Genomic DNA, 60,948 nt, shown 5'->3' with positions numbered 1-60,948 from the left:
AGTCCTCTGAGAGAAACCCTAATTCGATTGTGAGCATCTGGAGCAAGGTTGAAGACCATTATTGATCTTGGAAGTGTTATTGTGCAAGGAGGAGGAGGCTTGGTTAAGGGAACAATAGGAGAAGCCACATTCTGAGGATTTGGGACACAGAGCAACGTTATTCAGGTAATATTTTCGAGTTGCATTCTTCTATGTTGATGTGTATATAGATTTAGGGTTTATTGAACCCTTTTGTGGCTAGATTGAGTGTTTCCCTAGTCCCCCAAGCGATTGGAACCCTATATTGGGACCCTTAGAAGTCCAGAATGTCCCATGCCTGAGCAATTCGGGAATCAATGGAGGTTTTGGATTGGAATCCTTATGCCTTAGGTCAAAATGTAAATTATGAGTCTTGGGGTGTATTATGAGCACCAAAATGAGGGCTTTACATGATGAACCAGTTTAGGAAGGCCAGACCTGTGAATTGTCGGAGCAGATCTGACCTTAGGAAGCAGTTTGAGCGGTTGCATGGCATGGGCTCGCCGAGTCCGATGAACAGACTCGGCGAGTAGCTTGAAGATTAACTGGGACTCGCCGAGTTGTTCTTCAGACTCGGCGAGTTGAGTCGGGGTGGCCCCGCGATTCTTCCAGGAGGAACTCGTCGAGTTAAGGGGGATACTCGACGAGTAGAAAGGGAATCTTAGAGAATTGGTGAGAACGTGTAGACTCGCCGAGTCGCCCTAGCACTCGCCGAGTCCGGTCAAAGTTGACCGTTGACCGTTGACCAAAGTTGACCTGTGTTGACTTTTTAGGGATAGTCAACATTAGAGATATAAAGTGTTAACTAGGGACATTATGATGTTATAGGAGGATTAGGGCTCGGAGAATCGGGCACGAGGGATTCCCAGGTTGTGAGATATCGAGACACGCGAGGTGAGTCTTCTCACTATACTTTACCTTGAGTAGGTAACCAGAGTTATATGATAGAGTATTTGTATGCTATGTATGTTGTGTGTTGCACTGCATTCTTCTATGTGATTTATGCTATGCTTGTTACAGAGTTAGAACCTGAGGGTTCACAGAGTATGGGTGCACGGACCCACAGAGTTATAGCCTCGAGTGGCTAATATGTATTATATGGTATTTTGGGGAACTCACTAATCTTTATGCTTACAGTGTTGGTGTTATTTGTTTCAGGTACTAGTGAGGATCGCGGGAAGGCGCCGGCCTGATCAGCGCACACACGCGAGATTTTTATATTATGTGATCTTGGGGATTTTATATATGTTATGAAATGAATTACAAACAATGATATTTTTATGAATATTAAATGAAGTTGTCTTTATTAAATGCGATAAATTATTTTTAAATTCACGGTGTTACATGCTGACTAAAAGCCAACAATATAAAAGATCGACTCGCACCCGAGTCAAATAACACCAAAGCAGGTACAGAACTCACAAGAAAAGTATCTACGCATATCATAATATAAGAACAAAATCTCAAACATTAAAATAAATACATGAAAGAATACATACCAGCTACGACATCGGGCGCTGCGCGGACCTCTTCCGCAGTCAACTAGAAGGCTCTCCCTCGAGCCTTCGGCGTCTCGGTCTTCACCGGCCGACTATCAGAAGCTCTAACAGCAGCAGGGGCAGACCCCTGAGAAGCTCCCTGTGCTGACCCTCGCAGTAACGGACACTCGGCCTTCCGGTGTCCAGTCTGATTATAGTGAAAACACACTGCAAACCCCTTGGGGCAGTCCTTGGCCATATGCCCCTCCTTGCCACACTTGTAGCAAGATCCAGCTCTACAAACTCCATCATGACCCTTGTCGTACTTTCCACAAGTGCGGCCCTTCTGGCTCCCTGCTCTGGAATCAGCGGGCTTGGCCCGCTTGGCTTCCGGCTGGGACTGTGCCGGTCACCGATCCCTCCCCCGAGACTCCGCCTCCTCCCTAGCCTGAGTCTCTAGCTCGATCTCCCTCTTCCGGGCATTTGCCTGAGGCTCGGCAAATGTCCGGTACAAGGAGTTCGCCATGAACTCCCGAATATCTCTCCTTAAAATACTCAAATAACGGCTCATGTGTGCCTGTTCAGTAGACACGTGCTCAGGGAAGAACATCTCTCCCTCATGAAACATCCTGGTAATAACCGTAACAGACTCCGTACCCTGCTTGAGGGTCAAAAACTCCTGTGCCAACCGATCCCGTTCCACCGGGGGAACGTACTCATCAAGAAACATGGCGGTGAACCTCTCCCAGGTCACCGCAGCAAGCTCTGCTGGAGAATAGTGTGCTGTCATGAACTTCCACCAGTCCTTCGCCCCCAAGCGAAGCTAGTTCAGTGCAAACCGAACCCTCAAGTGCTCCGGGCACGAGCATGTATAGAAACACCCCTCAATGTCAAATACCCATCTCATCGCTGCAATCGGATCCTGCGTCCCATCAAACTCTGGTGGCTTCGTTTTGCTGAACTCCCTGAACAACAACGAGTCACCCCCCTGCGGCCTAGCAGCAGCGATGGCTGTGGTGGCCGCTGCAACAGCAGCCTCAGAAAGAGCGGCATAATGCTCGTCAAAAGTCTCAATCAGCGTGGTCTTAATAGACCCGAACATCTCTGGTATCTCTGCCCTGATGGCCGCAGCCACCTACTCATGGATGATTCGGCGGATCTCCTCATCACTAGTCTCGCTGCTCTTTGGCGCATTACGTGTCCTAACCATGATCTACCTCTGAAATACAACATACGATATATTAGAAACTCACTCGATCATACTCGTACTCGATAACTCATCCCTCCTTGATCCCTGGCATCCCGAAGATTCTTACTTGAACTGTACACCGTCCCAATGTTTTCAGTAGTACGGGCCCAATACTACCGTCCACACCGCGTCAGTATACACCCCAAGTCCTCCTCCTAGGATCCCAAGTCCCAAGTACTCTATTATGCATAATCCATTCTCTAACAGATATCTCATAAGTTCCTCACTGCTACCTACTCACTCTCAAGCATCTCATAGCGGCTCACCTCCCCCTAGGCTAAGGCATCACAAATCAGGCCACTCTAGTCCTAATAGGAATACCTAGCCCACTCTAGCACGAGAATACATCATATCAATATCATAAGCATATAACATAAAGGTATTTTGGGAAATCACCGTTCGGGCGCTGACTGATCATACACACGACTCTGCTCTGCGTTTTCCAAAAATCTTTTACTCTTTTTAGAAAACTTGGCTCTCTTTTGAAAATATTTCTCAAATCCTCAGTTTGAGTTCAAATACGCCCGAAGGTGTACTCGAATCCCTCAAACCAAGGCTCTGATACCAACTTGTAACACCGTAAATTTCAAAACAATTTTTCGCATTTTATAAAAACATAATTCATTCATTACTCATAAAAACATCATTGTTTAAAACTCAATTCATAACATATATCAATCCCAAGATCTCATAACATAAAAATCTCGTGTGTGTACTGATAAGGTCGGCATCTTCCCGCGATCCTCACTAGTACCTGAAACACATAACACATAACACTGTAAGCACGAAGCTTAGTGATTTCCCCAAAATACCATATATAGCACGTATTAGCCACTCGAGGCTATAACTCTGTGGGACCGTGCACCCAAACTCTGTGAACCCTGAGGTTCTATCTCTGTGAACCTTCAGGTTCTAACTCTGTAAACATGCACAGCATAAATCACATAGAATAATGCAGTGCAACACATAACACATATATAGCATACAAACACTGTATCACATAACTCTGATTACCTATTCAAGGTAAAGTATAGTGAGAAGACTCACCTCAAACTCCCGTAAATCCCTGACTCGGTAGAAGTATTTCCTAGCCTCCGCCTATTCACACAAAGTAAATATCCTCATAAATATAACACTCGAGGCTAGACTCGACCCTCTATTGTCACCCTCAGAAGGGTAAAAGACTATTTTACCCCCCTCTTGACTCAAGGACTCCATTGTTGACCAAACCCTAAAAGTCAACAAAAGTCAACGGTCAAACTTTGACCCAACTCGCCGAGTGCACTCCGGTGACTCGGCGAGTACACACATGACTCCTAACTCTTTGTCCCGCTTGGCACGTCGATTCCCTCCCTAAACTCGACGAGTCTCATCAGGCATGAATCGCGAGGCCACCCCGACTCAACTCGCCGAGTTTCAAGAACAACTCGGCGAGTACAGCCTTGAACTTCAGTCCTCTAATCCCTTTCTGACTCACTGAGTCATCCCCCAACTCGGCAGTCCACTCACTGAATGATTAATGGGCAACCTTCATACTACTCGCCGAGTCTGTTCTTGGGACTCGGCGAGTTCATTCCATGCACACTCTCAAAACAACTTCTGAGGTCAGATCCGTCCCATATAATCATAGATCTGGCCTCCCCAAGCATGATAATCATGTAAAATTTGGATAATCAAAGTGTCATTCACCTTGCTAAGAATTCTATGTTTCACAAAAGTACAAAGCATATCGATGTAAGGTATCATTGGATTAGAGATGCTCTTGAAAACAATTTTTTTGAACTTGAGAAAGTTCATACCGATGAAAATGGTTCCGATATGTTGACTAAAGCTTTAACAATGGAGAACTTTAAGATATGTTGCTCGATCGCCAGGATGGCGAACTCTTCCTCATAGGCCAAAAAGGGGGAGATTTGTTGGGTTTTCTCTTGGGTTTTTTTAGCCCATGAGGAAAGCCCACTTGTTTAGCCCATGCATATATATGTTTTACACGCCCTAATTTCATTAACACACAAAAATTTTCAGCCACCAAGAGAGTTAGAGAGAGTAAGAAGCAAAAAAGAGGTTTTTTTCTCAATTCTCGTTTTTGAAGATACACCTGCAGTCTTTGGTAATTTCCCGGAGATCCAACGGTTCGTTGTGGTTGCGTTTTTCCCATCAAATATAAAAAAATCATTTTGTTAGTTTATATTGTTATATTCATAATTGTAATCACATGTGATTGATCCATGTTGAAAATGTATACTTAAGAAAACTTTTAACCATATGTGATTATGTTTGGTAATCACATGTTATTAATCAATGTTTAACAAGTATGTTTATTGTGATTATTATAATCATAACTTTAATCACATGTGATTGATTAATGTTGAAAAATTATACTTAACAAAAATTTTAATCTGTGATTATGTTTACTAATCACATGTGATTGATCCATGTTTAACAAGTATGTTTTAATGTGATTATTATATTCACAATTGTAATCACATGTCATTGATCACTGTTAAAAAAGTACTTAACAGAACTTTAATCATATATGATTATGTTTGATAATCACATATGTGATGTTATGCAATGTGTGTAAATGAATGCATGTTATGCCTTGATTGTTTTACCCACTATGCGATATGCATTTCATTAACATTGTACTTACAGTTGATGTGACATCCCCAATTTCACGGTCAGAAAAAACCGATTTGTTTATGTTTTGTTTTTAAAACCAGAGTAATCTTTTAAAGAAAACAGTTGCGGAATTTGTTCCCAAAACAAGATATGATAATAACTTATCAAAACATTTCTCAAAGAGAATGTATTTTCATTTAATAATAAATCCTCGAGATGTCATGTTCCGATACAGACATATAAGCATGAACAAAACTTACATTCAATTACACTAATGATTTATATCTCCTTTAAATCTCTCTGTGAAATATGTCTTCGTATCGATACCTGTGATACAAAGAAAACTGAGTGGGTTAGGCTTGGGAGCCTGGTGAGCATATAGGGTTTTCATCCCACAATGTTATATCATATATTTATAAATATAGAACATTCAAACTTGTACAATTTCACCATATAAAGGCAACTCTTATCCCACCCCATCGATCCTCACAACGACACGATCGAAACTCTCGTATCTAAAATTTTCCTATTTACCTGATCCTTACTCACGGATCTAAAACTAACCTTTTCACCTAATCCTTACTCATGGATCTAAAACTACCTGATCCATACTCACGGATCTAAAACTAACCTCCTGATCTGATCCATACTCCCGGATCAATAATTGTACCCAATCCATACTCCCGATATAGGGACAATTAACTCTACCTTAATCCTGATCTGATCCATACTCCCGGATCAATAATTGTGCCCAATCCATACTCCCAGACTAGGGACAATTAACTTAGTCTTAATCCATACTCCCGGACTAATAACAAGTTTTATCTCTTTACCTAATCCATACTCCCAGATCTAAAACTAACCTCTTGGTCTAATCCATACTCACGGATCTAAAACTAGCCTCTTGATCTGATCCCTACTCACGGATCTAAAACTAACCTCTGGATCTAATCCATACTCACGGATCTCATCTACCCATGTACTACCCAACATATTTGTAGTTATAAAATACATATACAGTTTAACTGATTAAAACCTATATAGTTCATCCATTCCACCAACATCTCAAATAAACAACAATGTATAAACACATAGCACGTATTTCATAGCAAATACTTCATACTTATGTGTTAGAAGAAAGTAACTATACACTCACTTGATTAGAAGATGATCGAACAACGCTACGGCTCTTGAAATAATCTTTAGTCACTCAAGTATTTTTTGTGCTCTATAAATCACTAAACTTTTAATTTACCTATTAAATAGGGAATTGATCCCAAATCTTACCGGTTTGTAGGTCACCGATACTTACATTTACTGATGACATGGAAACTAACACAAATTATTATTTATTACGCCTATGTGGCATTTATTAAAAAAGTCTCCATGTCTCGTTCCACCTTTGCCATTTATTAAAAAGAAAAAACCCACTCCTAAAAACTTTGAGTCTGGAAGTTTTGCAATCGATCCATCTCTCATATGATCTTGCAAACCCACAATCGAAGGTTTAGGTTCCTGATTTTGTTCCCGATTTTGAGGTTGAAGATGAAGATTTGGGGCTGGGAAGGAGGAGGCGTGAGGAAAAGAAAAGGAGCAGGTTTTTAAACACCAAAATCCAACATATTTGGGTTCATCTTCAAAATCTGATTTACTTTCTTCTTCTTGATCGCCTTATCCTAATGCCCAATCTCCTTGATCGATTATGTCAGTGTAGTATTCGAGTGTAGGGGTTTAATTTCTCGGTTTGCTCTAAACCTCATATCTATTTTGCATCGGAGTCTGCTTCAGAATTCACTCGAATGTGGGGAATTCTTGTGATTTAAAGTGAGAATTGCTAGATTTTGCCATCGATTTGTTCATATGTATCCAATTTCATACATAACACATCTATTTTTTGGGCCTGCTTTAAATATGTTCTTTCACCATATATGAGGTATATAGTAAGATTAAGAACAAAGGGCGACATTGGAATTTCTACAAGAGCTAAACTTTGTGGCAAATATGAAAACTGATCAGCATCATCACTGGACCAAAATTACAAGCCTTCTTCTTTGAGACATTTTCCTAAACACCTTCTAGGTCAAAAAAATCTTGTGTTCTTCTCATTATTGTCATAATCACTAAACTGAAATTACATACATGGGCTTTTACTGATGCTTTATTTGTATGGCCATCGGGTTTTCCGACTTCAAAGCAAGGCCAGTCAGGTTTCCGACTTTATAACAAGGTCAGTCGGGTTTTCCTACCTGCTGGTATCAACCTCAAGGTCTCCATCATGAACCCATCAACAACTTGCAGCTTCGACTCCAATTACGCCAAGTATCGTTTGAAACTTGCTATTTGTTAACTCCCTAGGTCAGTTGCGAAGCTGGGGATGAAAATCAAGTTGCAGGTTTCAGAATTGAATTTGGATTTCATCGTAAAAAAATCAAGGCAACGTTCCGTTCGTAAGCAATCAAGGCAGCGATTGTTTCTATTCGTCGGATAATCTTAAATTAAAGATTTAGATTGGAGGTTACAAACAATGGATTGAGAGAGGAGGAGTGGTACTCAGTGTGGATTGTGATGATAAGGAGTGACCCTTAAAAAATATATACAAATATATATAATTTAAAATGCGAGATCATCTAAAGTCACCTGCTCTTCCGGTATCTAGTCATATAATGGTGTATTTAGTAAATTACAAGTTTAGTGATTTATTGAGCACAAAAAATACTTGAGTGACTAAATGTGTAAATTCGTCAAACTTTGTTGTGCTACAGTAACAAAAACCCTTTTATTTGTTTGTGTGTGTGTGTGTGTGTTTTTTTTTTTTTTTTTTTGCAAACTTGTACATTGATGTTTGTTGTTTTTTTAAATTGATGTTTTGAAATAAATGTAAAATAAGACTTTCGTTGACATATTATGTTTAAAAACTGTTTAAAATAAAAAGAAAATTTGGGCTGAAAAATAATGATGTTACATTATCCATTAAGGCCAATTATAGAATTTTGTGGAAAGTTTCAACATTTGCGCTTAAGGGATTGAGAGCTTAAATTAAAAGGTTGTTAAGCCATTAGGCACGACGCACCTGATTAGGGCCATGGCCCGCTTCAAGAATTCATCCGCGACTATTTTGTTGTGTAGTGAGCGCAGAGCGCCTAGTCTTAGTCACAACACACTTTCGTTGACTTTGACATCTGGCTTTTGACTTTTGGTCAAACTTTGAGCGATTAAGCTATAAACTAAGGTTTGACCTCTAATTGTTATTTAGGTGGTTCATGTGACCAATTTGTTCGAGCACACATGTGTAGATGTGATTCATCAACCTTTAGTTCATGTGAATCATATCACTATACTATATGTTATAGTATATATCCTTTGCATGATGGATGTAGATGTACTATAGATTATTCAAGTAGGCTAGTATAATCTTTTGCATATGATTGCTTGATTGTATGATATGTTGACTTATATGTTTGAGAAGTTGATGGTGGAACGACACTAGAGCCAAAAACCTAGAATACTCATTGTTGATGACTAGACATGCACTAGAGTTGTGAGTCGTCGTTAGAGTCATTAGTCGTCGTTGATGAGGTGGATCGGCACTAAATTCGAGCACCTTTATTTGTATGTTTTGTATTTGTATGTATACTGCAGTATGTGGTATGTTGGGGAACTCAAAGTTTTATGCTTACAACTGTTTATTAAATGTTTTTCGGATTTAGAATTGTTGATTAAATATTTTTTTAGATAGTTCTATGATCGTAAAAAGAGTCCGGCTTGACTGTAATGTACACCTATCATTGATGATCATATGTTTTTCAATTCCGTTGTTTTTGTGATTTTTATACATATTATGATATGGTTTTTGTGAATTTGAAACAACTTGATACTTGAGTTTTACGAAAATGGTTTTGGATGATTTTATATTTATTTAAAAAAAATAAAAAATTGGTTTGAAATTTAGGATGTTAAATGAAACAACCATGAATAGGGATTACCTTTTTACGTTTGTTATAGAACACATTGTACAGGATGGAAAAAAAAAATGGCCACCAAAGTAGAAAGTTTTGATTACATACAAGAACTAAAAAAGTAATTTCTAATTATCCACATTGGCAATAACTTGGCATCATGAATTGCTAAGTTAAGATACAACACAACTATATATATCATTATTAACCATGAACCAAAAGCTTCAACCCAAACCAACATCAACAACTTTGGAGGTTTTAACATTAACACGTGTAGTGTTGCTCTGTTGTTGGAGTCCCAACCACTTGCGTATGTATTCAAATACAGTTTCATCTCTTAATAGTCCCCGATGAGCACCAGGGATCCCCACCCTTTCTATTGCTGGAAATCCATCTGCCTGTTGTATTTGTTTAAATGAAATGCCACTTAAATACACACACCACATATAACATATGAGAAATAAGGTAGGATACAGTAAGTACCATTGCTGACTCAGCGGGAACTGTAGCGTCTCCATCCACATATGAGTATTCAGGCTGCAAAAAAGTAAAAAGAAATTTTAAATAGATAAATATGTCCAGAGAGAGAGAGAGAGAACAAGGAAGGAATGTGATGCCAGATATAATATAGGTAAAGGATTTTAAAGACTTACTGATGTGTGGCATATCTCAGATGGGTCATTGATTGGATCAGTTTCCGATCCATAACTGCAGATGAGTGAATATATATTTGAGCACACACAAGTTTTGAATCACAAAACACAATAAACATCATAATCATAATCATGGAGCAAGTAGTATTAGTGATGCAAAGAAGGGGCACAGTGCTGAAAATTTACAAGTCTAATTCAAAAAAGAGTATAAATACTTGTTTATGTGGTGAAGCTTCAATTTTTTCCCCATTTATACAGCAAAGTGGTTTTTTAGACGAAATCTGCAAGCGCATTTCATTCTAATTATATAACAACTTGTGTTTTTTTAACCGTTTAAAACGTCAGTTGCATAAACTTGTAAAACTGAAACATTTGTCCCATAAATTTGTAGATAAAAAGGCAGATGTCAGAAAAACACAATGTTTATCTGACATTTGCCCTAAAAAGAAACATTTTTGCATAAGTTGGTAAAAAGGTGACGCATTGATTAACATTTAACGGATTCATATATTATAACGTACCAAACATCAAAAGGGGTATCCAGTGATGTTCCATAAATGTTATAAAAATCAACCCCTTCGGGAAGCTGCACACTGTTTAGCATCTTGCGTGTAGTGGCTGCCCATTTATAGATGGAAGAATTGAATGGCAAAGGTATCGTCTTCTTGTTGTACTCTATCTGTCAAGTTTACACAAAATCACTCAGATTACGTTGTTGACTCATTTTTGGGACATATGTAAATTACCTCATTGCCCTTCAATGCTTCTTCAAACAGCCCCACACAACCAGATGTGTCATAAGTTTCCAGTTTGGCTGAATCTTGTCCGTTTTCTGAACGGTTTCTCCACACAACAATTTCAGGTTGTTTTTTCCATTGGAACTCGGGATTTGGGAGCATCTCGTATATTGATGGGCATTCCACCAACTAAAACCACAAAAGGAGAGAACTGAATCACCTTCATTTTTATAGCTAATGAATCTTTTGTTTCAAGTCACGACTATTTTAAACCAGGAGATGAATGACAAAAAAAAAAAAAAAAAAAAAAAAAGAATACCAGTTGATGCATTGACCACCTTGACACAAAGAAATAGCTTTCAAGTCCCTCCACAAACTGTAATCCGGTTAACAGAGAATCATTGATGCATCCTGGTGCACCTGATACACATATACCTAAACATCAGCTTGCTCAAAAGTATTTAGTATTTACTACTCCCTCATGTGCAAAAATTAAAAGATGTAAATATGATACAGATGCACACAGCACATATACTTGGTTTCAGGGATAATCTCTTCTTGGATTTCTTAACCACACATAAAAATATTCTTTAACATCATTTATACAAAACAACAGTTAATAAAAAATGGGTCTTACCTTGGAAAGGGGTTGCGATGGTTATCCACTTATTCACATACTTGGCAAAGACCTATATTATATATTATATAATATATATATTAGCAAGCAAGTAGATCACATGTCATGTTCTTCATATTACTACAGCACATTTGTGTGATAAACAGGTAAACAAAAAAAAAACAAACTTCAATGGTTGTATGTGCATACATCAGAATGGAGTGATATGAAACATGATACTAGCAATCCACCCATCGAGTGTGATATTAGGTTGACTTTTTTACCCCCGGAAGCTTTATATGCAGTCTCTAGCTTTTCCTTGAGGCCATCCATCGACTGCTCAATTCTGCCAACAAAAATACATGTCACTCGGTTTATTTTCTTTTGAATTTTTTTGAGATACATGTCCAAACACCTCCCTTAATTACCAAAAATGCTCAAGTTACCTACCTATTGCTTTGTCGGAAGTCGTATCCATATCCAAATAAAGTGCTTCCTTTCTTGTATCCACATTTAATAAGCATATCGATCATGTCATGGAAGTGGTATACATCTGTCACGTGTAAACATTTTATCCACTGAAAAGCCAAAATATACAAGAATTTTTTTTATCAATATATGTATGCAGTTGATAAAAAAGAAAAACATAATAGATGATGCTAGTAACTTACATATGAAGGATCCAAAATATCAATGGCATATAGTCCATAATCATCTTGTGGAACCACAATATCAGAACTATCATCCAACACTTCAGTGTAGCCTGAAAATCCAAAACATATGACATGTACTTGTTAGTGTACCATATTAATAAAATCCCCATATTCAATTCATTTCACATTTCATCACTATCTTGATTAGCATAACTAAATTGATTTTATTAAGACAGCCACCTGCTGCTAATCAAATAAGTAATAACTCACTTACCTGCTATAACCATTTGAAATAACAGATTAAGAACCCTTAATATAATCCCATGAGATTTCAATTACCCACAGATCCAAAAGGGAAAAAATAAAATTAAAACTACTGCCGGTAACATGACAGCAGAATTTTAGATACCTCATTTGATTCCACAAAAAATCACCCATTAACACAAAAACACAAAAGATCAGCTTGATTCATATACAAAAAAAATGGCCTGTATAACTGTATATGGAAGCTTCGATGTTTTCCTTTAAACCCAGTCAGGTAAAAGAAAGAAACGTTTAAAAAAGGCCACAAAGCGTAGAGATTTTAGAGAGAAAGAGAATGCACCAGTGTCGGGATTGTAGAGGGACCAGACTCTCTTTCGGAACTCCAAATCAGCAAGAAGAATACGGACCCAAACACGGGTCGTGACCCCGAACCAGCTCTTTGGCTTCGAATTCAGAATAGTCCCACCAACGCCACTCACCAGAAGTATCGGGTTAAGATCAGCCACATCGCCACCGGAACTCCGATTGTCGAAGCACCACCATTTTCCGCCCACCATTTCTTAATTCCTCCTCCTTCGGGCAATGGGAAATGTAGCACGTGAGTAGTTGGGAGTTTCCTTGTAGGAGGAGAAGTCGTAAGATTATAAAATATAGTATAGAATAAGATTTACCTAAGAGTGCACAACCCAAAATTCGAATTTTAGATCAATCGAATTTTGGCCGACACAACCTATATGAGAATTTAACAACCTATATGAGAATTTAAGATCTCATTAATAAGAGTTCAACGATAAAAAGACAGACGAAAACGGAGCCCGTATGTAAAAGTTATGAAATTTACACGGTCGTTTAACAGTATAATTTTCTCATACTATTAAATTTAAAATCGGTCAAGAATTAGCTGACGAAGTTAAAAGGAGAGTTGTAGATCTTGTCAATATCTATGCGTGAATATAAAGAACGTCAAAAAACGGAGCTTGTATGCAAAAGTTATGGGGTTTAGAAGTCGGCAGGGTGCTGTTGCGAAGAGGGTGACGTGGTTGAATCTGGGTCATTGCTTTCTCCCCAAGCCTTGCTACCAGAGGGTGACATGTGGCACCAAATCGACGATTAGTCGCAATAAAGATTAGACTAAAACTTATTCGTAATAATGCTAGGTTTCGTCGAAGGAAAATAGATTCGTTAGAAGCGAAGCGTTGCCCAAATTTAGAATCATCACTTTTAACAAGTGAGTGCGTAGTTACTTTCATCTTACACATATATATGAAGTATTTAATATAAGTTGTGTGCTATGTGTGCATATTATCTATGTACTTAATATTTATGTTGGATGAACAAAAATATACATGTTTTAATTGTTTTAAGTTGTATATGTATTTTATACCTTTAATTATGATGTGTAAAGACGGGTAGATGAAAGATGAGTTGGATGATGAGATGAAAGGTAATAAAGATCATGAGATGAGGGTGAAAGGTGAAAAATAAGAGGAGCCTTTACCCAAGCATTGGCCCCATCGTCTAGCAGAGTATAGATGACAACCACGGACTATTCTAGACAGTCTAGTGCAACACTAGCAGGCTCGCAACCTATAGGTGTTGTGAACGAGATGTTCACCCGGTGTACTATAAAAACCCATTGACACGTATTGCAGGTGGACTCCCGAAAATAATATTGTCAATAAATGAGATAACCCTGGCAGCGATGGACTTAGCGCCGATTGGATGAACCCTGGCAACGATGGACTTAGAGCCTGTTGAATAAACCCTGGAAACAATGGACTTCCTGCCTATTCATTAGGACAATCCTTAGGCATAAATAATGAGGAATAGATTATTCATAGGGAAGATACTTAAGAATAAATAAGATAATGGGGATGACTAATTGGGTTAATTGTTTGGTGTTTAAAAATAATAACTATATTATTGTGGGTTGAAAACCCTATGTACTCACTAGGTTTCCTAACTTGACCCACTCAGTTTATTTGTATCACAGGTGTCAATATGAAGCTACATTACACTGAGAGATTAAGGAGATGTAGATCACTAGAGTAAATGAATCTAAGATCTGTTTATGCTTATGTTTATGTATTGACAATGACATCCCAATGTTTTAAAATGAATAAAATACATTTCTTCGGGAATGTTTTGATAACGTATTTATCATGTTTTTCTGGGAACAAATTCTGCAACATTTTTCTTTAAAAGGATACTCTAATTTCCAAAATAAAGCATAAACAAATCAGTCTTTTCTGGCCGTGAAAATGGGGGTGCCACAGGTACAAGTTTGGTTGATAAGAACATACATTAGAAATTCCCGATAACGTGACTAAAAGAACAAGTATGGGGTAAGATTTGACGATTTGAAAAAAGATTTTGAGCGAAAGATGAGCTTTAAAAGTCATATCAACCGGAAAGACATGATTTTACGTCACTTTGAGGAGGGGGGGTATACCACCTTGGTATTACCTTTCCAACTAGAATCACAATTGGACAGAAGATAATATATTTATGAAAATACAACAGCCATGACACAGTGAGGAAAAAAATTCACGATTATCCTCCAGTTTTATTGAAGTCCACAACGTGGCATTCTCTAGCCACGGCGTGGTGAATCTTCCATTTGATTTTCAAGTTCTTGTTTCAACACCATATTAGGACTCCATTGTCTTAGCATGTCAGATATCATTCATGTAGCGGTCCAAAGTCTTGCTTTCCGGCTATTTCACAAGATGTCAACCATGTAACATTCAAGTTCTACCTCTCCACTTCTATCTCAAGGGGAGTCTGTTCCAGTTTCACTCTTTACTTTTATGTTCTTTCATTTTTAAAGTATGCATTGAAGACATTGCATGAATTAAGTGTGGGTCAGGGGATTAAACATATGAATAACTAGCATGTTGAATATGCCACCTATAATTATTTTCTGAGAACCCAATCTCTATCAAAAACGGGAAAGATATTGACTCCTGATTTGATGATTAATTTGCTTGTATCATACAATTTGCATATGTTGGATGTTTATCAGAGAGCTCTTGAAGAGATTAAGAAGTGTGGGATCTGAATAACATCTGATGGTTTTGCAGTAAATCGGTAATCACTCGACCTTCTTATTATTTTTTTCATTAATCATATTTGTAACCTACACAACCAACATTGGTAAAGTGCTATCCTTTTATGCTGGATTACTCCAAATGAACCAAATCAGTAATCCCTTTCACACCTCCTCGACAACCATGTCTCTAATCTCCTTGTCATCAATCCGGGTTTCTACCTTGCTTTTCGAGTTGAAATCCCCAACGTCCGTTGACAGTTCAGGCCTCCTTCCCCGAGAATAGGTTGCGGCTTCCCTCCCTGTATCAACGATAATCTTTCAATTGTCTCACCGGATTTCTTATTCCATGCTCTAAATTGAAATAACACATCTTCTTCCTTTGTTTTGTTTTTTTTTTTCGTTTTTTAGCCTATTGGGTTTGTGTTTCCACTTTTCTATTTTGATTTCTTGGTTTCGGTTTTGTTAGGGATTGCTTTTTAAGTAACTTTTTGACCAAAAAGTCAAAATTTTCTAAAAGATGTTTGACATTTACAAAAGACCTTTTGAAATTAACTTTTTGGCAAGAAGGAATAGGTGGTTTTTCAAAAGACAAGAAATCATGATTTTTTGTGACTTTTGTCCTCTTAAAAAGGTAAATTACAAACATTAGTCAGACACTTTTTAAAACTTACTTTTGACTTTTGCCTTAAAGTCAAAAAATTCTTTAGATACGGCTTAAGTCAAAAAATTCTTTAGACGTGGCTTCTATTTTGAAGAAGGTCAACAAGCAAATTTGATAACAAATTCTGTTTTTAGATAAAGATAATGACTTAAAAGGGTAATATATTTTTTGCCGCACGTGATAATGCCACATTAGATAGAACAGTTCCCTATCAATGGAAGCCTTCGATGAAGAAGGTAAGTAAATGCTACTTAAGAAGCACACATTTGGTCACTGAGTTTTTTTTCGTCCACATTTACCCCCTTCAACTTGTTAAATTGTACACGTTCAGTCTTTATGACCGGCTACTCCATGTTAGCCGGTAAAAATGACTTAATAGGGTAATATATTTATCATTTTGTACACATTTAGTCCTTAATATTTTTGTACACATTCAATCCTTAATATTTGTTTTCGTCGCAAAATAAGTCATTTTTGTTTTTCTACTCATTCAATATTTATGAATGATTTCTTTAGTTTTTTTTCATGACATCTTACATGATAAAATCATTAATGAGGTGTTTGGGGCTTTTGATGCTTATGTCTATTGAAATCTCGACTACTTGGTTGCTTAGGTTATGTGTTTTGAACGTCATAATTTCTTCATACGATCTTGAATTTTAATGTTCTTCATATCTATGCGTTTTTATTTTAGTTTACTACAACTTTCATTTAGATTACTCCCATTAAAATATAATAGATTTTTTTACTTACGATCTTTATATTCATACGTTTCTTTATGAATGCATTTATGGATGTTTTTTTTAATTAAATCGTAAGTAAAAATATATTATATTTTAACAGGAATAATCTTAAAGAAAGTTGCAATAGACTCAAAAAACGAACACGTGGATATAAAGATCGTTAAAATCTGATATCGTATGAAGAAGTTACAATGTTCAGAACACAAGACCTACGCAACTAAACAGTCGAGATCACGATGGACATAAGCATCAACATACCCAAATACCTAATCAATGATTGTCCCACATAAGACGTCGTGAGAAAAACCTAAAGAAATCATTCATATGTACTGAATGATTACAAACACAAAAATGACTTATTTTGCAACAAAAAAATGTGTATACAAAAATATTAAGGACTAAATGTGTACAAATTGAGAAATATATACCCTATTAAGTCGTTTTTTTATCGGCTAACCTGGAGTAACCGGTCATAAAGACTGAATGTGTACAGTTTAACAAGTTGAAGGGGTAAATGTGGACGAAATGTATAGAAATATAAAAATATAATATATTTAAAAGTTGAAGGGGAATAGTCAATTAATCAGTGACCAAATGTGTAGAAATATAAAAATATAATATATTTAAAAGATTTATAGAGGAGTCTTATGGATGCAATATTCACCAAATCATACCAGGGGGTTTCTTTGATTTTATTTGACAACATCTTCTTCTAGGGCAATCAAAGGGATGGAGGTGGAACATGGAAAAGTAATCAAGCTACAAACTCTAATTCCATTCCGAGAAACATGCTTTGAAAGTTGTTTCGTCGAGTAAGTGAACATTATGTTTCCATTTGTATTTTCTTGGACCTTTAATAAGAATGTGCATAATTAATTTTCTTTGTTCTTATTAATAATTTAATGGGGTTTCTTTATTCATCTTGGTTGCGGCTAAATGCCTGAGAGGACTTGGTCTGTTGGAACTCCACCATGATTTGCGGGAATAGTCAATTAATCAGATTTAAGGAGGTTTTACATCTTTTTAATCTTCTTCAAGAAGTTCATATGAATACTGTCAATTGTTCTCTCATTTAATTTCTAAATTTTGATCTTCATTCTAATTTGCATGGGTTGTGTTTGGTTCCCTATTCTTGTTAATGTTTCTTCAATTGATGTGTGCAGTGTATTCCTTTTTAAGCATTGAGATTTAATGTTTCTCCTGTAAAAATGATGTTTTGCAAATGGGTATCCCTTTTGTGCCTCCTAAAATCAAGTTTATTACAAAAAGTTTGGTAAGAAAAACTTATCATTAATTCATTTGGAGTCCTAACACTTATCATTACGTTACAGGACCATATACATATTCTAAGATGTAAGACTTTTTGATGCGAAAGCATCCAAATATCTACCAAAGATAGGCATCCAACAAATTGTTCATTGAAGGCTCCTCTTCTCACTTTCTCTTGGTTTGTGTTTGTTTGTTTATATATTTAAAGGCCAGTTAAATTACAATTGAGTCTAATGTTATTGGTAATACTTGAATTGTTCTTTCGTTGAAAATTTTCCATTTATTTTTCATCATTTTCTACTTATAAACCCTGGATGATTTGACTGTTATACTACTTTTCAGGCCTGTTAATCTACGGTGTATTTGGTCCCATGATTATGATTCATGTTGATTTTTTGATAGGATGTATTGGATCATATAAAGCCACATGAATAAACATGTATTACAGTGTAATTAGTTACCCAACAATAGTTCAAATGAGTCAACAAAAATTGCCTCCAATGTCGCTGAAAAGTACTGATCTTGATAACAAAGTCGAAGATATTACACACCATTGATGAAAATGAACCACTTCAGTCATATAATAAAAAATGGTTACTGAAATTCTTACTTGCATGTATTTATGGAGTTGATGATAAACGATAAGTGTGCTGCTTATGTTCTCCAAAAAGTTCCTAAAACATGTGATGATGAAAGATCAGTTTTTGCTAATTACAAATGCCAAATGATTAACCAAAATAAATAAATTGCCATTCTAAATCCAGTTTTCATAAAATTGAACTTTGATTTATTTGTTTTAATTATAATTTGAAACAATATGTCTTCAAGCTTTGGTTTTTGTTTTTATGTTTTGTCTAATATTCTAATATAACTGGTCAAAATGGCATCATGTTTTTATGTTTTTGTCTAAAATTTTAATTGAATTTTCCCTGGCAGTTCAATTTACAAAAATGTAGTTATTTTGATAGAAGGCGAAAGAAGAGAAGTAGGTTTCCATTTTTCTGTGTAAATAGTGTATCAGTTTCGAAAGGAAAAATGTTAAAGGGAAAGTATGAGGTCAGTTTTGGTATTTCAGGACCAGAATGAACTTCAAGTATGGTTGATTGCGGGACAGGAAACATTTTTTTTTTATGTCCAAACAATACCCAAAGCAGCAACAAAGTGCAAAAGAGGGGTGAGACAATGACATTAATTAAAACTCATGAGATGATAGGCCCTCCATAATCTTAAATGAACTCAAAGAATTAAAAGAAACAAGATAGATAATAATCATATATAATCAATCCCAGCTTTCTAGATGTGGGTATCTCGACTCCATAAAAGAACAAACTTCTCAACAGTATATATATATATATATATATATATATATATATATATATATATATATATATATATATATATATATATATATACTACTGCTAGGACTAAGATGAGACAAAGGAATTCTAGCACGCTTGACTACAAAAATTGTCCCCACTAACATAGTACTACCACTAAACTAATATCAAAAGGACTAAAATGCCCCTTGGGCAATTTTCCAACAGAACAAGGACAAATTACCCATATACCATTTTTTCCCTCTTGCTATTATCAGCTAATCTAGGTTTTCTCTAAACCAGTCATTTGATATTAATCTATTATTAATAATAGAGGGGAAATTTCAACCTATAATCAGATTGGATCAGATCTTAAACATTTAAGGGTGGGTTGGGCTTTTTTACTATTTATTTTCATTTTATTTATTAAATAAATTATGGTAAACAGAATTGAAGTCATTGTCTTAGTTTCATATTAGAGCAAATTATGGTAAATTGCAATGTACTTTGTCTTTTTGACAGATTTAGGCAATGCATGTACTATACTTACTTTTTACCCTAAATATCATGGTTCTTACTATTTTCTAATGATCACAACAAATTTTTACATGGAGAACCGGTAATTTGTTATAATTTGCAGACTTTTTTCTTATATAGAAGAGAACCAATGATGATGGTATGACAATATAACTTCCATATGGGCAGTCTTTGGATGTAATATGAGCAAAAACATTGAAACACAATTAAAAAAGGTAGTCGGTTGTCAATTCAACAGGTTAAAACTTTAACCTGATATAATTGGTATAAATCATAAATAGGTTGTCATTATGGGTACAAATTTTTAAGGATATTGGCTATATTAATGTAAGTGGAATTTTTGTTGCTATTTGCTACATTTGACTTTGATATTATATCCTGACCTTTTTAGTTTATGAAACTTTTTTAGATCTTGTGTTTGATAGAAATAACAATGTACTTTACTAAAACTCTCGATTACAACAATGTACTTTTAATCTTACCAATAATAGATGTGACCACATTGTGTGGGTACCTTGAAAACATATAATGTAGACCAAAAAGAAAAACGAAAATTAGAAACCAAAATCCCAGAAAAAACAAATAAATAAATAAAATAAAAATTACAAGCCAAAAACCAAGACATCAAATGTGACAGTGAGATTTTGTACAACGTAAATACAAAAGTGGGTGTTTTTGTAAGCTGTATATAGATGAATTTACCATTTTAACCTTGATTGAATGTTGGAATCTGAGGTAAGGTTTTCAAGTTCATCAATAATAGCTTCATAGCAGAAGAAGTATTGATCTTTAACCACAAATAGCAATGTACTTTCATTTATTTGGTATGATGGAATGGAATCATAAAGGGGTAATGGAAAGATCATTACAGTATGTACTTATGTATTTCAAATAAATAAAATACAATTATTCAAAATATTTGTTTACAAATATAAAAAATTAAGTACCATGAAATCCTAAAATAAAATTACGATGATTTTTTTTATATTTATTTTGGAAAAAGAAGAAAAAAGTAGTTTTATTCAAGTTTTAAATTTTTATTTTTTAAAAGCACCGATGTTACTAAGAGATTATATAAATAAACATAATTTAAAACTATAATATATCATTCCCTCCGTCCCCCATGGAATGAAAATCAGACCAAGAGAACCAAGGAATCACATTCCATTCCTTTGTGGCAAACAAACAAGATTTTCTGATTCCGTTGGAATGCTCCATTCCATTGCATTCCCTCTTCGATTACTAAATACATACATACATACATACATACCAATGTTTGGACCATCCCCCCCCTTGAAAGTTGTTATGGTGCTAAAAAGATCCAAAGCAAACTTGTCACCAATTAAAACTCTTTGAATGGTGTTATGAATTGCCTAATATGTTCCAGTTCTACCAATCCCTACATTGTAAAAAATATAAATTTTTTATCAGATAAACAACTAACTAATCAATGAAAACATATTTATAAAAATGAGATCAATTAACCTGCAATGCACCATGATTGACCCTTTTGATGAGGGAAGATGTTGTATTCTTCTAAAAATGTCTCGAACTGCTGACGTGTCATCCGGAACTCCATGATCAGGCCATTGCAGATATTGAATATGCAAAACAGGTAGAAGACCCTCAGACTGAAGATGGTAAAATGTACAGTAATTAATATTTTTGACAAAAAGACAAAAATACCCTTCTCTCTTCATCATTGAAAATAGCCCAACTTTAGGTTTATATGATTGTCTCACCTCTTCTCCATATGGCATAACACTAGAGAGATGTCAGTTGTAGTTATTGTTCTGGTGAATGTACATATATTATTTTCTGCTAGAAAATAGTCTCCACACTTCTGGATCTGGTCACAAATGTCAATTACTCTATTTGCTTTACATGATTCCTTTATTAACACCAATCTTATAGGGTAGATAACTATATATATATATATATATATATATATATATATATATATATACATATATATATATATATATATATATATATATATATATAGCATGTGAAGTGAAGATGATTATAATTTATAATGCTGCTAGAGACAAGATAGAACTCAATACCCTGTGGTGGTCAACTAGCCGAGTGAGCATGACAATTGGTGGACAATGATTCTAGAGTACTATTTCCCAAAAATCTTCAAAGGTTTCAAGAAAAGAGGGCCTTGAGTGTCTATGAATCGAGATACACTTTCATATGGATTCATCTACAATACAATCATATATGGAAGTGTTATATTAAAGTATTGTTATACGAAATGACGAGTTAGTATAATTTTGAATTAAAGAAATAGAGAGAGTATGAGAGTAAAGAGAGTTTACAAGTGTAAAGAAAAAGAGTAATTATATAGTATATAATAGAGAGAGAGAGAGAGCCAATATCTAAATTGGTATATTCTTGAATTAGAAGCAAAATCATTTTTGGGTTGCCCTAAAAACCTAGTATTTGGATAGAATGACTTTTGGAAGAAGATACTGAGTTGCAAATTCATTATATGATTAATAAATTGGAATAAATAGTTTTAATATATTATATGATTAATATAATAAATAATAATAATTAATTTGGAATTAATAATAAATTAATTAGAATTAATTTTGGGATTAATTGAATCGATTAAAGTGATGGTACTTTTTGGTTGTTTATTGAAAGTTGAAGCAGGAAAACTCTAGTACCCCATGGGATGGGGTGAACAAAATTTGGCTAGGTAACCTAGAATTTTCATTCATGAGGCTTAGGATAAGGAGATAATGTAGCTTGATTATTATATTAATTAATTTGGGTCTTATCCCAAAAACCCTAGCTATGGCCTCAAGTTTCCTTCAGTTATCTAAACCCCTCCCCGGCTCTTATTATTTTCGTCTAGTCCTTTTTACCTTCATAGAGCCGAAATTTTGCTCAAGCCTCCTATCTCCTCAAGTCTTCTTGCTACTAGGGTTTTTGGTACAAGCTATTAGAGGCATCCATTCATTTGGTGCTAACTTTCCAAGATTTTGAAGAAGGATTCTACTTTGATTATTTGCAATAATAATCAAAAGGTTTGTAACCCTACTATAATATGAATTTCGATTTTATAGTCTCTCTCCTAGGATTTCTTGATATTCATAGTTAGTTGCTATCAATAGAGAAAACCTAGATCCTTTCTAGGTTGCATGTGAACTTAACGGTTTAACTGTTTTTTCGCCACATGTAAAATTTTATAACCTAGAAAACCCATCAGTGGTATTAGAGCCTTAGTTTCTATTTGATTATGCAGTAAAATGAATTAATCAAAATTAGGGTTTATGGAAATTAAAACCTAAAGGCTTAAATTTCGACATGGTTAGGGTTTTTGGGAACCCTAGCCACCATTCCATTATTTTCAAAATTTTGATTTATATCCCTAGGGTTTCTAGTTTCCTTAATTATTATTTTAATATGATTTAAAATTTGAATAATTAAAACTTGATAAACCCTACCCTTTTTCAAAAATTAGAATGATAAGGGATTAGGATTAAACTTGAATTATTTAATTAATTGTTTAATTGGTAAATAATTATTTAATCCAAGTGTTTAAATTATTTAGTTAATTGTTTAATTGGTAAATAATAAGATTTAAATTTATTTAATGAATTGGTTAATTAAGAAAAAAGATTAAAGTGTTACTTAGTTAAAATTAATTATTATTAATCGTTTAATTCAAAAGATCAATTTTAAACCCTAGTATTTTGAAAAGTTTTAAAATGCACATTATGTTATATATATATGATTAAAAGTTTAGTATTATATATATATATATATATATATATATATATATATATAAATGACAAATCTATCAAAATGCTAGTATGCCTCATTCATGAAGCCATACTATAAGAGGGGGGGGGGTATAAGGAAGCGGCCTATAAAATGATCGCTGCTAGGTGTACACTCTCACCCTTCGCTCCCTTGTATGGTGGAGGGTCGTTAACCGAACAGATTTGATAGGACACAACCTCTTAAAAGTATGATGTTGTTAAAGTACTACTCAAGTAGGCTCTTCCAACTCTAATTTCTATCTACTCTCGATCTTGTCGAAAGAGAAGCTCACCGGTCCTAACTACATGGACTAGATAAGGAACTTGAAAATGACTCTTTGATATGAGAGCAAGGAATATGTCCTCGAAAAGCCTCTTATCCAAATCGATCATTCCACCACCACTCTTAATGTAATGTTCAAAACAAACAGAAATAAACAAGAGTGAACCTGTTGATTCTAAAAGAATAACCAGGTCAATCTCTTCAAAACCACGTTGATTCTACGAATGCCGTGGGTTTGTCTTCAAAATCTGGGTTAACACGCACATAATTGGGAAAAAATGAAAGTTCATAAAATTGATGATCGACCATCCAAATTACGTAAAAATCAGTTAAATAAGAAGAAGAAATTAAAACGGAACCCTAAAAGTCCATGGGCCAAATATAAACTCAAAAACAAAACCCAAAAATTAAGGAAAATAACAAAATTGTTCATAAATCCATTTAGAAAGCGATTTCTAGACGTAATCCTTGCTCCAAGCTTCGATTTGACTGGTCGTAGTCCCAAAACGGAGATCTGTAGCCAAAGTTATGGCCATTTCCATGAATCCCGTTTAGTCACATGATTGTGGGCCTCTAGGAAAGCAAGGGCCTGATACTCCACACTAGGGCCCGAATCAACTCTTAAGGAAATTTCCTCAAACAACAAACACTCTGATGATGCCACAAAGGTTGCTTGCATCATGGTGGCCATTATGGCACCAGAACTGGACAAGTTCTATGAAGAATATTGGCCATACGAGATGGATCTCGATCTTGCTGAAAACTTTCAAAAAAAAGAGAGACAAGAGCATTTCAAAGTGATCAAAGATTTCATGGCTTGTAAGCTTAAGGAAGGAGAGTCTGTTTGCCCTCATGTACAAAAGATGCAAAGGTAGGTGGAGCAACTTCATAGGCTTAATGTGTCGTTTGATGATGAGTTGGACATTGACATAGTCCTTAACTCATTACCTCCTAGTTGTGATGAGTTCGTTCGACCTATCATTTGAAAAACACGGAGACGACATTGACTAAGCTCCATAATTTGTTGCAAACTGCTGAATCGGGGATGAAGAAAAACCATGCTTCTACTGCAACAAATGTTCCTATCCTGGCCATTGGATATGGAAAAAGGAAAAAGAAAAAGGCTCCTTAACTTTCTCATTCTTGGGTCCTTTCCATAGGATGTAGTTTCCATATTTGTTATGATTTGTAGGGGTAAGAGAAAGTGAGGAGGTGGAGCATGGGAAGCTTAATATTATCACGAGGAATATGCGATCTTCACCTATTACTAATATTGGAACATATGGGCTTGTTCTTAGTAATGGTGTTTGGGTTAATTTGATCAATTGTTGTTATTCGTTAGACATGATGCAAAACATTATTTCATTTCATGCACTATTCAGACAAGGTTTTAGATATTCAGTTGATAATGAAGTTGGTTCTATTTCTACTTATCATAATGGTGTTTTTATGTTTGAAGATTTACATTGTAATGGTGTGTATGAAACTGTGACTTGTGTTGATAAATTAGGCAATAGTGTGTTTCATATTAATTTGTCCAATGGTGTGGACAAAGCATGTTTGTGGCATTGTCATCTTGGGCACATAATTAAGAAGCACATCGCCCAACTCCAAAAGGATGGAGTGTTGGAATCATTTGATCTTAGGATAGATGATGAGTGTGAATCTTGTCTCTTGGCCAAGATGAAAAAATCACTTTTCAGTGGAACATGTGAGATAGGTGAAGGATTGTTGGACCTAATCCATACGGATGCGTGTGGACCATTTAGATTCGCCACAAGAGATACTAATCGATACTACATGACATTTACAAATGATTACACCACATATGGTTATATCTACTTAATCAAATATAAATCAGAAACCTTTCAAAAGTTCAAAGAGTTTAAGCACGAGGTCAAGAATCAATTAGGTAGGAAGATAAAGATGCTTAGATCTGACAGAGGTGGTGACTATCTTAGTATCGAGTTCCACGACTATCTTAAGGAATATTGAATTGTTTCATAACTGACTCCTCCCAGAACTCCACAACTGAATGGTGCATATGAGAGGCGTAATTGAACCTTGCTAGATATGGTTCGTTCCATGATTAGTCGAGCTTCTATTCCTATTCATTTATGAGGGTATGCCTTAGAGACATCCACCCATATCATGAATCTTGTTCCAACAAAGAAGTTTGCGAAAATACCTCATAATATGTGGACAAAGAAAGCTCCCTCGCTCGTACATATCAAGGTCTGGGGTTATAAAGCACTCGTAAGACGAGAGAAAAATAACAAACTTGAACCCAGAGCCGAGAAGTGTTATTTCATTGGATACCCACATAAGTCCTTTGGATACTTGTTCTAAAGGCCTGGTGATAAAGTGGTCTTTGTAGCTTGAAGAGGAGTCTTTCATGAGAGAGAGAGAGAGAGAGAGAGAGATCATACTCAAAGAGGGCAGCGGGAGTGCTATTGATCTTGAAGAAATTCATGAGTCACCCAATGAAGGAACCTTAGACAACAATAACACTCAACATGAGGAATAGGATCCAGTTAATAAAGTTGATATCTCATTACCCCTTCGTCGTTCCAGTTGGGTTAGCCTGCCGCCCGAGTTCTAAGGTTTCCATATTATTGCAGATGGTGATACGTTTGTCATTGATCGTACACTAGTAAATTTGGATGAACCTGCTAATTACAAGGAAGCAATGGAAGGCCCTGAGGCTGCAAAATGGAATGAGGCAATGGACAGTGAGATTCAGTCCATGTATGATAACTAAGTATGGAACTTGCTTGATTATGTGCCTAGTCGAAAGACGGTCGGGTGCAAATGGATCTTCAAGAAGAAGACCGAAATGGATGGGAATGTACAAACCTATAAATCTAGGCTGGTTGTAAAGGGGTTTACTTAAACCTAATGGATTGACTATGATGAGACCTTTTCACCAGAAGCTAAGATAAAGTCTATCATGATTATGCTTGCTATAACTGCATTTCAAGATTATGAAATATGGCAGATGGATGTTAGAACCGCTTTCCTTAATGGGAAACTATCTGAGGAAATCTACATGAGTCAGCCAGCGGATTTTATACATGCCAGATTTCCTGATAAAGTGTGTAATCTTAGGAAATCAATTTATGGATTAAAACAAGCATCATATAGTTGAAATCTTTGCTTCCATGAGAAAGTCAAAGAGTTTGGGTTCTGTAGAAGTGAAGATGAGTCTTGTGTATATGTCAAAGCTAGTAGGAGTATAGTGACTTTCCTAGTCTTGTATGTTGATGATATACTCCTTATAGGAAACAACATTTCAACCTTGCAAGAAGTTAAGTCTTATCTTGGGAAGTGTTTTGCTATGAAGGATCTAGGGGAAACGTCCTATATTCTAGGAATAAGAATTCATCAGGATAGAAAGAATCATCTTATTGGTCTCATCCACATTACATATTTGGACAAAATACTAAAGTGTTTAAGTATGGAGAATTCAAAGAAAGGGGAATTGCCCATTCATAATATTATGAAGCTGAGTAAGACTTAAAGTCCAAGTACTGATGAAGAGATTGCTGACATGAGTCAAGTCTGATATGCTTTGGTTGTAGGATTGATCATGTATGCAATGACCTATACTCGGCCTGATGTGTCTTATGCTTGAGCATGGTTAGTCAATTTCAGGGAAATCCTTGCAGAGCCCATTGGTCTGCGGTGAATAACATTCTTAAGTATTTGTAAAGAATGAAAGGCATGTTCCTAGTTCTTGGCGAAAATGATACGTTAAGAGTGAGTTGTTACAATGACGCCAGTTTTCAAATAGATCGGGACAACTTTTGTTCACATTCTGGCTGGGTATTCTTACTGAATGGAGGAGTGGTTACTTGGAAAAGTTCCAAGCAAGACATAGTGGTTGATTCCACATGTGAGTCTGAGTACATTGCAACGAGTGAAGCATCAAAGGAAGTGGCTTGGTTAAAGAACTTTATCAGAGATCTCATAGTAGTTCCAACTATTCAGGAACCCTTGGAACTATTCTGCGATAATGAAGGACTGGTTGTTTTGATAAAAGAACCAAAGGATCATGGTAGATCCAAGCTTATCGACATAAAGTACCATTACAATCGACATCGGGTAGAACAAGGACATCTTCTGGTGAAGAGAGTGCCATCCGAAGATAATGTTTCAAATCCTTTCAAAAAGGATATGAGTAGGGTCAAATAGTACAAGCATGCTAGGAGCACAAGCCTAAGAGACGATATTAATTTTAGTAGTTAGGTGATATGTTTGAAACTTGTAACAAAAGTAAATGTAAATGATTTGGTGAATGAATAATAGAGAATTATTTATGAGTATCGTACTGTCTTATTCAATTATTTATACTCGTGTTTCTTTTTGCATGTTTGCAATTCATGGATTAATTTGAATTATTCAAACTTCCACATTCATTCATACTTTTGGACATAAGTAGTGAATTAAGACTGTCATAAATTGATTGTAGATTGTAGATTGAGGTTAAGATGTTGCAATTTGAATTGCTACATTATTCATGAGTACCTTGAAAATAGGGATTTTAAGTATTGAAAAACCCACACTTAGAGATTACTTCATGGATCTTGTCACAAGTAATTTTAAGAAGATAATATCTTCTATTCTTAAAACAGAGATATATAGTTCGTTGTGTACATATTAGTTTTGCATTGGTTTACTAAAACACATCTCGTGACTAGATGTTATAAAGGGTAATTTCATCTGTGATTTGATGTGTGAGTTATATAACTATGTAGTCAATGTAATTTGTTCCTTTTTCCATAACAGGAAAAGTGATATCATTGGGCCCCTCGATGATTTGATGTTGACTATATAGTGCTTGGCCCATCCATGACTAATTGATGTGTTTAATTTGAAGTCCAATTTAGTATTTACAACTCGGGAAATCGGGAAACAAGATTTTGGATAATGATGTAACACTCCAAAAATCATAAAAATTTAAAGTTTTCAAAACAAACATTATCCATAGTTGTTTACAAAAAAAAGAACCATTGTTTCAAAAGTAAAGTCATATCAGAGTGTCCCAGAAATCAGTATCATGAAAACATAAATCCTTTCTAGGTTGCATGTGAACTTAAGGGTTTAAGTGTTTTTCGCCACATGTAAAATTTTATAACCTAGAAATCCTATCATATATATATATATATATATATATATATATATATATATATATATATATATATAGAGAGAGAGAGAGAGAATGATAAAGAGTGAGTAAAATAGAAGTGGAATATAAATATACAGATAGAGAGAGAATGAGATAGTATGAGTATAGAGAAAGAAAATATCAAGAGTAATAGTATAGATACATGAGAGAGAAAGGGAGATAAATTGGGAATGAGTAATAAGAGAAAATGCGAATATATAGAGATAGGTGTATATAAAGAGAAAGAGGAAGAGAATGTATATAGAGAGATTAAAGAGAAAAGAAAGAGAATAAGTATAAAGAGAGTAGGGAGACACCCCCACACATCCACACACACACACACACAGAGAGAGAGAGAGAGAGAGTATGATGAGATGAATGACCAGTAAATTGTAAATCATAATTAGTAAACGAATTTCGAGAAACAGTACACCTGACTACTGGTGTATTTATATGTCATAATTCTTACATGTATCATTGTTAAGGTTTACTCACTAAGCTCTTTATAGCTTATCATTTTTGTTGATGTGTGTTTTGCAGGTAACCTTATTTAAGAAGTTAAGATCAAAGAAAAGAAATAGTGATATCCGACTCGAATCATTGTTTTTTAATTTATTTGAACTGATCCTGATGATAACTACTTGTACTAGATTGTTAATGTAAGCGTTCATCTATGTATTTTTATAAAAAAAAAAAAATAAGTGAAATTTTATGGGTGTACCTTCTGTTAAAGGTCGTGCATTACATTGACCCAGTATTGCAAAAAAAAGTGATGGGCAATGGAGGATGTGTGTTGATTTTACTGACCTAAACAAATCATTCCCAAAAGACTGCTACTCATTACTGGCAATGTAACACCCGACTCCCAGATATAAATTTCAAGAATTTTTATACATCACTTAAGACCTACTCGACGAGTTGGAGACCCCAAATCGTTGTGCAGAAACTATTGAGGCCGCGTGGTTTATGGAACCTACTCGACGAGTTGGAGGACCTCAACTCGACGAGTTGAGGTTGTGCATAAAAACCTGAATTTTTAGGGTTTGCATCTATTTAAAGGACCTTAAGTCCCTTCACCAGCCTCCCTTACCACCTTATCATCCAGAGAAACCCTAGTTCGAGCCTTATACCTTCTTGAGAGTGTGTGAGAGCCTTGGAGAGTAATTTTGGTGTGGTTGTGAAGGAACTTGGAGCTTGAAGAGGTTAGAGCAAAGGGAGAAGCAGTAGATCCGACATCTAGACGGTTTTGGTAACCATCTTGAGGTATAAAGTTGATACCTTGAACTTTTATTGTTTAGATCTCCTCGTATGAAACTATATGGTCATTTTTGGTGCAAAATGGAGTCATTCTCGGATTGGAGCTTCTCATGAGGAGGTGGTTTTAGACTTGGACACCTCTAGGCCTCCATGGACATAAAGTTGCCCATTTTATCTAGTATTGGCCCTCCTCCATGCCCTAAACCTCTTATTAAGCTTAGTTTTAGTGTTTTAACCCTTTACAAGCCTTGCATGCATGTAAAGTTAGCAATTTTACATGGTATCTCAGTCCTAAGAGGATAGATATGTAGTTTGGGGCCTTAGAGTTGACTAGAAAGGACTGAATACGTCAAGACAGGAAAAATCGACGATTTGCTTAGCCAACTCGACGAGTTAGGTAAGGTTTCCCGCTTCTGGATACTGAGTGAACTCGACGAGTGGTTGAGATGACGCGGCGAGTTGACGAGGGTTTTCCCAGTTGACAGGGCACTGAGGAAATCGACGAGTTACTTGGGTAACTCGGTAAGTTATCTCGAGCTTTTTACGATCTTCTGAGATATGAAGGAACTTGACAAGTCAGGAGATGCACTCGACGATTTGGGTCAACATGGACTGTTGACCTTGACTGTTGACTTTGACTTTGACCGAGGTTAACCAAGTTTGACTTCTGAGGGTATTTCGGTTTAATTGGGTCTTGATGGATTTGGTCCTATAGTGGCTGTAGGTGTTTGAGCTTGGAGTCGTGGCTCGAGAGCTTGATCTTTCCAGTTCAGTTCGACATTGTGAGGTGAGTTTCCTCATTCTACTTAGGGGTCGAAGGCACCAAGGATGGCCCATTGGATTGATATCCTCGTAGTGATTGATATGTTAAGTATGATTTAGATATACATGCTAGTTTGATATGCTAGTCTGGTAGATCTGTAGAACTACTTTTGATATTATCTGATTATGTGTATGAGTATTTAACTGTTACATGTCGACATGTTGTATGGGTAGGGTTGAGGTTGTACTGCTCCGTGCGGTAACCAACAAACCCTGGAGTATGCCAGATATGAGTTGAGGGCCAGGGAGGGCATGCCAGACTCATACTGAGGACTCCTAAGCATTCCAGATGCAAGTTGAGGGCCAAGGGAGCATGCCAGACTCGCACTGTGAGCTGGTCAGTTATAAGTCTTAGGACTGAAGGTTCAAGCCAGTCATAAGTTGTGGTCTCGAGAGCAAGCCAGACTTATGCTGTGGGCTCGGGAGCAAGCCAGATGTGAGCTGTGGGCCTGAAAGGCAATCCAGACTCATACTGTGGGCTCAAGGGTAATCGAGTCTTTGGATCTGTGAACCCATTACATGTTGTTATTATGTGTGCTATTTTTTATGTATTGGTATTTTAGAGGAACTCACTAAGCTTTGGGCTTATTTTTTGGATTTTGTTTCAGGTACTTCGGATGATCGCGGGAAGGCGAAGGCTTGATTGTGCACCTCCTCACATTTTATGATTTTGATTTCTGGGATACTCTGATATGAAACTATTTTGAAAACATTTTGTAATAAGCAATGGTTTTTGGATGCGTGAAAAAGTTTTAAATTTTTATGAATTTTATGGATGTTACAAGTTGGTATCAGAGCATTGGTTTGAGTGAATTGGAGGAACACTTGTGTGAATCCAGTCTCAAACTAAGGAAAAGATTTTCAAATGGTTTTCAAAATACTAAAGGAGGATGCAGAGTGTACGTTCAGCCGGAGCTAGTAAGTAGACCCCAAAATACCATACTGTTATTTTATATTGTGATATGTTAGAACAACATGCTAGTGATAGGCTAGGAATCCTCATGAATTTCATGATTGAATTGTCTGATTTTTGATGCCTTAGCTTGCGTATAGTACCACATTGATTGTTGTATGACTCTTTTGTGTGTGAATTAGTTATTGGATGAATGCGTTAAGTCACATACTTCATAGGTTAAATGGTTTTAGATTAGAGAATTTGGTCCTGTTGCATAGCTCTTGTCTGAGTCCAATCATTTTGGGATTGAATCTTTTAGCCTAGGGTTGTTTAAGTCATGGGGTATGTGATAGTGTTCATGCAATAACTATCTGGCACCAATAGAGGGTCGTGTGGCAGTTCGTGGTAGGATGATTCGTGTGGGTTCAGTCGGCCAGTCGGGAGATATTTAGCCTTTCCTCTGGGGAGTGAGGATTGAGTGTATGGTCATGCTTGTGAGTATTGTTAGGGCGATGTGATGATCCTTGAGACAAATATGGGTAGGTATGGAAGGTAGTATGGGCTCGTACTACTGAAAGCACAGGACCCATATGCATAAGAAGGAAGTCACAACCCCTAGGGTTTAGTTGGGAGTTGGTTCCCCATTATTCTATGGAGTATCTGATATCCTTCTGGTATATTTTCAGAATGTTGACTACGAGGCGGTTTGAGACCAGATCCGGATCAGGATCGGGAGCTGGAAGCCAGAATAGGCCAACATTGACAGAGGATCGCGTTAGGAAGCTCATCCGGGAGGTGGTCGATGTCACACCCCAAAACCATGAACGGCGGAAACGTTCTGGGGCGGAGGACGTCATGTACAGTATCACAACAATGAATAGTAGTAAACAAGCAACAACATCATCCATTGCATTAATAATAAAATTTTATACAAGTGTGTTCTGTCAAGTTATATAGACACCAAAAATACATATCAAAATAAAAGACGAGTCTTGAACGAACTCCGTCTTCTCAAAACCTGACACCTGTACCTGTCTACTGGTGACCTGAGAATACAAGTTATTTTGAAAGTGAGTATCAGATTTAAAGCTGGTGAGATCATAAGTATATTAGTGTCTGTATTTGTATGAAAGTATTTGTAAGATGTTTTGAACTCTCCTAGAAAACCCTATGTTTCCTACTAATTGTAGCCTTCTACCAAGGCATCTAGTATCTGTGTGTGTCTCTTGTAAGAGTGTGTATTTTCCTAAGTCCAACTATCATTAACCAAAAATATAGTTTTTACATTACCGTGCATCGTATGGATATTCACGAAGTGAATGTAATGGGAAAATATCATAGTACTATAGTATTGTAATAAGTAACTACTATTGTACTAACTACCTTAAATCAATTGTAATTTAAAGTAACATGTGATCGACCTGTATCCTGCTACCGACTCTAGTAAAACGACGATGTAAGACGTCGTAAGAAATGACATTTGGCACCCGTAGACTTGCAAGTCCCACTGTAGCGAGCAGCAAGGTGTAGGATAGTCAATCCAGTATAGATCTATACGCAAACTCATACGCCCCCCAATTAATGAGATTCTGGATACAAAAACGGTCATGGTAGGTAGTGTCATGCCCCGTTTAATGGTTCACATAACTACATGAATGTATATGTAATGAATGTGCTAGTTGTATTGTGTGTTCTTTCTCTGTCTAGCCTGTATGTACTGTAATGTTCTGTGTGTGCTAGCTGAAATGTGTGTTCTCTCTCTATGTAGCATGTATAGTAATGTACTGTGTGTACTAGCTCTATTGTGTGCTCTCTATCTCTATCCAGCAAGTATTGACTCATGAATGAACTGACTCATTGTATGTTTCATTGTTCTAGTAATAGTTTTAGTATCTTCCTAAACTACCCCTTAATAGCTTACTAGTAATGTATGAACATGTTTGTATACCCTTGCTACCCAAAGGTATGGAACTGATTGAAAGAACTTTTATAACTATATATGTATACACGATATACAATTAATATTTAAACGACCTTCGGACGGATAACCTATGCCATAAAGCCACATCCAAACAAGGAAAAGGAATTAAAGCGAGTTGGCCTTCCTAAGTCTTTTAAACATTACTTATATAACTATACATGTATAAGCATGAATTTGACAATATATAAGTATGAAAGAGTTTAAGTAAAAGTATTTGACAAGTAAAAGAGTTTGTAAAACAGTTTGAAGTAAAGCAGTTTGGTAACACAGTTTGAAAAGTAAGAATCCACTAGTTTGGTAGTTATTAATCACATGTGATTGATATAATAACTAGAATTGTTCAACTTGTATTCCCCCCATAAAAGCATTTAAAAACATTTAAAAGGTTAATTAAGGGGCATGAACTCACCTGTAGTGAGTGGTATGGATGAACTGAAGATATAGGACTGCTAGGTGTCAAGTGAAGACTTGTACACACACAATGATCCTAGTTAACATATAAATACACATATATGTATCCAATTAGTCTTTAAACAACAAATTTACAAATTGAAGACATCCTAAGACAAGTTAAACACTTTATATAAGTGTTATAAGTCCCAAGGATTGCATCTAAGTGTTGTAGGACAAAGCTATTGGGTTTAGGGTTCAAAAGAACCCCTTTCTTGAGTTTACAGTTTTGTGACATCAACTCATTGAGTTTACGGTAATAAACCCATGATTTTACAGCTGTAACCTCATACTCCTTTGACCATTTGTTGATTTGAAGGTTTATAAGTCCCTAGAAGCATTTCTACTTGATGTATAAGCCTACCTCCTTTGAGGAGTTTACGGCCCTAAGACCACTTCCCTTTGGGTTTACGGTCGTAAAACCTCATGGAATATGGAATTTTTATGTTTTCAAGTCCTTAACATATCAATTAAGGGATCCATGATAATTACCAAGGCATAGGAAGGGACTAGGGTCACTTTGGCCCCTAAAGAAGGGTTTACGGTCCAAGGTGTTCTTGGACCGTAAACACCTTTGATCTTGGTGTTTCCTTGTGTTTTCTTGATGTAAAGAAGTATAACAAGCTCTATGATACTCTAGGATGGAAGTACTTACAATATAGAAGCTTGAAATGAGCCAAAAGTCCAACAACACTAGTGTCTGTTCTTGGTGAAACTTGAAGATTTACCCTTTTGGAAAGATCTAACGGATATAAGTGTGTTAAATCACTAGATTAAGTGATCTACTAGCTTGAAAGGGTTAGAAACACTTGCTAGATGAATATTTGGAAGAAATCTTTGGATGATACTTGAGAGAGTTTGAGATTTGATCTTGAAAAGGTGGAAAAATGCTAAAAATGGCTAAGTGCCAGTTTTATACCCCTCCCCTTTAGGGTTTACGGTCGTAAACACCAAGTTTAGGCCGTAAAATCTAAACTTTTGATGTGTCGGGACTTTATTGTTGCACAATAAACCCTAGGGCATCCTCTCTCCTGATATCTCCTAAAGTGTTAATCCTAAAATACTCAAACTTATTCCAAAAAGTCTGAAAATTAACAGTAACTGTTTTGACTTCTATTGACTTGAAATGTTGTACATAATAGAAATTTCGGGTTGTCACAGTCGAGATTGTTCGAGGTCAGATTCCGGAGATGTTCGGGTCTATCAAGACCGCCATGGTAGAGTATTTTGATGACAGATACGCAACCATTGTTGAGACAACTGTTGTTGTAGTCTCCGTAATCGTGGGTCTGCAGGTACGAGGATTTAGGACACGATCATAACCATGAGGTGGTTATCTGACGTTGGGGGATGCTTTTCACATACTCATGTCCTACTGACCAGAAGGTCAGGTGTGCTATGAACCTGCTGAGGTCCGGAGCAAAGGACTGGTGGAGATTGATGACGGAGTCGTACTCTGACAAGCAGAGAGTTGCGGTTACTTGGGATCAGTTCAGGGAAATGTTCCACACTCACTACATTCCATGGGTTGAGCAAGAGCGGCTGGCACAGGAGTTTTTGGAGTTGAGACAGGGTACAGAGTCAGTGACGGAGATCACCCGTATGTTCACTGAGAGGGCGATGTTTTACCGGATTTTGCTTTCAAGCAGACTCAGATGACTCGTTATCTGAGCATGCTCAAGACTGACATCAGACAGTTTGTTGCTACCCAACATTGTGATATATTACTAGACTTACAGGAGGCCTCTAGGCGGCGTGAGCTTGAGATTGAGTTACAGTTGAGAGAGCAGAGGCAGGCCCCGACGCAGTCGCAGCCGGCGTCAAAGCGGTCCAAGAACGCTGATTCTAGGTCTGGAGGTCAGCGCAGCCACACTTGTAGGAAGTGCGGGAAGGCTCATTCTAGGGTTTGACGATCTAGTTGTGGGTGCTACAAATGTGGCAAGGAGGGGAATTATACGAGGTATTGTCGCTAGCCCGCCCCGGTTCCAAGTGTTAGGATATGTTATCACTGTGATCAGGTTGGCCACGTGAAGGCCGACTGTCCGTTGCTCGCCGCCAAGCCGGCGCAGGCTCCCGTGCCAGCTACACTGAGGATTACTGACGGGAGTCATAGTAGAGCAGAGCCCCCAAGGGCTCGGGGGCGCACCTTTCAGCTTACGGCCGAGGAGGCCAGGACAACACCAGATGTGGTGGTCGGTATGTTTCTATCCCTTATCTTGTTTATTATGTTTATTTTATGCTTATATATTCTGTACCTATGTTAGGTACATTCTTTGTGAACTCTTTGCCTGCTCTGGTATTGTTTGACTCGGGGACCAGTCAGTCATTTGTCTCTCGATTGTTTAGTAGGGAGTTCAGTTTGTCTATAGGGGAGCAAGAGTGTCCGTTGTGGGTTTCCATCGCCAACGAAAACAGGATTTTTGATTCTTTAGTCTATCGGGGTTGCGTTTTGGAGATCTTCGGGGTATCCTTCCCAATTGACTTGATTCCTATTCCCATGGGGGACGTTTGTGTGATAGTGGGTATGGATTGGTTGAGTCATTCAGGTGCCATGATTGACTGCGAGGGTCAGCGTGTAGTAGTTCGAACCCCAAGTGGGGGAGAACTGGTTTTCTAAGACGACGGCACCAGGTTGGGTTTAGAATTTTGCTCAGCTGCCAAGGCTCGGCAGTATATTCAACATGGGTGTGCAGGTTATTTGGTGTATGTGGTGGATATGCGGGTCCAGGGATCAGGTATCAGTTTCGGAAATCCCAATTATTAGGGATTTTGCTGATGTGTTTCCGAAGGAGTTACCCGGAGTGCCTTTTGAGAGGTAGGTCGAGTTCAGGATCAACCTTGTGCCAAGTGCGGCCCCTATTGCCAAGGTGTCATACCAATTGGCACCACCAGAGATGCAGGAACTGTCATCTTAGCTGCAGGAACTGCTAGGAAAGCAGTTCATTCATCCGAGTAGTTCTCCATGGGGAGCATCAATTCTCTTTGTCAAGAAGAAGGATGGTTCACACCGGATGTGCATTGATTACTGGGAGTTGAACAGATTGATGGGGAAGAACCGTTATCCACTTCCACAGATTGATGATCTATTTGATCAGCTACATGGTGCATCATGGTTCTCTAAGATAGACTTGAGGTTCGGGTACCATCAAGCCAGAGTGAGGGAGGAGGACGTGTATAAGACTACGTTCTGGACTCGTTATGAACATTATAAGTTCATGGTGACGCCATTTGGGCTCACCAATGCACCGACAGTGTTTATGGACCTGATGAATCGGGTATGCAGACTGATGCTCGATCGCTCAGTCGTTATGTTTATAGATGACATCTTGGTTTATTCCAAGACTAGAGAGCAGCATGAGGAGCATCTCCATGAGCTAATGGGAGTTTTGAGGCGAGAACGGTTGTATGCCAAGTTCTCAAAATGCGAGTTTTGGTTGTGAGAGGTTCAGTTCCTTGGACATCTCGTTAACTAGGAGGGGATTTTGGTCGATCAGGCCAATATTGAGGCGGTTATGCAGTGGGAGAGATTTTTAGGATTGTTAGGGTACTACCGGAGATTCATACAAGATTTCTCCAAGATTGTAGTACCCCTCACTCATCTGACGAGGAAGGGGGTGGATTTCCGGTGGGGCCCTAAGCAGCAGGCTGCATTTGAGACTCTACGAGGCGCCAGTTTTGACACTCCCTGAGGGAGTTGAGCATTTCGTGGTGTTCTGTGATGCATCAATCACCTGATTGGGAGCAGTCCTCATGCAGGGAGGACAGGTGATAGCCTATGCTTTGCGGTAGATGAAGCCGCATGAGACGAGATATTCCACACACGATCTGGAGTTGGGAGCGGTGGTATTCGCGCTCAAGATTTAGAGACATTATCTCTACGAGGTCCGTTGTACTATATACACAGACCATAAGATTTGAGACCCATCATGGATCAGCTGAACCTGAACATGAGGCGGTGCAGGTGACTGGACGTAGTCAAGGATTATGATTGCGAGATCCTTTACCTTTCGGGTAAAGCGAATGTGGTTGCGGTCGTCCTGAGCCGTAATTCGGTTAGATCTTCTGTTTTAGCGGCATGCATGAGGATATCAGTGGATTCTCCACTTGTGAGCTTGATCAGGTAAGCTCGGGTCGAGGGTGTACGACAGGAGAACTGGAAGCTGGAGAGGATTAGGGGAAACATCACCATATTCGTGCAGGATAGTCAGGGATTGTTGACCCGTTGTGGTCGGGTATGGGTTCCGATGTCTCGTGGGGTCAAAAAGATTGTGCTGGAGGAGGCTCATAAGTCTCATTTCTCTATTCACCCTGGGGCCACCAAGATGTACCAAGATCTGAGACGGAGCTACTGGTGGCCATGCATGAAGAGAGAGATCGCATGGCACGTCGAGAGGTACTTGACCTACAGGATGGTCAAGGCTGAGAATCAGTGGCCACATGGAAAGCTGCATCTGCTGGAGGTTCCCATGTAGAAATGAGAGTAGATCACGATGAAATTTATCACCAAGCTGCCGAGGACGGTGAAGGGATATGATGCTATATGGGTCATCGTGTATCTATTGACCAAGAGCGTCCATTTTTAGCGATACGGGAGATTTCTTCGGTTGAAAATTTGGCCGATATGTATATCCGTGAGATCATTGCTCGCTACGGGTGTCGGTCTCTATTGTTTCAGACCGTGATGTTCGATTCACCTCCCACTTCTGGCAGAAGTTCCATGAGGAACTGGGCACGAGGCTATCATCCGCAGACAAACGACCAGAGTGAACGGACCATACTGACCCTCAAGCATATGTTGCGGGCCTACATTACTGACTATGGTAAGAGCTGGGACTCCTACCTACCCCTTGCAGAGTTCTCGTTGAACAACTTTCATTCCAGTATTAGTGCTCCACCATTTGAGTTGTTGTATGGATGGAGATTCCGTACCCCATTATGTGGGGGTGACATTGGTCATAGGGTGATGGTTCAGACCGAGGTGGTTTTGTATACTACCGAGAAGATTTAACAGATTAGACAGCGGTTGCATACTCTTCACAGTCGGTAGAAGAGTTACGCCAACCAACATCGATCTGAGTTGGAGTTTCAGGTTGGTGACATGGTACTACTGAAGGTCTCACCATGGAAGGGTGTGATTCGTTTAGGGGGAAGTTGGGTCCTTGGGTACCCTATATATTGGACTCTTTCGGGTTATTGCCAGGGTTGGCAAGGTGGCGTATAGACTGGTTCTCCCGGGGGAGCTCTGTCAAATTCACAGCACTTTTCATGTCTAGAAATTACGGAAGTGCATATTGGATGAGGATGTAGTGGTGTCATTGGATGATATTCAGGCTGATGAGCACCTGAATTACGTGGAGAAGCCAGTGGCCATTCTGGATTGGAAAGTGAAGGTTTTGCATAACAAGGAGGTACCTTTGATAAAGGTACAATGGGAGCATTAGAGGGGATCCGAGTGGAATTAAGAGACGGAGGCCGAGATGCGGGAGCATTATCCAGAGTTGTTCACCGCATCAGACTTCGAGGACAAAGTCTAGTTCAAGTGGGGGAGAATTATAACACCCCGACTCCTAGGTATGAATTTCAAGAATTTTTATACATCACTTAAGACCTACTCGACGAGTTAGAGGCCCTAAATCGTTGTGTAGAAACTATTGAGGCCGCGTGGTTTATGGAACCTACTCGACGAGTTGGAGGATGTCAACTCGACGAGTTGAGGCTGTGCATGAAAACCCTAATTTTTAGGGTTTGCACCCTATTTAAAGGACCTTAAGTCCCCTCGCCAGCCTCCCTTACCACCTTATCGTCCATAGAAACCCTAGTTTGAGCCTTATACCTTCTTGAGTGTGTGTAAGAGCCTTGGAGAGTAATTTTGGTGTGGTTGTGAAGGAACTTGGAGCTTGAAGAGGTTGGAGCAAAGGGAGAAGCAATAGTCTGACATCTACACAATTTTGGCAACCATCTTGAGGTATAAACTTGATACCTTGAACTTTTATTGTTTAGATCTCCTCTTATGAAACTATATATTCATTTTTGGTGCAAAATGGAGTCATTCTTGGATTTGAGCTTGTCAAGATGAGGTGTTTTTAGACTTGGACACCTCTAGGCCTCCATGGACATAAAGTTGCCCACTTTATCTAGTCTTGGCCCTCCTCTATGCCTTAAACCTATTATTAAGCTTAGTTTTAGTGTTTTAATCCTTTAGAAGCCTTGCATTCACGTAAAGTTAGCAACTTTACGTGGTATCTTAATCCTAAGAGGCTAGATTTGTAGTTTAGGGCCTTAGAGTCGACTGGAAAGGGCCGCACACGTTAACACATGAAAACTCAACGAGTTGCTTAGCCAACTTAATGAGTTGGGTAGGGTTTCGCACTTCTGGATACTAAGTGAACTCAACGAGTGGTTAAGATGACTCAGCGAGTTGACGAGGGTTTTCTCGGTTGACAGGATACAAAGGAAATCGACGAGTTACTTAGGTAACTCGGCAAGTTATCTCGAGCTTTTTATGATCTTCTGAGATATGAAGGAACTTTACGAGTCAGGAGATGCACTCGACGATTTGGGTCAACATGGACTGTTGACCTTGACTGTTGACTTTGACTTTGACCAGGGCTGACCAAGTTTGCCTTCTGAGGATATTTTGGTAAATTGGGTCTTGATGGATTTGGTCCTATGGTGGTTGTAGGTCTTTGAGTTTGGAGCCGTCATTCGAGAGCTTGATCTTTCCAATTCAGTTCGAAATTGTGAGGTGAGTCTCCTCACTATACTTAGGGGTCGAACGCCTCAAGGTCGGCCCATTGGATTGATATCCTGGTAGTGATTGATATGTTAAGTATGAGTTAAATATGCATGCTAGTTTGATATGCTAGTCTAGTAGATATGTAGGACTACCTGTAATATCGTCCAATTATCTGTATGATTATTTATCTTTTACATGTCAACATGTTGTGTGGGTAGGGTTGAGGTTGTACTACTCCATGCGATAACCAACAAACCCTAGAGTATGTCAGATATGAGCTGAGGGCCAGGGAGGGCATGTCAGAATCATACTGAGGACTCCTTAGCATTCCAGATGCAAGCTGAGGGCCAGAGGAGCATGCCAAATTTGCATTGAGGGATGATCAGTTATATTCCAGTCTTAGGATTGAAGGGGAAAGCCAGTCATAAGTTGTGGGCTCGAGAGCAAGACAGACTTATGTTGTGGGCTCGTGAGCAAGCCAAATGTGAGCTATGGGCCTGAAAGGCAAGCCATACTCATACTATGGGCTCGGAGGTGTAAGGTCTTGAAACGGATCTTACCAGTGATCAAACAACGAACACAATCAATAATAATAGAGAACAAGTAGAAACAAGAATGAAAACAAGCTTGCACACGCTTCTATTAAGAAAAACGTCTGGTACAACTTGTGGAATAGCAGCCGTGAATTCTGTGGCATCAACTGTTGGATTAATTTCTAAGTCCATAACTATATTTGCTATGTACTTGACCCGACCTGGCATGGTCCATTTGGGTTGCACTTCACCGACACAATTTATATGGATAATCTTTTGAGAATAGTATATTTATGATTATATTAATATATTATAAGTTCTCATATATTAATATGAAATCATATTATTTAATTAGTATTGATCAAGACTTAATTTAGAATTAATTAAGTGATCAAAATGAACTAATTAAATATGGACTCTTATATATATGAAATGGGCCAAGTTCATTTAGGTTGGGCTAAGCTTTCATGGATAGTCCATGGAGTGTTTAACCCATGGATCATATGAAATGAAAGGTCATGGGTTTAACCCTAGTGTCCAAACTATATAAAGATGTCCTTAGTTGGTGAAATTGGCACAAGTGTGGATACACTAAGAGGGCTAGCCGATTTCACTAGAGAGAACCAAAGTATTCTTATTCTCAAAGTCTTCCAAGGTGTTTTGGTGATTTTTGATTCCAGTTGAGGCTTCCACACTATTGGGGCTAAGCTCTTAAAGCTTGAAGACATCAAACTACATCAAAAGGGTATGTCATCTAACTAGTACTTTGTAGTATAAGAGCTTCATAATATGCTAGTTAGGATTAAAGCCTTGGAAAGTTCTTATTGAATGTATAATAGAGAAAATATAGATCCAAGGTTTATAGGGTTGCATGTACACCATAGGAGTGTTAGAATGCTCAAAACCCAATAGTGGTATCAGAGCGTAGGCTTGTTTTCAATTATACTTGATGCAAATTGCTGAAAAATGCTGAAAAAATCGATTTTCTGGCTTTCTGGGCACTGGACTCGCCGAGTCCACTGATGAACTCGCCGAGTCCACTGATGAACTCGCCGAGTCCAATACAAAATGTATCCAACTCGCTGAGTTGGTTCGTGCACTCGACGAGTTGGACCCCCAGACAGCATATATTCGATTGTTTTGGCTAGAAATGGACTAGGAACATTACCCTAAGCTGTTTTTGTACTTATAAATTTGTTTTTGATGTGGTAATGTTCATACTAATCCAATTTCAAAGATAATTATCAATAGATTCATGTTTTGTATTAGTTAAAGTTTAGACTAATTACATGAAAGAGTTTGATTTGAATTATCTTGTTCTTATGAGTTGCTTAGATTACTAGAAAAGTTAATTGATTATGTGTTTTCAATCCATTTTAATCTAAGAGTTGATTCTAAAATGTGTTTTTGTAACTTGTCCTCAAGTTATATGAAAAGTCACATTTAAGTTTCATAAAACTCATAAAAATTGTCATAGGTTACAAAATGAAGAGTCTTGTTCTGTTGGGTCAAAATATGGTTTATACTTTACTTTTCTGGGCAATTATATTTTTGTGTAATATTTGGAACTTTATGGTCTAGTTTACGGCCGTAAACACCTTACGGCCGTAAACTCATTTACGGCCCATTTGTTTTTTCCGACCCATATTCAAGTATAAATAGAGGTGTTAGGGTGAGGAGTAGAGATTGATGAACTAGATGAATCCTAAGGAGTTTACGGCCAGAGAGAAAGGAACGTTTGTGTGTGTGAATCTTGTGTAAGGAATTTCATTCATATCATTAATACATTCAAGATTCATCATATTCTTCTTCTCCTTCTCTTCTATTTTTATCTAACATCATCCGTTTGATTGGGATTCCGCACCATCAAACGGATCTGACTGATACACTGGCAGATTAGGGACTTACAATTGGTATCAGAGCCAAGTTGTATCAGTCAAAAGGTTTTTTGTTTCATCCAAATATCGAATATTCTGTGTTTACGGTCCAAGCTTACGGCCGTAAACACCGATTTCTTGGGCCGTAAACTCTATTTGGAGCATTATTTGATCTTATTTTCGAAATATTTTTGCGTTTTTGGATAGATCTCGCAAAAATAAAGGGGGTTTGTTCTTTGTGTTTTTCATAAAAAAGGGTTTTTGATTGAGTTTTGGAGCTTCAAAGTCGAAAAATCGCTGTTTTTCACGTAATCGTTGAAGGGTTTTCGGCCGGAGCTTACTGCCGGAAATAATTCACGGTCGGCGGCGGAGTTCGTGTTTGCGGCTAGGGTTTCTCGTCGGTGGCGGCTAGGGTTTCGGAGTTCACGGCCGGAAATCATGCACAGTCGCCGGATATTTGCGCCTGGTGTTTGCGGTCTCGGCTTGGAGAACGGCGTCGGCTCGGTTGGAGTATACAGCTCGGATTTCGGCTCGGATAGGGAAGCCGGCTAAGCAAGCCGCACAGCGCCTTCTTAAAAATCGAAACTGAATTGGGGGGTGCCGGGATTCGAACCCGGGTCCCTTGAGTCATCAAACACGCGTCTTACCAGTTGAACTACCAAGCCTCTTGTTTCATTCCTTCGAAATTTAACTGAAAAACACTTCCTGTCGCACAATAATTTCAAAATTTGACATTTTTAACCCAAAAACTTAGTTTCTTTTTATTTTAAATTTCTTTTTCATTCAAAATAATAATAAATAATAATAATAATAATAATAAATTGTTTTTTATTTTTGACTTTTTATTTCAAATTTTGATTTTGACTTTCAGGTTTGACGTTTGATTTTAAACTTTACTTTTTCGTTTAACTTTTAAAATTTCAAATTTAGCTTTTCGGTTTAACTTTTCAAGTTCGACTTTTGAGTTTGATTTTTTTTAAAATTTGACTTTTAAGGTTGTTTTTTTTTTAAAAAGGGCATTTTAAGTTTGACTTTTAAATTTTATTTTAGCTTCTAGTTTTTTTTAATCGATTTTAAGGTCTACGAGGGAATTTGAAAACATGAAAGAGAGTCGTCAGGAGACATTAAGACAAAATTTCAACTTTTTCGATTTTATCCCTGGAGAAACCCTCGAAACTCAGTTGCAGAGATTTATTACACTCACTACTGAGATGAATATAGCCGGGATCTTCTTGACTAAGTCCGAGATAAACAAAAAGCTGTTAAATTCACTTCCGAAATCATGGGATATGGACGTGGCTGACATCAAAAAGACAAAAGATCTCAATCGTCTTAGTCTGGCTGATATAATTGAAGAACTTAATGCTTTAAATTGTCGAAAAACAATGAGCTCCACAAACCTCCCGGTCAATGAAGTGTCGTGTTCTTATTCATGTGAAGTTTCATGTTCTCAATCATGTGAAGATACAATTAAATTTCTTCGGGAACAAATTGATATATTTAAAAGAGAAGTTGAAGACCTGAGATATGAAGGATATCAACTCAGGAAAGGACAGAAACCCCTGAAGGCTGAGTTAGAAGCAAAAACCAAGGACTTTAGGAAACTTCAGGAAGAGTATAGCAACAAGTGTGAAAATTATGATTATGTTAAGAGTCAACTTGTTGCTGTAACTGAAGAACTTGACGCTTTAAAAATCAAGTGTGGAAAAACTGATGTCAGTTTCAAAAATTATACTGCGTCAAGTCAGACAGTCGAGTCCTTATATGAAACCCAGTTAAGATTCAAAGAAAATCAAAACAAGGGTCTAGGGTATGATAGTGTTCCTCCTCCTTACAATCATAACTTCACATCCATCCCTATGAAACAAGAAGAAATTGACAAGGAGGCATATCTTCGATATGGCAAACCAGCTGGATTTGTGTCAGGAGGTATTCAGGTTGACAATACTGATGTTTTTGTTACATGTGCAGGTAAAGTAGCAGAAGATGAGAACAAGGAGAGCACTTCTGAACAAACGAATGACTCTTTGAACTCAGAATTTGTTGCTTCAAATTCTGTTGCTCCTAACAAACCTGTCGTTGAGAAATACAGGCCTCCAATTCCAACGCAACAAAGTGCCTGTTGCAATTGTGCATGTGGGAACAACAAGAAACGAGGCAAAGATACGCCACCAGGGGCAGGAAGAGATAACTTCACAGTGAAGAAAAAGACTTGCTTTCACTGTGGAACACCTGGACACATTGCCAGAAATTGTCCTAATCGCGCATACGTTCCCTACTATGCACAAAGGTGGCAGAACGGACCAAGAGGGAGATACTCCAAAAGAAACCCCTCAAGGTCACGTTCAGACAATGCTGATTGGAACGCGCAGAAGGCCAAGAATTCAAATCCTAAGGCCAAGCATCCAACCCACAAGGCAAAGAATTTGAATCCCAAGGGCAAGAAGGGAATGTCGGCCAAGAAGCCCAGTTCAAGAGATGTTCCCGTGAAGCCAAAATCAAAGTCATCTCAACGGCCGACATCAAGTTCAAAAGCAAGTACTGAGCCACCCATTGGGTCGAACAAGAAATGGGTTAAACCCGAATATAGATGGGTACCAAAGGTGAAAACTCCCAAATCTCCTAATGCTTCTAACGTTTCTACATCTTCTATTTGTGATAAGTAGGATATGTCATGGGAGAGAGTATCATGCGTTGATGACAAAGGTCGACCCAGTTTCAAAATGGACTGGGTTCCAAAGACCAACTGATCCCGCTCTGTGTCGGAGCAGCCATGGAGGCATATCATCATACTTCGGTTTGTTGGTAGTGGCTGCTCCTGGCATATGATTGGGGACATCTCTCAACTGTACAACTTTCAGACCTTTGTTTGAGAGTATGTGTCCTTGCGGGAAAGGAAGAAAGGAAGGGATCACATGGGGTTAGTGCTTAATGACATGAAGAATTTTCGGATCTGTTATGAGATTATGCCTGCTGTTCTCAGACCTTCTGAATGCAGATTCAATCGGTGAATTACGGTTTGCGTTTTCTTCTCTATACTCCTGAGTTTTTCTTACTCTGATTTATTTCAAAGACAAATTTTTGTTTTAGGATAGTTTAAATTTGCACATTTACTTTCGTTTCTCTCCTATGCACAAATTTAGGGGGAGAAATAAAAACAAAACAAAAATTAGAAAATTTAAATAAAAAAAACATTAGAAAATCAGAAAATCAAAAATGTGGTGTTAATGGAATGTGCTTGCAGGAGATGTTTTGGGAAGTGATATTATCAAGTGATAACAGGCAACCTGAGTCTACGTAACGTACCCGAAGTTGAAGGGTCTATGATCTGGTTTGATGCGTCGGTAGGCACGAAAAATTTTAAATGCACTTGACTAGGGAGATTTGAACTTAGGAAATTTATAGACTTGACAAATCTTGACCTAGTTAGATACGTTCAGTCTGACAATACGACGCTCGGATAGGTTGAGCAGGGAGATATATATGGGAATCTACGTGTCACATTAAATGAACCCGTACTTGGAACCGTGGTTTAACTTTTCCTTGATGTGCGGATTCTGTCCTTAATTCCGGTTGGATGGGGCGACTGGTAAATTCCGATAAATTAGGTCTGTAGAATATCATTTTCTTTCTTTCCGTCTATTAGTCATATGTTGTCTCCTTTGCGTGACCTCCAATCCGACCTGGTACACAACATATGCAACTCTATTTCTCTGCAGGATATATATATATATATATATATATATATATATATATGTGTGTGTGTGTGTGTGTGTGTGTGTGTGTGAAATATATGTGTGAAATACTTCTCATCTGTTAGCCATATGTTGTCTCCTTTGCGCGACTTCCAATCCGACCTGGTACACAGCATATGCAACCTTCTTCTTCTCAACCCCTCTGAAGTAGTTAGCAATAGAATTCTGAATCTCTTCTCTCTCTGAATGGTTGTCTGCTCACCCGGTGTAAGGAGTACTCTGGAAGTTCTTGATGGATAGGGCATGTCAGGAAGCGAGAAACACGTTCCAGTACACTTAAAATTGAACTCATACAGATTGTCTGTAGATCTCGCTGCTCAATTTAGGTGGACAACAATATCCCTGGTCGTCGTCAGATGAATGGACCTTAAGATATAGTATCTAAGAAATTAGGATCAGATGTAAATTTTAGGATTTTAAGTTCATCTTGTCTTGTAACAAATAGTATGTCCTAAATCTGTCACAAATTTTCGAGTTTTAAGTGGACCACAATACCGACGATCGACCAGACAAAGATGTGAATATGAAAGGTAACGACAAGTGGATAAAGGCAGTCTAAAAACTTTGATCCCAAATCACTCTTAAAGTTAGATATCATTTTTATTTTTGTTAAATTTGTCATAGTTTCTTCTAATTTAAATATTAAAGGAGAATTAAAAATTAAAAATAATGAAAAAAAAAAATAAAAAATAAAAAAAATTCAAAAATCAAAGAAAAATCAAAAAATTAAAAATCCAAAAATAGTGTTATTTCTGTTTTATTTCTTGTTCAGAAAAATCAAAAATCCAAAAATATTTTTGTTTCTATTTTAATTTGTGTGCTAAGTTTTCTTTTAGTTTTGTTTTTGTCTTGAATAGTGATTTCAGGTATAGATAAGACTCATGGAGTTTGTGTTGAAGATTTCTGAGCCAAAGCCTCGTCCGTGAGCATTGAAGAATTCGCATTCGAAGGAGAAAGAAATGAAGATTATTCTTTCGACATTGAATCTTTCAACCCCAGAAGCAAGGTGAAACAGAAATTGAAGATTATGTGACGGATTGCATTGAAGCCTCCTCAGTCAGTCTGCTGTTATCTTTGTACCTGCTAAAGTGATCCAGAAGATTTGTTCTCTCTGATGTTCTCTCTGAAGATTCTCAAGCTGAAAGCACTATCTTTCAAGAATCAGTATGTAAAGCCTCCTCACCCAATGTGCGTTCAATGCCAAATTCTAAAGAAAACCTCAAGTGCTCAAGATGAAGTCATTCATTGAAGATTCATATGTTCATCTTGATGTTGTGAAGAAATCGAAGGTTAAAGCTGAAGCCAAAGCTCCCAATGAAGATCAACAAGAAGAGTCAGCTACTTTTTAGGGGGAGCTTGTTGGGTAAATTAAGAAAAGAAAGCTATAAACCAAGGGGGAGATTGTTGGGTCAAAATATGGTTTATACTTTACTTTTCTGGGCAATTATATTTTTGTGTAAGATCTGGAACTTTATGGTCTAGTTTACGGCTGAGTTTACGGCCGTAAACAACTTACGGCCGTAAACTCATTTACGGCCCATTTGTTTTGTCCGGCCCATATTCAAGTATAAATAGAGGTGTTAAGGTGAGGAGTAGAGATTGATGAACTAGATGAACCCTAAGGAGTTTACGGCCAGAGAGAAAGGAACGTTTGTGTGTGTGAATCTTGTGTAAGGAATTTCATTCATATCATTAATACATTCAAGATTCATAATATTCTTCTTCTCCTTCTCTTCTATTTTTATCTAACATCATCCGTTTGATTGGGATTCCGCACCATCAAACGGATCTGACTGATACACGGGCAGATTAGGGACTTACATGTTCTCATTAAATGGTTTTATGACTCCATAACTTGTCCTCAAGTTGTGGAGGTTCAAGAGTCTCTTCATTAAATAAATATGTGTAACTTTAGTTAATCTCATAAACCTTCCATAAGTTATGAATTATGAAGAGTCACTTTCTTAATTAGTTTAAAGTCTTCCATAACTTGTCCTCAAGTTATGGAACTTGAAGAGTTTTTAATTAAAACTACTTTAAACACATAAGTTATGGAATAGAAACGTTTTGAAAGTTACAAAACTTACCCTCGAGTTTGGAATTTGAAAAGTTTTCCCTTATGAATACTTTAATTCCAAGTTTAGCCCTTAGAATTTTAAAAGTTAAAATTCAACCCTTATACTTTATAATATTATATGTTAATAATATATATATATATATATATATATATATATATATATATATATATATATATATATATATATGTATAAGAGCAAGTCAGTCTTACCGTTAGTAGGCCTCATTCACGAAGCCGGTCTATAAGGGGGTATAAGGTTAGTGCCTATAAAATGGCGGTTTAATGGGTGTCCACTCTCACCCACCGCTTCCTTGACTGGTGGAGGGTCGTTAGCCGAACGGGTAGGACAACGACTATTAATTCTCCCTTCATTAAAAGTATTAATGATAAATACTAAGTAACAAAACCTTTTATAAATACCCAATCTTAGTTACTTAGGAAAATGTGAATAAGGTGCTAATCCATGAAATTACACTTTGCACTTTGTTTAAGTCGGTTAGTGAAGCGTGTGTGGTTAACCGGCACACTAACTCTAATTTAACAAGGTAGTCAAAGGGTAACTTAATGTTTATCATAGTATCGATGGAGAGTGTGTGGTTAACCGGCACATCGATTGAGGGGTAAACACTTAAGGGTACCAAGTAATTTGCATGGTTACTTCACACCTTGTTTTGTGATCCTTGGCATCCCAGTCACAAAACCTGAAGGGCACACTCGAGATTGAAACATGCCATTGAAAAGTTCAATGAATCTCAAAGACCTAGGAGTTTCAAAACCAATTAAAACCTAATTATGCATTTCGTTATCTTGGTGGAAATTGGTGAATCGTCATTCACTTACCTTTACATATTTTATAGCCTGGATTACGGCATCCCTCTTCCAAGTTATAAAATAGTTTGTTGGGTCCTAGCCTTAATGTTTCATATTGGGTGTTATATTAAGGACTTTAAATCAAGTATCTTGAATATCTCCCAAAAAGATGTCTGGCTCATACATCTATGATCTTCCCAAATCTCTTGGAACTTTACTTCCTCCACCTCCTCCAATTATTCTCCCTTACCCACAAGTTCAAGGTCACTCAAGCCCTATTGGTAAGGCAAGGTCTAGGTGTGATCACATCTTGGAGATGAAGTCACATACTGACAAGCCGGGAGAGTTGGGTGTCAAAGTATTGAGAAAGTTAGTGGTTCAATCACTTTCTAAGTCACATAGTGAGTTCCTTTGGGACTCCTATGAAATAGACTATGACAAGACCCTTAATGATCTTATCTATTTGCTTGGTGCTGCTAAATCAGAAATGATTTAGTGTACTAGTAAAGCAAATTTGATTAGGAGATCAACTTCCCAAAACTTTATGGACAGGGATAATAGTGACACAGAAAATCCAGAAAAGCATTCTCTTCCCAATGGAAAGGGATTGGCCATAGTCAACTTGGTTGACCAAATGGTAAAGAGAAAGGCTAAGTCTGAGATAGTCCCATGTACTATTACCTAAGGGTCCATATGTTTCTATTGCCAAAGGAAGGAGCTTTGGTTACGAAGCTGCCAAACTTACCTAAGGATGGTAAAGTCAATAAGATTGACTTTATTTTAGATAAAGTCCATTGTCTAACTCTATTAAGTGCCTACTTGGAGATTCTTATTACATGATGTGGCTGGGTCACATGTTGATGTTTTAAGAATCAAAGAAAAGTAAAGAAACTTAAATGAAGTATATGTCGATTCTGATCGTGAAGATGGATTTCAATCGCATGGTTCAGTGATCAGAATTTTGAGCAGGTGCTTAAGAGTTATGATAGATTGCTTAGGAATAGATGACAACAAGTTTTCATATACATTTGCATTGTAAGGATTAGTTTTTCCGCAAAGTTTTAAAATAAAAGAAAAGTTTTTAATTTTATTTATTTTAAAATATCCTTACAATGGCATTTGTGGAAAAAAAAAAGATGTTGTTTATATGATTGCATTGATAGCAATATTGGAAATATAAATTTGATTCTTTCATTTGTGGTAGTGTCTAAATTTACCAAATAAGGAAAGATTCTCATCACCCAAGTTTCAGTTGGATAGAAACTTGGAATCATGCAAGTTGTATAGTATGATGAATGAGAACTTTCGAGCATTGGAAAATTAAGACTAACTACTTGTTCACATGGATGTGTGAGTCAAGAGAAGGACTAAGGGATCAAGTACACTTTCTTGTGCACTTGTCAAAGTCCACCACAAAAGATGGATAAGACTATTCGTCTTGATTTACTAAGGTTTAGTAAATATGATTATACTTACAAGCTTAAGTATAATTCTAAAGCATTGGAAAATTTTCAATGTATGACAGAATGAATAAGAAGAATCAAATTAGGCAGAAGGATAAAAGTTTCTCAAATCTGAAAAGATGGGAGAGTACTTTAGTATCATGTTTTAAGAGAAAATTTTTGAGCAAATAATATTTTAAATAATTTAATTTTGAGCCTAAGAGTGAATTTTTAATTTTTAAAATTAAATTTCAGGTTAATGGGGAGTTTACGGTCAACGGGAGTTTACGGCCGTAAACTCGTGACCGTAGGCCTGTGGCCGCAAACTGAGTTTACGGTCGTAAACTCTTCACGACCGTAAGTTTGGGCTGTAAACTCCGACGAACCCTTTTTCGTCGATTTTAGGCTAACAAATCGTTTAATCTCTGAAACAAGCACATACTCATGGTCGAAATCATGATACCTTTGAAGCTATCCGAGCAATTTCACGAAAAAATGAGAAATTTTTTTCGAAGGGTGAGAGAGAGGAGGGGAGTTTGCATCCGGAAATCGAAAAGTGAGGATGATTCCGGCTGTAAACTCCTTAAATACCCAAGATTCTTTTACGTGCTGGCCACACAGTGTAAGACACAGTCCAAGTTTTTCAAAAAATTTCAAAAACAAACCTTTTTGAGGATTAAAATTAAAATTAAAAATAAAAATAAAATAAAATAAAGTAAAATAAAATTAATTTGCAAAATTTAAAAATTAAAAATTAACAGTTAAATTTTAACAATTAATAAAATAAAATGAAAAAATAAAAATAAAAATAAAATTAAAATTAAAATTAAATAAAATCAAATGAATTACACAATAAAACATAAGAATTTAATTACTGATAATAAATTTATGACACTGGGATCAAAGTTGTTGGACAACCCTATTCCACTTGTCGGTACCCTTATTTTCATGTCTTCGTCTGATCGATTGCCAATATTGTGGTCCACTTAAGCACGAAACATTTATGACAGAATTTGGACAATTTACCAATAACATGACATTTTTAGCACTTATTCTTAAATAAATTTCCTTTTGTCCATTTAACTGACTACAACCAGGGATATTGTTGTCCACCTAAATTGAGCAGCGAGATCTACAGACAATCTGTATGTGTTCAAGTTTTAATTGTACTAGAACGTGTTTACCGCTTCCTGATATGCTCCAGCCATCAACGACTTCCAGAATACTCCTTACACCGGGTGAGCAGACAATTATTAGGAGAGAAAATAGATTTAGAGTGCATATGCTATACATCCAGGTCTGATCTCTCCCAATCACGCAGATGATGAAACATATGACTAACTGAAGTTTTAGAGGGATTGAGAAGAGAATGATGCATATACTGTGCACCAGGTCGGATTATAAGTCACGCAGAGGAGACAGTATATGGCTAACAGATAGAAAGAATTGCATATAGAGAAGGTGCAAAGAGATAGAATTGCATATGTTACAGTCCAGGTCGGATCTCTTGATCACGCAAAGGAGGCAAGATATGACTAACAGACAGAAACCAAGAAAATAACCTTCTGCAGACCTAGTTTATCGGAACTCCCCAGTCACCCCATCAAAACCGGAATTAAGGACAGAATCCGCACATCAAGGAAAAGTGAATCCACAGTTCTAGATACGAGTTCTTTAGTGTGACCAATAGATTCCCGTGTATATCTCCCTACTCAACCTATCAAAGCGTCGTAATGTCAGGCTAAACGGATCTAACTAGGTCAATGTTTCTCAAGTCCTTGAATTCCTTAAGTTCAACTCTCCCTAATCAAGTCCATTTAAAATCTTCCGTGCCTACCAGCGCATCGAGCACAGAGCGTAGACAATTCAATTTAGGTACGTTAACCAGATTCAGATTGCCCGTTATCACTTGCTAATATCATTTCCCGTCACAACACCTGCAAACAAAACTATCAGCAATATTTTTAATTTTCTGGATTTTTTTATTGTTTTTGGATTTTTGGAGTTTTTATTGTTTTTGGATTTTTGATTATTTCTCCCCCTAAATTTGTGCATGGGTGAGAATAAAAATAAAAGGAAATAAAATGCACAAATTTAAACTAACCTACCTACAGAAACAAAAATAAATTTAAAAATTTAGAAGAATTAAGAAAAAAAAAAACATAAAAACTTAATCCTCAAAACGAATCATTTTCAGAAATCCCACAAGCACATCGAAATGAGCTTTGTTAAAAGGCTTAGTGAACAGATCCGCCACATTATTAGCAGTGGGAACCTGTTCCAGCCGGATTAGTGAACGTTCATAACAATCTCTGATTAAATGAATTTTAATATCGATGTGCTTGGTTTTAGAATGTTGGACTGGATTTTTGGCAATTTGAATTGCAGCCTCATTATCACATTAAATGGGGGTTTCTAAGTAATTAAAACTGTAGTCCAATAGCTGATGTTGGATCTAGATAACTTGAGAACAATAGGCAGATGCAGCAACGTATTCCGTTTCCGTTGTTGAGGTTGAGACAGTGTGTTTCTTCTTGCACTGCCATGACACTAGTCTATCACCAAGATATTGACACCCTCCTGAAGTAGATTCCTGTCAAGCTCACAGCCTCCATAATTACTGTCAGCAAAAGCGTATAAATCAAATTCAGAATTCTTAGGATACCAAAGACCCAATTTTAGGCTACCTTTGATATACCAAAAAATTCTTTTGACAGCAATAAGATGTGAAAGTTTAGGATTAGCCTGATAATGTGCACATTGAGAACCTGCAAACATAATGTTTGGACAGCTTGCAGTAAGATACATCAACGATCCGGTCATCGATCTGTAGAGAGTCTAATCTACGGAGTCGCCATCAGTATCTGGAGTCAGAAGAGGTCTTTCAGCCATTGGCGTCGATGCAGATTTAGTGTCGTGAAACCCGAACTTCTCAAGAATATCCTCCACATACTTGGCTTGATGTAGCAGGATTCCGGTTGAATTTTGTTTGACCTGAAGCCCCAAAAACATGGTCATTTCCCCCAATGAACTCATTTCGAACCTCTTTTTCATAATACCTTCAAATTCCTTGTAAAGCTGCAGACTGGTCGACCCAAAGATAATGTCGTCAACATAGATTTGAACCAGAATCTGATCATTACCGACATGCTTGATAAACAAAGTTTGATTGATAGTGCCACAAGAGTATCCATGCTCGAGCAAGTGCTTTGTTAGAGTCGCATACCATGCTCAAGGAGCTTGATGTAACCCATACAATGCCTTGTCCAACTTGTAGACACGATTAGGAAACTTCGAGTCAACGAACCCAGGGGGCTGATCAACGTAGATTTCTTCTTTCACCTTGTCGTACAAAAAGGCAGTCTTGACATCCATTTGGTAAACGGTGAAGCTCATGTAAGAGGCATAAACTTCAGTGTAATAAAGACCCTCGACTTGTCGAAACCCGCGAACTACCAGTCTAGCTTTATTTCACATTATAACCCCTGAATCATCTTGCTTGTTTCGATAGACCCATCGTGTGTCAAGAGACTTTTTTCCCTTTGGCAAATCAACCAACTTCCAAACCCCAAGTTTTTCAAATTGATGTAATTCTTCATGCATTGCATCTACCCAGATTGGCTCATTCAGAGCCATTTCAACATTCTTGGGCTCTATTTGAGAGATAAAGCAAGATTAAAGACAAGTATTGACATCTCCACTCTGACTTCTGGTTTTAATGTTGTCGCGCAGCTGACCAATGATGTTTTCGATCGGATGATCACGTTGAATCCTTGAGGGTATTTATTGGCTGATATCATGAAGCGAGACAGGAAGATTGTGAATATTGACACCTCCTTCATTTGCTGATTGAGCCGCGCCAGACGACTCTGCTACAAACTCATTTGAAATGTTTTCAGGAAAGACAAGTTCCATAAAGGTTGAAGTAACAGCGGAAGCATCTTTAAACATGAACTCTCTTTCTGTAGGAGTGAGTGGTGTAGTTTTAGCATCAGGAGTATCATTCTGAACTGGAGATTTTGGACTATCAGGATGTACAAATGACTCCCCCTCAGGCGAAGCAGAGGACTCCCCATTAGGTTGTGAAGAGGATACTGTTGGAGGTCTGTAGACAACTTCTTCGTCTTCATCTTCAGAAACATTCTTCGAACCAGAGACAGATCCAGATGAGCTACCCGAAAACACATTTATGGATTTGAAAAGAGACGTGTCATCGAACAACCAATCTAGACCCACTCGAGCATCCGTCTCATTTTCTTCCAACCAGCGCACGTCATAAGATTCTACAACCTGCTTTGTCTTCTTATTGTAGACCCTATAAGCGGTGCAAGCAGCATACCCTACGAAGTAACAATCATCGGCTTTGGCATTAAACTTCGGGTTGGTCTCTAGGTGAAGAAGGGTGCAAGGGCAGCCAAATACACGGAAATGACTGACTGGAGGCTTGTGACCATGTAGAATCTCATACGGGGACTTCAACTGAGCTTTGTTGATCAACACGCGATTCTGAACGTAGCAAGCAGTGTTTATCGCCTTGGCTCAAAAGAAAACTGGTAGTTTGGAGTCACACAGCATCGTCCTTGCAGCGTCTTTTAAAGTTATGTTTCTCCTCTCAGCAACACCATTTTGTTGAGGTGTGTGAGCGGAGCTGTATTGACGTATAATACCCTTTTCTGTGCAAAAATGATCGAGAACATAATTCTTGAACTCTGTTTTGTTGTCGGTACAAAGCGCCTTCACCCGGTTGTTTGTTTGGTTCTCAATCAACATAATAAATTTCTTAATTAGATCAGCAACTCCAGCTTTGCTGGATAGAAAGAAAACCCACGTAAATCAAGAGAAATCGCCAATCACAACCAGACAATATGAATTTATGTTAATGCTGAGAATGTTTACTGGTCCAAAAAGATCCATATGAAGCAATTGAAGCACCTGACTAATTGAGTTGACCTTTTTTTGGCAGGTGTGGTTTTCTGTGATGCTTACCATGGGCACATGACACACACTTTTCAAACGTTATAAAGTCTTTGACAGGCAAACTACGGACCATCTCATTCTTTGCAAGACGATTCAAGTTCTTGGCGTTAGCATGACCGAGTCTTCGGTGCCATAACATTGCATTTTGTTCCGGGATCTTTGAAAAGAGGCATGTAACTTGTTCTAGAAGATTGCTATTCATATCAATGATGTAAGCATTATCATCCCTTTTAGATTTTACAAGAATCCACTCTTCTGGGATGACAAAGCCTGGCTTGAGAATCATGCATTCCTTTTCAGTGAAATGTGTAGAATAGCCTTTGTCGCATATCTAAGACACACTCAACAAACTATGCTTCAATTCGGAAGCAAAGTTGACATTCTTGAAACTTAACACCACATTTGTGACGGTTCCTCTTTGAGTGATTTTGCCACCTTATCCACTCGCAAAGGAAATATATTCCCCATTAAAAGATTGAATGTTATGCAGTTGGACGATATCACCTGTCATATGCCGGGAGCAGCCACTATCGACGAACCAAGGTCTAACGACATTCCCCCGCATCTGTCCCTGCAAAATGTGCGGGTTTATTTAGATTTGGGAACCCAGGTCATCATTTTCCTGGGTTGTCCCGATGCCTTTTCAAATCTATCATCGTTTAATAACTTCTAAGAGGACACAAATGATGGATTGGAGCCCAATTTGGGCAACCATTGATAATTAGGTTTTCTAACAGTCCCGGGTATTTTGAAATTGTATTTTTATCAGTTTGCTTGGAGCACTTGGATTTTCTACCAGAATTGGTTGAAGACCCATTGCTTCTTCTTGGCGAAACCGACCTTGGCTTGGCCATGTTTGGTTTTGGCAAACTGCTTGGGACTTTGTTATGAATGACCTTTTTATGCTTTTGAAAAATAACCAGTTTTCTACTCCGATCATCCTTTTAATCATCATCCCGAGAACGATTTCTAGAGGACTTTCTAGTTAAAGACCTTCCTCTAAATTTGTTCTCTCCTCTTGGTGACTCAAAATGTACAAACATTCGATTAGGAGAATTCCTAGCTATATGACCACCAATACCACAATTGAAACAAATCTGTTTGTTATTGTTAAAATTTGTACTACATTGTTCAGATTTGTTTTCCATACCAACACCCCTGCTTTTCTCACATGAACAAGAACAAGTATTAGGTTGTGAGACAAGTGAGGGTGCATCAGATGGAGAAACTTGTGAAACTGGTGGTTTTTCATTATTATCATCACAAACATTAGAATTGCCAACCACATCATCAAACACTTTAAAACCATTCAAAACAGTATCAGAAGGTGTAAAAACATCACAAAAACATTGTCACTTGCAACATCAGAAAAATTATTGTCTTTATTTAAAACTAAAACTTCAGGTTCAGACTCAGTTTTATTTTCAGAAACAGATACTTCAACTTCGTGCTTTGACTGATTTAAGGATTGATCTGCAGGAGAAGTAGAAATGTTAGTACTTTCAACATTAATAAATCCTCCCGAAACAAAACCAGATGGCTTGCCATAAACCATGAATGGTTCATTGGCAATCTCTTCCTTGGACAAAGGTTGAAACTGATATGAATGGTTGAAAAGAGGAGGCACTTGACTATACCCTACCCCCTTTGACTGATTTCGTTTAAATTGCATGCAGTGGTCTATCATATTGGCAACTACCTCACTTGATACATCATGTTTTCAAAAATCAAAATCAGCAGTTTCAAATTTGCCCTTTAATGTTTCAATTTCAGCCACTAACTCAGCATTTTGTTTCTTTATGTAGTCATAATTTTCACATTTATTACTATAGTCTTCCTGAAGTCTCCTAAAGTCCTTTATTTTAGATTCTAACTGGGCCTTAAGAGGTTTTGTTCTTTTCTAAGTTGGTAACCTTCATACCTAAGGTCCTCTACTTCCCTTTTGAGCAAGTCATTATGTTCACGAAGAATTGTAAGGTTCTCTACTTCTTTACATAGTGTCTCAATTTCCTCATGGAGAATTTTAACATAATCAATACAAGCTTGAGAGAATGAGGGTAGACTTACCTCGTTTTTATGTGGTTCATGAGTAGAGGATACCATCAACGCAAACTGCATCTCCATCATTTGATCTTGAGCTGCAACAATCTCCGCGGGAGCATCATCACCAACCTGTTCCAAATGAGCATTTTCAGGTCCTGATATGTTCAGGGGCTGAATCTAATCCTCTGAGTCGAACGATTGCGCAACCATGGCCTTCTCGTTGTTGACCTGAGCACCGCTTCGATTGTTCCCAACTGCAACCATTGTCCGGTCATTATCTAATCTTCTATCTGGCTGCGGACACTCATGAGCAAAATGCCCTGGCTTGTGGCAGTTAAAACAATGCAGATTTCCCTTGCTGAACCCTACCTTTTTGTCAGCAATCATACCCCAGTTGTTCTTTCTGGTCTTCTTGGCAAATTGTTTCGCCCTGAAAACTGCCATGGCGATTTGCCATGTTATATCCATTTCTTCTACGTCTTCAGGGTGAATTTGATCGAGATCAGCAAATGACAATTGGGGCGGAAGATCTCCAGCTACAAGTGCATTGTAGCAGTTAACAAGCCCTGTAGCAAGAGCAATATTTTCATCACCCTCCTTTCCATTTGATGAGGAAGCCACATTGGAGGGAGAAGCAACTTGAGTAGCCACGAATGATTGGTTCTTAGAGAAAGACATGGTTGATGCAACAGGAAGATAAGAAGCTGATGGAGTGGAAAAAGACTGAATATGAGCTTGCTGAGCAGCAAAGGGTTGACCTGCAGAAGAAAAGGTGAGAGATGAAAGAGAATTATTAGAAGAGATCCCAAGGTTTGCAACTGGGTATGAATTCACATGATTTATCTCCCGCTGTTTGTCATCAATATCACAGGCCTTGATGACTGCCATCACTTCAGCAAGAGAGAGTCGGCTTAGATCCTTAGTTTTCTTTATAACAGCTACATTCATGTCCCATGACTTTGGGAGAGCATTCAGTAGCTTCTTGTTTATTTCAGATTTGGTGTAAAAGATCCCAGCTACAGTCATTTCAGTGGTAAGAGTTGTGAATCGCTACAGCTGTGCTTCAAGAGTTTCTCCAGGAATGTAGTTGAACATGTTGAACCGTTGTCGCAGCATATCTTGGCGAATCTCCTTCATGTCTTCATTCCCTTCACAAACTTCGATTAGGGCTTCCCACAAAGCCTTAGCAGAAGTGTACTCCCTAAAACCTTGAGCTATGTCTAGAGATAGGGCCATAGTCAGAGTGGCCAAATCCCTTTCTTGCTCTTCAACCTTCTCAAAGTCTTCATCTGTGTAATTCTCAATCTTCTTGTCAACCACTTGCCCTGCAACAATGGTGGTTATTCTGACAGGATCTTTTATGATGCTTCTCCAAATTTTGAAGTCCTTCATCTTGATGTACTTCTCAATCCTTTACTTCTATTCAGTGAAACCTTCAGCGGACAGCAGTCTTGGAATTCGAGTGGTTGTGCCCATTACAGAATCCAGCTCGTGGTGGTGTGTTTGACTTTTTGAATCCAATAATACTAAATAGAAATTAAATTATTAAAAAAATAAATTAAGTTTCCGGTCAGACAAAAGTTCATGGTTAAAGGAGAGTTTGCGGCCGTAAAATCTGTTCACGGTCGAAGAAAGTTTGCGGCCGTAAACTCTATTCACGGTCGGGAGTTTATGGTCGTAAAGTGTTTGCGGTCTTAATTTACGGTTTAGGAGTCCAAGTTTCCGGTTGTTGAAGAATCCTTATACACGGCCTAAGAACCAAGTTTACGGTTCAAGAACTGAGTTGAGATTGCGGCTGTAATCTCTGTTTACGGCCGTAAGCTATGGCCGTAATCTCCCAGAAATTTGAGAAAAATGTAGTTTTTGAATTAAGCTTGAAACCCTTTCGCAGCAAACACCAACTTTAGTCGTAAACAATGAAGAATACAATAAAAAAAATTCGATTGTAGGATGCTTTGACACTGGTTTTTCTCTGATACCAATTGTACGGTCCTGAAACGGATCTTACCAGTGATCAGACAACAAAAACAATCAATACTAATAGAGAACAAGTAGAAACAAGAATGAAAACAAGCTTGCACACGCTTCTATTAAGAAAAACGTCTGGTACAACTTGTGGAATAGCAGCCGTGAACTCTGTGGCATCAACAACCACTAAATGACCTAGCACACCTCTATATATACAACTTGTGGAATAGCAGCCGTAAACTCTGTGGCATCATCAACGGCCGTAAACTCAT

The 60,948-nt window shown here is 37.6% G+C and overlaps 1 protein-coding gene across 1 annotated transcript; it reads right to left on the bottom strand.

Moving 5' to 3' along the window:
• Positions 1–9,398: 9,398 nt before the first annotated feature.
• Positions 9,399–12,870, bottom strand: LOC111920955 (phospholipase A(1) LCAT3). Its single transcript, XM_023916518.3, has 11 exons — positions 12,587–12,870; positions 12,001–12,092; positions 11,780–11,907; positions 11,540–11,675; positions 11,351–11,402; positions 11,033–11,133; positions 10,723–10,902; positions 10,498–10,655; positions 9,977–10,031; positions 9,807–9,860; positions 9,399–9,721 (listed from the first exon to the last, which is right to left on the bottom strand). Exons 1-11 carry the CDS (start codon positions 12,801–12,803, stop codon positions 9,548–9,550), a joined length of 1,347 nt encoding a protein of 448 aa, XP_023772286.1. The 5' UTR covers positions 12,804–12,870; the 3' UTR covers positions 9,399–9,547.
• Positions 12,871–60,948: the final 48,078 nt, after the last annotated feature.

The sequence above is a fragment of the Lactuca sativa genome, chromosome 8 (assembly GCF_002870075.4).
Source record: "Lactuca sativa cultivar Salinas chromosome 8, Lsat_Salinas_v11, whole genome shotgun sequence".
In the NCBI taxonomy this organism is placed as follows: domain Eukaryota; kingdom Viridiplantae; phylum Streptophyta; class Magnoliopsida; order Asterales; family Asteraceae; genus Lactuca; species Lactuca sativa.
This window is presented reverse-complemented; position numbering and strand designations above follow the sequence as displayed.

What these genes read in the sequence shown, in the direction of transcription:
- LOC111920955 (XM_023916518.3), bottom strand. Translation starts at nt 12,803, where the DNA reads ATGGTGGGCGGAAAATGGTGGTGCTTCGACAATCGGAGTTCCGGTGGC. An exon ending in GGTGGTCAATGCATCAACTG is followed by an intron (nt 10,903 to 11,032) that starts GTATTCTTTTTT and finishes TTGTGGTTTTAG; the next exon opens with TTGGTGGAATGCCCATCAAT. An exon ending in AAGCATTGAAGGGCAATGAG is followed by an intron (nt 10,656 to 10,722) that starts GTAATTTACATA and finishes TAAACTTGACAG; the next exon opens with ATAGAGTACAACAAGAAGAC.